General features: G+C 53.6%; 4 protein-coding genes across 4 annotated transcripts; all 4 read left to right on the top strand.

Annotated features, from left to right (window-relative positions):
* The first annotated feature begins 30,666 nt into the window (after window positions 1-30,666).
* LOC122466148 (RING finger protein 112-like) lies at window positions 30,667-38,190 on the top strand. Its single transcript, XM_043548288.1, has 6 exons — window positions 30,667-30,849; window positions 36,214-36,429; window positions 36,812-36,952; window positions 37,218-37,322; window positions 37,522-37,572; window positions 38,032-38,190. Exons 1-6 carry the CDS (start codon window positions 30,778-30,780, stop codon window positions 38,188-38,190), a joined length of 744 nt encoding a protein of 247 aa, XP_043404223.1. The 5' UTR covers window positions 30,667-30,777.
* A 467-nt stretch (window positions 38,191-38,657) lies between these two features.
* LOC122466147 (RING finger protein 112-like) lies at window positions 38,658-44,942 on the top strand. The gene is made up of 7 exons (XM_043548287.1): window positions 38,658-38,729; window positions 38,936-39,022; window positions 39,995-40,124; window positions 40,279-40,409; window positions 40,616-40,669; window positions 44,322-44,396; window positions 44,655-44,942. The coding sequence occupies exons 1-7, from the start codon at window positions 38,673-38,675 to the stop codon at window positions 44,940-44,942; spliced, it is 822 nt and encodes a 273-aa protein (XP_043404222.1). The 5' UTR covers window positions 38,658-38,672.
* Window positions 44,943-45,218: 276 nt separating this feature from the next.
* On the top strand, window positions 45,219-48,450 carry LOC122466146. The gene is made up of 3 exons (XM_043548285.1): window positions 45,219-45,497; window positions 47,609-47,881; window positions 48,160-48,450. Exons 1-3 carry the CDS (start codon window positions 45,219-45,221, stop codon window positions 48,448-48,450), a joined length of 843 nt encoding a protein of 280 aa, XP_043404220.1.
* A 14,298-nt stretch (window positions 48,451-62,748) lies between these two features.
* Window positions 62,749-67,650, top strand: LOC119566504 (protein mab-21-like 3). Its single transcript, XM_037901460.2, has 5 exons — window positions 62,749-62,917; window positions 64,171-64,197; window positions 65,062-65,332; window positions 65,520-65,670; window positions 65,913-67,650. The coding sequence occupies exons 1-5, from the start codon at window positions 62,767-62,769 to the stop codon at window positions 66,315-66,317; spliced, it is 1,005 nt and encodes a 334-aa protein (XP_037757388.1). The 5' UTR covers window positions 62,749-62,766; the 3' UTR covers window positions 66,318-67,650.
* The last annotated feature ends 1,407 nt before the right edge of the window (window positions 67,651-69,057 follow it).

The raw sequence follows: 69,057 nt of genomic DNA, 5'->3' as shown, positions 1-69,057 counted from the left end.
ACTTTTTGCCTATTACTTATAATCACTTAAAATCCATCTTTTGTAGTCAATAAATTTGTTTAACTGTTTATGTTTATGAGTGAGTTTGTATGAAGTATGTGGCAAATCTGCTCAGGTTTGACAAAGGCTGGTGTATGTCCACTCTCCTTTGATGAAGTGGTGAACCAATTAATAAATTTGCACTGCTCATCTTGAGCAGTGCAAGACAGTATACTGCCGAGGTACAAGGCTGGGAGCTGGGGGGATTTGGCTCTGGTGCCTTTCTCTGTGTGATCCATGAGTGGCTCTGGGAGCATTCATGCAATCTAGGTGAGTGTGGGGGCTCCACATGCTGTTGTGCTGAGTAATAACAGCTCCTGGAGGGGTTTGCTGCTGGTCACTAGCAAGGCATTGTGAGAGACAGCCCAGGCTGGAGAGAGTTCGGGGGAAACAGCAGTCCCACAGTTCCAGGCTGCACCCCAGGGATCCAGTGACGAGCATTGCTGTTTGTTTTAAGTTTCTTTTTTTTTCATTTTTTGTGTCACCCTGTTGTAACCCTTTTCAACCAGAATGTTAAAGTCTCACTGCAGACACATGCAGCAGTGTTTGTCTGTTGATGTTTATGTTCTGTGATTTTATGTTGTTAAAGTGTCATTTAAATCTCATTATATTGCACCATTAGTATATATTGGTGTGTCTCAGACCTGCCATTCAAGTGGTAGACAGGACTCAGTAAGTGAGAGCTACCACAGTGAAAGACTGAGAGAATGAGCGTTAAAGAAATACGGTAACCAGTAGTATAGTAGTGTGTATGGAAATAGGTAGTATCCCTTTAAATACTTGTGAGCCCTCTAAGGGTGCTCACAGTGTTCTGTATTTTAGAAGCCACCAGAAACCAGTGGTATGTACGTATCTAGGGCTGGCCTGATTGAATCAGCAGTTATTTGGGACCCAACTCACTGTGATTTCTTCATATTGTCTGTGTTGTGTAAACAGAAAAAGATACAATGCTTAGGCTATGTCTACACTGCTCACCTTATAGCAGCACAGCCATGCTGCTGCAGCCACGCCACTGTAAGGTATGCAGTGTAGCTGCTCTTTGTGGGCAGGAGAGAGCTCCCTTGCCGACAAAATAAAACCACCCCCAACGAGGGGCAGTGGATTTGTCAGCAGGAGAGCATCTCCCACTGACAAAGCACTGTCTACATGGTGCTTTTTGTCAGTAAAACTTTTGTAGGTCAGGGGCGTGTTTTTTTCCACACCCTCGAGCGACAAAAGTTTGAATGGCAAAAGTGCCAGTGTAGACGTAGCCTAAGTTCCTGTTCACGCATCTTGGTGCAAAATTTGTGCCCTAATAGGTACAAATTTGCCCCCTGCCAGAGAGCTGTAAATCCACTGCCTCCGTGACCATCACCAGCGGCCGGGGCCCCTTCCCCACCCTGACCAGGAGGCACGGTGTCCGTTGCCTCCTGGTGCCCACCTCGCCCCACGTGGAGACATACGTGCAGGCGTTGGCGAAGGTGGTAGGACCCTCGGCTATCGTGGCAGCCTCCAAGATGTATGGGAAGGTTGTTTTTTTCTTAGCTTCGGAGGATGCCGCCCAGGAGGCGGTGGAGAAGGGCCTGGCGGTGGGGGGGGGGGTGTTTGTCCCCCTAGAACCGCTAGAAGACCTGGGCGTTCGCCTAGTCCTCACCTCCGTTCCTCCCTTTTTACCCAACCCTGCCCTGTTACCCGCTCTCTCTGCCCTGGGGAAACTTGTTTCTGTCATCAGCCCTCTCCCGTTGGGCTGCAAGGACCCCACCGTCCGTCACGTCCTTTCGTTCCACCGGTAAGTGCAGCTTTCACCGCCGGCGGGGGAGCGTGATGGAGAGGCGCTCAAGGGGTCCTTCCTAGTCCCCTACCAGGGAGCCTGCTATCGGGTTTTTTACTCCACCGGAGAGGCCCGGTGCTACCTCTGCCGCTCGGCGGGGCATGTCCGCAGAGACTGCCCTTTGGCCCAGGGGGGAGGGGCACCCGAGACCCCCGAGACCCGGCAGGACATCAGCCCCCTCGTTGCCGACGCCCTTGGCCACCCGGCACCTGAAACCAACCCTCCTTCTACTCGACCCATCGCTGCCCCCGTCCGGACCCAAGAGGCACCTTCCCTACAACGCCCGGGCGAGCAAGGGAGTCCCACCCTTGCTATAGCCAATTCGGCGGAGCCTATGGAGGAGGGTGTGGCAAAGATATTCCCGGGTACAGGAGAGGCCCGCCCCAAGGAGCACCCCCCACCCCTCATGCTGCCTCACCGCTCCCCCCCCGAACCCCTGAACCATCGCCTCCGTCCCCCGACACGACCCCTGCTAACCAACCCCCAGACGACACTATGGAGGGCTGGACTCTACTCCAGGGGAAGCGAGGCAAGCGGAAGGCTCGAGCTCCGCTGCATTCATCTGACGCGGAAGCCCCGCGGAAGACCAGGAAGGGAGGCACTGACTTCGAGCCTCCTGCTTCGGCCACGAGTGAGATCCATCTGCTGGTGTTGGGAGGGGAGGATAGACTAGCATTGGAGGGCAGAATCCCCCCTCCGCAGGAGACCCTCCCCTCTGAGACCCCTGAGGAAGCCCCTTCTGACCGGATACCACCTGAACCCCCCCGCGAACCCCGAAGTGACCGTTGCAGCGGGCCCTAGAGGAGAGGCCCCCGGGGTAGTTGGAGTCGGCCTCTCCTCTGTGTATGCAGAGATTGAGGCCCTAGATTTACTCCTGGTCACCCAGGGAGGGGATGATCTACTGCCGGCTGGCCTCAATTAGGGCAATCTCACCCTAGGCCCCCTTTCCCCATGCTCTCTCCCCCTAATTGCCTTCCCGGGTGAGCACCCTGCAGAAGGTGGTTTACCACCTGATGCCATGGCTGCCACGACCACCATGGAGCCAGCACCTAGCATCACTGGGAGCCCCCTCCCTTACCCCCTAACCTCCGACCCTGCTCAGGAGGCACCTTTTTTTCGCTGCTCGCCTCCTGAAGCCCAGAACCTTACCTCTGCCCCTGCCCCCATCCCTGTCCCTGTCCAATTTCCCTCCTCCTGCAAGGCTACTGCAGCCCCTGGGGTTATTTCTTTTCTGCCTTTCGCAGATTCCCCCCAGGGAGCAGTCTTTACGTTTTCTAGTTGCGACTTATCAGGAGTTGCACTTTTCCCCCCTCCATCCCCTTCCACCCCAAGGCATGAGATGGATTTAATAACCCCAGCCTGTCAGACGCCCCGTTGGTGGTCCGCACCCTGCCTACCCGCCTTAGCGGACCACAAGGCTGTATTAAGAGCCCCACCAGGGAATACCCTGGAAATCGTAACCCCACCCCCCCATGAGCTGCGGCATGCACTACGGAAGTTCTTAGAACACACCCGTGGTGCCCATGATAGGGTACAGCTGGCTCTCCAGCTATGGGGGGACTTTGATCAACTTTTTCAGGCCACAAGGGCCCTTATAAAGGAGGGCAGAGGGCAAGGAAAGCGCGGTGCTGCGGCCTACGAGCGGGCCCGCGGCTTCCGGAGAGATCTACTCATTTACGGGATGGGACACGGGTTGCTACGCAACCCGCCGGGGGCCACGAATACCCCCACCAATGAGAACCCCCCATCCCCCCAGCCTCCGCATGACGCCTCTCATTATTGCAACCCTGAATACCAGGGGCTGTAGGATGGCTCTCCGCAGGTCCCAGGTGCTCTCCTACCTTCGGGATGGGGGGTACTCTGTGGTTTTCCTGCAGGAGACCCACATGGACCCAACCGCCAAGGATAGGTGGCGGCTGGAGTGGGGGGACGGGATATACTTCAGCCACTTCATGACTTGGCAAGCTGGAGTGGCGACCCTGTTCTCCCCCACCCTATGGCCCGAGGTGCTAGGGGTCACTGAGGTCGTGCCGGGCCACCTGTTGCACCTTCGAGTCTGTATGGAGGGGCTTGTGGTCAATCTTGTTAATATCTATGCCCCGCAAGTGAGCTCAAAGCGGCCACAATTCTACCAGCGGGTGTCCAACTTTCTCGGCACCCTAGATTCGCATGAGTGCCTGATCCTGGGAGGGGACTTTAACACCACCCTCGGGGAATGGGACCGCTCAGGGGCCGAGCCGAGCCCGGCCGCCGCGACCATTCTCCGAGGCATAGTCGAATATCACTCCCTAGTGGACGTCTGGCGTGACCATCACCCAGATGACACTTCCACATTCACCTTTGTCCGGGTGGAGGCCCATCGGTCACACCACTCTCGGTTGGACCGTATTTACTTATCCCGTTTCCATCTTTCACAGGCCCACTCCTCCACCATTCGGCCCGCCCCTTTTTCCGACCATCATTTAGTCACCGTAACGGTCTCCCTCTGTGCAGAGGGACCGGGGCTGGCTTATTGGCACTTTAATAACAGCCTTTTGGAGGACGAGAGCTTTGTGATGTCCTTCCGGGAGTTTTGGCTGGCCTGGCGAGAGCAGTGGTGTGCCTTTCCCTCGGTGCGGCGCTGGTGGGATCTAGGGAAGGTACGCGCCAAGCTCTTCTGCCGTGACTATACTCGGGGCACCAGCCGACGGAGAAATGTGGCGATAGAGCAGTTGGAACGGGAGGTCTTAGAGATGGAGAGGCGCCTGGCCGCCAACCCCGAGGACCCGTCCCTCTGCGGAGCGTGCCGGGAGAAGTGGGAGGAGCTTCGGGCCCTCGAGGACCACCGGGCCTGAGGTGCCTTTGTCCGGTCCCGCATCCGCCTCCTTTGGGAGATGGACCGCGGCTCCCTCTTCTTCTATGCCCTGGAGAAAACTAGGGGGGCCAAAAAACACGTCACCTGCCTTCTAGCGGAAGACGGCACCCCCCTCACGGATCCGGAGGAGATGTGTGGGAGGGCCCGTGACTTCTACACAAGCCTTTTCTCCCCTGATCCGACCGATCCTGGCGCTTGCGGGGTGCTCTGGGAGGAGCTCCCCACGGTCAGCGTGGGCGACGGAGACCGGCTAGAGCTGCCTCTCACCCTGGCCGAGTTCTCGGAAGCCCTCCGTCGCATGCCCACCAATAAATCTCCGGGCATGGACGGGCTGACCGTAGAGTTTTACCACGCGTTCTGGGACATCCTCGGCCCAGACCTAGTCACTGTCTGGGCTGAGTCCTTGCAGGGCGGGGTCCTCCCTCTTTCGTGCAGGCGAGCGGTGCTCGCCTTGCTGCCAAAGAAGGGAGACCTCCGCGATTTACGAAACTGGCGCCCTGTCTCACTCCTTAGCACGGATTATAAAATCGTAGCGAAAGCAATCTCGCTGCGGCTAGGGTCCATGATGGCGGACGTGATCCACCCAGACCAGACCTATACTGTCCCGGGTCGCAGCATTTTTGACAACCTCTTTCTAGTCCGAGACCTTTTGGAGCTCGGGCGGAGAGACGGTCTGTCGTTCGCCCTCCTGTCTCTTGATCAGGAGAAGGTGTTCGATAGAGTAGACCATGGGTACCTCCTGAGCACTCTGCGGGCGTTTGGATTCGGACCTCAGTTTGTGAGTTTTCTCTGGGGGCTGTACGCCTCCGCGGAGTGTTTGGTTAGGCTCAACTGGACCCTGACCGAACCGGTCAGCTTCGGGCGAGGGGTGCGGCAGGGGTGCCCCCTCTCGGGCCAGCTGTACGCTCTGGCGATCGAGCCTTTCCTCTGTCTCCTCCGCAGGAGGTTGACGGGGTTGGTGCTGCGGGAGCCGGAGCTGCGGCTGGTCCTGTCGGCGTACGCCGATGACATACTCCTCGTGGTCCAGGACCCGGGCGACTTGGCGCGAGTGGAGGCATGCCAGGCCATCTATTCAGCAGCCTCCTCCACCCGAGTCAACTTGGTCAAGAGCTCCGGCTTGGCGGTAGGGGACTGGCGGCAGCCGAGCTCCCTCCCACCCGCGCTTCAGACCATCCGGTGGAGTGCGGGTCCACTGGTCTATCTCGGCGTTTACCTTTCTGCCACGCACCCTTCCCCGCCGGAGAACTGGCAAAATTTAGAGGGCGGGGTGATAGAGCGGATCAGGAAATGGACGAGGCTACTCCGATGTCTCTCCCTCCGAGGGAGAGCACTGGTGCTTAACCAACTAGTCCTGTCCACGCTCTGGTACCGGCTCAACACCCTGGTCCCGGCCCCGGGTTTCCTGTCCCACCTCCGGAGATTGATTCTGGAGTTCTTTTGGTCAGGATTGCACTGGGCCCCTGTTGGAGTTCTTCGTTTATCCCTGAAGGAAGGAGGGCAGGGCCTGAAGTGTCTGTACACTCAGGTCCGCGTTTTCCGCCTCCAGGCCCTGCAGAGGCTCCTTTATAGTGCAAGTAGTTTGGCGTGGAGCATATTGGCACACGCCATTCTGCGCCGCTTCCATGGGCTCCGATATGACCGGCAGCTCTTTTATCTTTGTCCGAGAGGTTTTCCGCGAGACCTCTCTGGGCTGCCGGTCTTCTACCAGGACCTGCTCCGGACCTGGAAACTGTTTCTAATGACCAGGTCTGTGGCGGCCACCGTGGGGGCAGATCTCCTCACGGAGCCCCTGCTACACAATCCCCAACTCCATGTGCAGGTGGCGGAGTCCCGCTCGGTGCGCCAGAGGTTGGTCCTGGCGGAAGTCATGAGGGTCGGAGACCTCCTGGACTACGACCGGAGAGACTGGCTGGATCCCCTGACGCTCGCTCGGCGCATGGGGCTCTCCAGCCCTCGTACCCCCCGGCGCGTACTTCAGGAGGTGAAGGCCGCCTTGACACCCACTGCTCGGGCTTATATCCACCGAGCCTTGCGTGAGGGCGCACCCCACCCATCCTCTACCCCAGGCCCGCCGGACGTTTCCATTGGGCCCCTGCCCTGCCGGTCCCAACAAACCCCTCACCCTTTTACTGCAAGCCGGCTGCATGAACTGCAGCTGGTCAGTTTTCAAATTGCACCACGGAAATATTTATACACACTCACGCTTCACACCCTTCACGCCCACACCCTGGTGTCCTGCCCCGATACAAAGTGGTGGGACCTCCTGCCACCTTTGGAGGGCGAGCAACCTCGGTGGGCCAGCCTGTATTCCACCTTGGTCCCGAGGCCCGTCGGGGACATCAGTTGGCGGCTCCTTCACGGAGCTGTGAGCACAGGCGTTTTTCTGACATGGTTTACCCCCATCCCGATACTTGCCCTTTTTGTAATGTGAGGGAAACCCTGGCGCACATATACCTGGAGTGTGCCAGATTGCAACCCCTTTTCCTGCTCCTCACAAATATTCTATTGTGCTTCTGGCTTCATTTCTCCCCTCACCTTTTTATCTATACGCTCCCCATCCATGGCCCCACAAAGTCGCGGGATCTCCTGGTTAACCTCCTCCTAGCCTTGGCTAAAACAGCCATTTATAAGACCAGAGAGGGGAGGTTGGCTCATGAAGCGTCCGGCGATTGTAGGGCCTTTTTCCGATCCTCAGTACATTCATGTATCCGGGCGGAGTTCCTCTGGGCGGTGTCCACCGACTCCCTTGACACCTTCGAGGAGCGGTGGGCGCTGTCCGGGGTTCTCTGCTCGGTGACCCCGTCCGGTTCCCTCCGTCTGACCCTTTGATTGAGGGGAAGAGCGAGAGATGCTAGCCCCAGCCGTTTTGCCGCTGTGGATACCATCATTACTGTCACCTAGGAGGGGTCCTATAACACATGGGTGTACACCCCCCCCCCAAACCGCCCACCCCGCAGCCGTGCCCGTCTTGTTGGGCACTCTCAGGAGAGGGATGATCGGTGACACTGGGCGTGGCACTAGGTAACTCGAGGGGGTGGAAGACCACGAGTGTCGAGGAAGCCCCCCTGCTCTAGGCCACCGGGTAACTCAGGAGGGTGGAAGACCACGAGTGTTGAGGAAGCCCCCCCGCTCTGGGCCCAGGCTAGCCTAAACACTTCTCCCTCCTGTAAGCTGCTGTGTTATACCTTCTGTTTGCGTTGTTTTGTTGCATAGTTTGTTTTGTTTTTTGGTAATTTTTTGCAAGTGTTACAATAAAATTCTTTTTTGTTTTTTTTTTTTAAAAAAACCTTCCCTGTTACCTTACCCAGGGAATAGGGACCTATTTAGCCTGCTCTCCTGCTGCTGCCCTCTGGCCTGGGCGTTCCTTGCTTTTTGCCCCTGTTTTCAGCTTCTCCCCCGACCGGGCCAGACGCTCTCCCCCCTTTCTTTTCCTTTTGTTGTTTTTTTTCTTTCTCCGCTGTTGCTAGAGTGCTGGCCGGCTGCCGGCCGGCGGTTAGCCCTCCCCGCCCACCCTCGGACGCTGCTGCTGCTCGAGTTGAAACCCTCCCCTGAGAGAGGGGGGGCCTGCCGGCCAGCTCCCCCAGAGGTGGGGAGTGGAAGGACCCAGCCCCCAGACCCAGCCACTTGCTGTTTGTCTGCAGACCTGTCTCCGGTTGAGAGGAATTTTATCACTTGCTCCGGCATTTCTGGAATGCAAAAAAGAAAACCCAGAACAGACAGAGAAACAGCTGTCTACCAGAGGAACACCGCCCGGGGAACTTACAAATCGCCATGGAGGGGGCCCAAGACTCAGTAACTTTCGAACTGTGCTCTCGTTTGGGGGAGGCTTTGACTGTCTCATGACTGTGTTTGTAGGGACACAGGGGGTGTGGCACGGAGCTGCCCCCCGATCCATCTGTGTCCTCCCAACCCCCACACTATCATCTTCAGAACTGCCTCCTCCACCGTCATTGCTGGCTGTTTAACATCTGCCTCTGAACTTAGCTGCTCACCCTGATTCCACCGTGTGGGCCAGAAGCACCAGCCAACCAAACAGGACTCTCTGGACAAGCGTACGGTGGTTCATGTTCTCCCCCCCCGCCAAACTGCCCATCCCACAGCCAGTCCCGTTTTACCTGACCCCAACTCCTGTTAACTACCTGCCACCGCCCCTGCTGGGGCATCGGCAATGGAGGGCACCGGGGTGACCTCCGCCGCTGCCATGCCCACCAACTCCCCAGACTCTAGGGGAGCCCCCCCAGCCGGCAGGAAAGGCCAGGGCAAGAAGGGGAAGGGCCCCGCTAAAACCACCAGGCCCTCCATGGCAGGGGCCACCCCCACTGCTGTGGCCCCGCCACTGACCACGGTGTTGCTCCCCGCTGCCCCCTTCACCAGCTCTGAGGGTGTCCCTCCCTCACCCCCCAGAATGTATGCCCGGGTGGCGGCAGCCCCCCGCCTGCTGCCTCGTCATCTCTCCCGCCCACCACCTCCACCACCATCAACAGCGGCCAGGGCCCCTTCCCCACCATGACAAGGAAGCACGGTGTTCAATGCCTCCTGGTGCCCACCTCGCCCCACGTGGAGACCTACATGTGGGCATTGGCGAGGGTGGTGGGGCCCTCGGCCATTGTGGCGGCCTCCAAATGTATGGGAAGGTCGTCTTCTTCTTAGCATCGGAGGCTGCCGCCCAGGAGGCAGTGGAGAGGGGCCTGGCAGTGGGGGGGGTGTTTGTCCCCCTAGAGCCGCAAGAGGACCTGGGCGTTCGCCTGGTCCTGACCTCTGTCCCTCCTTTTCTCCCCAGTGCTGCCCTGTTACCCTCCCTTTCCACCCTGGGGAAACCTGTTTCTGTCATCAGCCCTCTCCCGTTGGGCTGCAAGGACCCCACCCTCCGTCACATCTTTTTCTTCCACTGGCAAGTGCAGCTTCTACTGCCGTCGGCAGAGCGTGACGGAGAGGTGCTCAAGGGGTTCTTCCTAGTCCCCCACCAGGGGGCCCGTTACCGGGTGTATTTCTCCACGGGGGAAGCCCGGTGCTACCTCTGCCGGGCGTCAGGGCATGTACAGAGGGACTGCCCCTTAGCCCAGCAAGGAGGGGCATCTGGGATCCCTGCGACCTGGCAGGACATCGGCCCCATCATTGCCGATGCCCCTGGCCACCCAATACCCGAACCCGCCCCTCCTCCTCTTCGGACCACCACTTCTCCCGCTCAGGCCCAAGGGGCACCTCCCCTACAATGCCCAGAAGAGAGGGAGAGCCCCGCCCTCACTGCTGAGAATCTGGCGGGGCCTTTGGAGGAGGGTGTGGCAGAGATACCACCAGGCAGGGGACTCCTCCCTCCCTAATGCTGTCCCACCGTTCCCCCGCCAAGTCCCTGAGCCATCGCCTCTACCTCCTGACACGACCCCTGCTAACCAGCCCCCAGATGATGCCATGGAGGGCTGGGCCCTAGTCCAGGGGAAGCGAGGCAAGCGGAAGGCTCGAGCTCCGCCTCATCTACCCGAGGCAGAGGCCCCCCGGAAGACCAGAAAGGGGGGCACCGATGCCAAACCTTCCGCTTTGCCCACGAGTGCGTCCCATCCACCGGCGTCAGCCAGGAAAGACGTGGTAGCACCGGAAGGTAGTGTCTCCCCTCCACGGGAGACCCTCCCCTCCGAGACCCTCAAGGAAGCCCCTTCTGTCCTGACACTACCCGAAGCCCCCTTGAACACCGAGACAACCATCGTGGTGGGTGCCAGCGGGAGAACCCCGGGGCGACTGAAAGTGTCCTCTCCTCCATGTTCGAGGAGATCGAGGCCCTAGAGCTGACCCCGGTTGCCCAGGGGGAGGACGACCTTTTGCCAGCAAACCTTGATTTGGGTGACCTCACTCTACCCCTCTTTTCCCCATGCTCCCTCCCCCTAACTGCTGCTTCTTGTTACGAAGTACACCTGATAGGACACGCACACTTGTGCTACGAATTACACCTGGTAGGACACGCACACAAGTGCTACGAATTACACCTGATAGGACACGCACACATGTGCTACGAATTACACCTGATAGGACACGCACACGTGCTACGAATTACATCTGGTAGGACACGCACACAAGTGCTACGAATTACACCTGATAGGACACGCACACATGTGCTACGAATTACACCTGATAGGACACGCACACGTGCTACGAATTACATCTGGTAGGACACGCACACAAGTGCTACGAATTACACCTGATAGGACACGCACACGTGCTACGAATTACACCTGGTAGGACAGGCACACAAGTGCTACGAATTACACCTGATAGGACACGCACACATGTGCTACGAATTACACCTGGTAGGACACGCACAGTTCGAATCTAGGCTGAGGCACAGAAATAAAGTCCACAACTGCAGAGTTCCCAAAAGACACTAAGTTTATTACGCTCGAGCGTGGTGCCCCCCTGCTAGCCAGGAGGGGACCCTGAATACAGATTATACAAAGGTTATATACTTTTTAGCAAAGCATGTTGCCCTCGTGCATCGGAAACCTTAGCCAATAAACAAACCCTTGTCTTATCTACCACCTATCCCTGCTTTGTGCATTCCTCGTGCTATACCAGTATGTTAATTACACAGCATGGTCCTAAAGCCATGCATCAGTAACTTTTATTATCAGGATGGGAGGCCTCACATCAAGGCCAAGAGACAGGGAGTTAGAGACTGACAAAAACCAGATACTGCAAATCAAGGCAGGCTGGAGACAAGGAGGAGGATTTTCACACGGATTCGGTATCTAAGGATCACTCCTCCTGGTGTATGATGTGCTGGCATTTAGACAATGGTGGGCCCCAAACCAAAATGGAGTCACATGTGCTAACTTTTCCTTAACATTCTGCTTCCACCTCCGAGGAGCCCCTGGACTCCTCCATCGACCTGGCTGCTGATGGCATCCCGCTGATGACCACCGAGCCTGCTCAGGTGACAGCCGGCACCATGCGGCCGGGACACAAGTCGCCAGGGGCACCCCCCATTGGTGTGGGGCAATCAATTTCCTTCCCGGGCGGGGGCCCAACAGAAGATAATCCACCTCCTGATGCTGTGGCCGCTAAATCCACCATAGAGCCCCCGCCCGGTATCACTGAGGGCTCCCTCCCCTTCACCCTCGAGTCTGATTGGGAGGCCCCACCATCCAGCTGCTTGCCTCCCGAAACCCAGAACCTCGCCTCTGCCCCTGCCCCTGCCCCTGCCCCTGCCCCTGCCCCTGCCCCTGCCCCTATCCAGTTTACCTCCTGCAATGTTATCACCGCCCCCGGGGCTGTCTCCTTCCCTTTTCCAACTGATGACCCCCAGGGAGCGGCCTTTGTGTTCTCCTGCCCCGACCCATTAGGAGCTGCTATTTTCCCTCCACCGCCCCCTATCGCCCCAGAGCTTGAGGTGGGCCTAGAAGCTCCAGCCCATCAGGCACCCCGTCGGGGGTCTGCACCCTGCTTGTCCATTTTAGTGGACCACGGGGCTGCACCAAGGGCCCTGCCAGGGAACAATCGGGAAACCGTAACCCCACCCCCCCATGAGCTGTGAGGAGAGCTGCGGAAGTTTTTAGAGGATGTCCGTGGCTCCCGCAACAAGGTACAGCTTGCTCTCCAGCGATGGGGGGATTTTTTTCAAATCCTCCGGGCCACAAGGGCCCTCATGGGGGAAGATAAAGGGACAGGGAAGCAGGATGCTGCGGCCTACTGGCGGGTCTGCGTCTTCCGTGACCAATTACTCACCTACGGGATGGGTCAAGGACTGTTGCGCGCCCCACTGGGGGATGCGAGCATCTCTGCCAGTGAGGATCCCCCCCGGCTCCCCCCATGACACCTCTCACCATTGCAACATTGAACACCTGGGGTTGTAGGATGGCTCTCCGCAGGTCCCAGGTGCTCTCCTTCCTTCGGGAGGGAGGGTACTCTGTGATTTTCCTGCAGGAAACCCATACGGATCTGACCGCCGAAGACAGCTGGAGGCTGGATTGGGGAGACAGGGTCTACTTTAGCCATTCCACGATTCGGCAGGCTGGAGTGGCGACCCTGTTCTCCCCCGACCTATGGCCCGAGGTGCTAGGGGTCGCCGAGGCCATGCTGGGTCACCTGCTGCATCTCCGGGTCCATATAGAGGGGCTCGTGGTTAACCTCGTTAATGTCTATGCCCCGACATCGGGCCCAGAGCGGCTGCAATTTTATCAACAGGCGTCCGCCTTCCTTGGTACCTTAGATTCTCACGAGTGCCTGGTCCTGGGTGGGGATTTTAATACCACCCTCGAGGAGCGAGACCGCTCGGGGACGGAACAGAGCCCTGCTGCCGCGGACACCCTCCAGGAGATAGTTGATCACTCCCTAGTGGGCATCTGGCGTGACCACCACCCGGATGACACTTCCATGTTCACCTTTGTCCAGGTGGAGGCCCATCGGTCGAGCCACTCCCGGTTGGACCGCATTTATTTATCACGCTTCCATCTCTCATGAGCCCACTCCTCCAGCATTCGGCTGGCCCCATTTTCTGACCATCACCTAGCCACCGTGACAGCCTCCCTCTGTGCGGAGAGGCCGGGGCCAGCCTATTGGCATTTTAACAACAGCCTGTTGGAAGATGAAGGCTTTGTGACGTCCTTCCGGGAACTCTGGCTGGCCTGGCAAGGGCAGCGGCGTGCCTTTCCCTCGGTGCGGCGATGGTGGGACCTGGGAAAGGTGCGCGCCCGGCTTTTCTGCCGTGACTACACCAGGGGCACCACCCGACGGAGAAATGCGGTGATAGAGCAGTTGGAACAGGAGGTCTTAGAGCTGGAGAGGCGTTTGGCCGCCAGCCCCGAAGACCTGCTCCTCTGCAGAGCGTGCCAGGAGAAGCGGGAGGAGCTCCGGGCCCTCGAGGACCATCGGGCCCTGGGCGCCTTTGTTTGATCCCGCATCCGCCTCCTTCGGGAGATGGATCGCAGCTCCTGCTTCTTCTATGCCCTGGAGAAAATGAGGGGGGCTAAGAAACTCATCACCTGCCTCCTGGCAGAAGACGACACCCCCCTCATGGAACCGGAGGCGCTGTGTGGGAGGGCCCGAGGCTTCTACGCAAGTCTTTTCTCCCCGGATCCGACCAACCCTAGCGCTTGCAGAGTGCTTTGGGAGGAGCTCCCTACGGTCAGCGCGAGCGACCGAGACCAGCTAGAATTGCCTCTCACTCTGGCCAAGTTCTCGGAAGCCCTCCATCGTATGTCCACTAATAAGTCTCCAGGCATGGACGGGCTGACCGTGGAGTTCTACCCCATGTTTTGGGACGTCCTCGGCCCAGACCTAGTCACCGTCTGGGCCGAGTCTCTGCAGAGCGGGGTCCTCCCTCTTTCATGCAGGCGAGCTGTGCTTGCCTCATTGCCGAAGAAGGGGGATCTCCGCGATTTACAAAATTGGCGTCCCATCTCGCTCCTCAGCACGGACTACAAAATCGTAGCGAAAGCAATCTTGCTGCAGCTAGGGTCTGTGCTGGCGGACGTGATCCACCCAGACCAGACCTACGCTGTCCTGGACCGCAGTATCTTTGATAACCTATTTCTGGTTCGGGACCTTCTGGAACTCTGGCATAGAGACGGTCTGTCGTTCGCCCTCCTGTCCCTAGATCAGGAGAAGGCGTTCGATAGGGTGGACCACGGGTACCTCCTGAGCACTCTGCAGGCGTTTGGTTTTGGACCCCAGTTTGTGGGTTTTTTCCGGGTGCTGTACACTTCCGCAGAGTGTCTGGTTAAGCTCAACTGGACCCTGACCGAACCGGTCAGCTTTGGGCGAGGAGTATGGCAGGGGTTCCCCCTCTCGGGCCAGCTGTACGCTCTGGCGATCGAACCCTTCCTCTGGCTCCTCCAAAAGAGGTTGACGGGGTTGGTGCTGCGGGAGCCGGAGCTGCAGCTGGTCCTGTCGGCGTATGCTGATGACGTGCTCCTCGTGCTCCAGGACCCTGGAGACTTGGCGCGCGTGGAGGCTTGCCAGGCCATCTATTCAGCAGCCTCCTCCGCCCGTGTCAACTGGGTCAAGAGCTCTAGCTTGGCAGTAGGAGACTGGCGACAGGCGAGCTCCCTCCCACCCACGCTTCAGACCATCCGGTGGAGGGCGGGTCTGCTGCTCTACCTCGGCGTTTACCTTTCCGCCATGCATATCTCTCCGCCGGAGAACTGGCAAAATTTAGAAGGCGGGTTGATAGAGCAGCTCCGGAAATGGACAGGACTACTCCGATGTCTCTCCCTTCGAGGGAGAGCGCTGGTGCTTAATCAACTAGTCCTGTCCATGCTCTGGTACCGGCTCAACACCCTGGTCCCGGACCCGGGTTTCCTGACCCACCTCCGGACATCGATTCTGGGGTTCTTTTGGTCAGGACTGCACTGGGCCCCTGTAGGGGTTCTTCATCTACCCCTGAAGGAAAGAGGAGAGGGCCAGAAGTGTCTACACACTCAGGTCCGTGTCTTCCACCTCCAGGCCCTACAGAGGCTCCTCTATGGTGCAGGCAGTTCGGCGTGGAGCACACTGGCGCACGCCATCCTGTGCCGCATCCGAGGGCTCCAATATGACCGGCAGCTCTTTTATCTCCATCCAAGAGGTCTTCCGCAAGACCTCTCGGGGCTGCCTGTCTTCTACCAGGACCTCCTCCAGACTTGGAAACTGTTTTAAACGACCAGGTCCATGGCGGCCACCGAGGGGGTAGATCTCCTCGCGGAGCCCCTACTACACAACCCCCAGCTCCATGTGCAGGTGGCGGAGTCCCGCTCGGTGCGCCAGAGCTTGATCGTGGCAGAAGTCACAAGAGTCGGAGACCTCCTGGACTACAACTGGGGAGACTGGCTGGATCCCTTGACACTCGCCCCGCGCATGGGGCTCTACAGACCTCACACCCACCAGCGCGTACTTCAGGAGGCGAAGGCCGCTTTGCCGCCCGCTGCTCGAGCTTACCTCGACCAGGTCCTGCTCAAGGGCATGCCCCGCCCACCCTCTACCCCAGGCCCGCCGGACCTTTTAATTGGACCCCTGCCCCACAGACCCAATCGACCCTCTCACCCCTTCACTGCGAGCCGGCTGCATGAACTGCAGCCGGTACGCTTCGAAACCACGTCAAGGAAACATCTATATATGCTCATGCTCCACACCCTTCACGCCCTCACCCTAGTGTCCCGCCCTGACACAAAGTGGCGAGACCTTCTGCCACCTTTGGAGGGTGAGCAGCCCTGGTGGGCCAGCCTATATTCCACCTTGGTTCCGAGGCCCATCGGGGACATCAGTTGGCAACTCCTTCATGGAGCTGTGAGCACGGGCACGTACTTGGCGTGGTTCACCCCCGTCCCAGATACTTGTCCCTTTTGTGGTGTGAGGGAAACCCTGGTGCATGTATATTTGGAGTGCACCAGGCTGCAGCCCCTGTTCCAGCTACTCACAAATCTCCTATTACGTTTTTGGTTGCATGTTTCCCCTCACCTTTTTATTTATACACTCCCCATCCGTGGCCTCACAAAGTCATGGGATCTCCTAGTTAACCTCCTCCTGGCCCTGGCTAAAACAGCCATCTATAAAACCAGAGAGAGGAGGTTGACCGATGGAGTTTCCTGTGACTGTGGGGCCGTTTTCCGATCCTTGGTCCGTTCATGTATCCGGGCGGAGTTCCTCTGGGCGGCGTCCACCGACTCCCTTGATGCTTTTGAGGAGCAGTTGGCGCTGTCCGAGGTTCTCTGCTCGGTTTCCCTGTCCGGGTCCCTTTGTCTGACCCTTTGATTGGGGGACAGAGTAAGGGACCCCAGCCCCAGCCATTGCTGCTGCGGACACCACCACCTTAGAGGGGTCCTTTCACACGTGGGTGCATGTTCCCCCCCCCCAGGAATTGTCCACCTCACAGCCTGCCCCTCTTGTTGGGTGCTTTCAGAGGAGGGAATTGTTGGTGACACTTGGGCGTGGCACCAGGTAACTCGAAGGGGTGGAAGACCATGAGAGTCGAGGAAGTCCCCCGTTCTGGGCCCAGGCAAGCTTGAACACTTCCCTCCTCTGAAGCTAATGAGAAAACAATTGTGATTGGTTGCTGTGTTACACATTGCATATGCTGCTGTTTTTACTTTGTAAGTGTGTTATGCAAATAAAAAAAACATCTTTTGCTTAAAAAAAAAATTACTCTCCTGTAGCCATCCGGCCCGACCCTGTCACACCAGCTTCACAGCACGGCTCTGAAAGCCACACTAATCTCACCCAATGACCAGGAAAAGCTGGCACATTAAGCTCAGACAGGCCAAGGAGTTGGGAGGGGGCAGTGAAAAAGCAGTGAGCTGAGACCATGAGATACTAGCTCGCTATGGTACATTGACCCTCCTTCCCAGAGATATTGGATGTGTTTCCCCTTCAGCAACCCACTGTGACAGTCTGTCCCTTATGTTCACTTCTTTTACAAGACTATTATACATTTTGTACAACGTATGTCTTGTGAGGTATCATTTGAAAATTCATGATTGCTGATCATTATTGTCCTGGTAAAATACTTATGGCAACATTGCACGTAAAGTTATAAGATTCTACTGTGTGACAACACTGAGACCTGTCTCAAGTTTAGAGAAGCAGGAACAAACCAATTCCTCAGAGACAAAAGACAAACTGATGCCTCAGCCAGATGCCAACAAAATCAAATGGACTATCACCTGGGTAAGCAGCCATTCTTTGGCAGGGAAATGGGTGTGAGTGAGAAATGTACATCCTGGCAAAGAAACAGCTGGAGATTCCCATCCCCACAGACTTGCTGTCTCCTGAACCCCAGCTGGAGATGGTTTTCAAAGGGAAAAGAGACATATAAGAAAGGGGAACAGATGCCCCCAAATATTCCTCCCTTTCTCTCTATCATGGCAGCCACAACACTTGAAGAAAGGAGGCAGCTTTGAACGGGGGAGGGATCCTGGCTGAAAGAATTCCAGCCAGCAAGACTGCTAAAGCATGTGGTGAGAGAAACCTTTTGCTCTGAATTCACCTACCTTGTTAAGTTAGGTATTAGTTGCATTTTACCTTTTGTTTCTTTGTAACCAATTCTGACTTTTATGCCTCATTACTTGTAATCACTTAACATCTATCTTTCTGTAGCTAAAAAACTTATTTTATTATCTAAACCAGTGTGTGTGGGAACCTCCTTTTGAGGTCACTGGATTTGTGCATATCATTTTCTATGAATAAAATGACAGACTTTTTATGAGCTTGTATTGTCCAGGAGGGTACATTTCTGGGGACAAATCTAGGACGGGGAATTTGCTGGTGTCACTCTGCAATATAATGCAGGAGTGACTGACTAGAGCACTTATATGATATAGCTGGGAGTAATTTACATGCTGGAGGTGGTGTGTGAGCAGACCAGGAGTGGTTGCTCTCACAGCAAAGCAGTGTGAAAGGCACCCCAGGCTGGAGCATTGAGGGGAAACAGCTGTTCAACGGTCTAGATTGTACCCTGGATAATGTCACACCCACCCCACTAAATCCCACCCTCCAATGGGTTTGTCTTGACTAGGCAATCGCTTTTGTACAGATACGCTCGGCTGCTTGTGTCACTGCAAAGCGCAGGACGCCGCAGGTAGGTGCCCCAGCAGGCCACATGTTGGCATCCGGTGCAATGCTTGCGGGGAGTTTTTGGACCATGTCTTGGTGGGTGGGGGGAGGAGCGAGGGCACGGCAGGCTCAGGGGAGGGGGCAGGAAGGGGTGGAGTGGGGGCAGGGCCTGGGGCAGAGCCGGGGTTGAGCAGGGAGCACCCCCTGGTCCATTGGAAAGTTGGCGCCTGTCGCTCCAGCCCCAGAGTCGGTGCCTGTACAAGGAGCCGAATATTGAGTGGGGGGGGCAGCCCCAAGTCTTTCCAGTACCCCTAAAAATCTCCCAGTAGTATACGTTCATAGGCCAGAGGCTGGAGCAGGGAAGAGGCCAGAGCAGAAAAGAAGCAAAATGGAGATGTTTCCAGGCCAGGGCGTTTTAGCTTCTGCCAAGTGTCCACTAGAGGGAAATCTGTTCTCGCTGTGAAAGATGGTGTTTGGAGTCACATGGGCAAGTCACACGTCCATCACCCCCACCCATCTTCTAGTTAGAACGTTCACAACAAGTCCATTAAGTGTCGACAGGCGTTTTCCAGGGTCCATCGTGAGCAAAGAGTTCCTTAATGGGCCATTCAGCTGGACTTGTCCCTTCGTGTGCTGGCTAAATACCTTGTGGGCGTTACCACAGGAGCAAACATGTAGTGAACAGAGCGAATATTCATGCCTTCAGATACCAAGGTGAATATATGCCATTTCTGTGCATGTAATCATACGTATCAGCTGTTTCACCTACCTGACTATTCCCAAAAGAGGTTCTGAATAGTCACACCACGTACCTGAGACCCTCTGTGCCAGCCCCTCACCCCACTGGAGTTTTGCTATCTGTTATGTAACAGCAGAGATGCCGCCAGTGACATGACTCTGTTTAGCCTAAAAGGGCAAGGTTAATTTTGAGCTGTTTGGGTGTGACTGAGCCTTTAGTCCAGGAGGGCACACTGGCTGGCCCACATTCAGGGTAACGGGCTTCAGTGTTCCTTTGCAGTTAACTTTTTAATGTTCATAAACCTGGTATGGGCTGAAGTGGTTTAAAGCAGAACACAGGTTTTTAGGTTTGCAAATCTGTGAACCTCTGCCTCTTTGAGATTTTATTATTAATTATTATTATTATTATTATTATTTGCTGGTCATAATGTGGGAGGGTCTCCTCTCTGTCCTCTGAACACCAGTTGGAAGAAATTTTTTCAGTAAGTGTGGACTGATTCTTTTCTCTTAGAAGGCATGTAATTTGTTCAGGTTCACTCTGATTAACACAGAAAACAATTGGGGCTGTTAATTTTCTATGGAATTTGAAGAAAGTTTAAGTTCAACTGTATTTTCCAGTATAGTGATGAAATGGGTGTTTGTATATATAAACATCAACTTGCTTAACTACTCACTTTCCCCCCAAATATGTAGTGTTTCAGTCTGTTTATATGGAATATGAGAGTTGGGTGAGGAGCCATTTCAACCTATGTATAACTTATTAAAAGGCAAATTTTAAGTAGTACTGTATCCTAAACTGCATTATGATATTCCATTCAATTTCATTTCATTGGGAGATTCATTGGAAACATTCAATTTCAATGGGAGATTCAATTTCCTTTATAGGAACAGAACAGACTCCTGAAACTCTTACCACAAAAGTGGTCCATAGACATGCAAATAGTCCCATTGTCTACAATGGGATTGATCAAATGATTAAGGGTTTACAGGGTTTACAGGGTTTGGTTCCAAGTTTGTGAATTGTTCTAGATGAAACTGACAATGCCAGAGCTGTCAGATCAGAAGGATTGTCAGTCGAATAAAGGTGGGCAGACATGTGATAAGGCTTAGCTCTGTTGCTAAGATGAGGAACATATTTTCAGCCAAGTTCTTGGCAGATTCCTGAGGCAGCTGGTTTAAGGTTGTCAGTGTCTGGCATTATCATCTTCAGTCATAGTTTTCTCACCCACAAAGCTGGAAAACGAGGCACTTGTTTCCTTTGTTTTGCTGCTCCAGTTCCAGTTAGCAAAATGCACGTTAGACTAGTTTGGCTGCCAGAAGAATTCTAGGTACATTGGGGACAACACCTGATTCCTGTCGGGCTGCAGAACTGGGCTGACAGCAGAATCCAAACATCCCCTGGTCAGGGCAGGCAGAGGCATCCCTCTCCTGATTTGGACTTGATGTGATGCAGTGTGGATGTCACGGATAATTCAGACCAATGGGGCGAAACAGAATCAAAAACACTGTTTAAACACCTTCCGTTCCCCCACTCCTCTCCTCTTGAGGACTCCTGACCAATTTAACAGCACAATACATATGCTAACAACCTTAAACAAAGCCTTTGTTTAAGCTTGTTAGCATATGCATTGTGTTGTTAAAGCCATATAAAGAATGAATGCTCTTCCTAGCAGAGTCCTGCTCCTTAAAGGAGCAGAGCGCAGCCCCACCCCACCCCCTCTTGAGTGGGGGGTGGGCTAGCGCCAAGTCTTTCCAGTACCCCGTACCCCTAAAAATCTCTTGCCGGTACTGCGTAGTGGAGGGTACCACCCTACTTGCACTCCTGCCCTCAGTGCCTCCAGCATGCTGCCAAACAGCTGATGCTGGCGGGCGAGAGGAACTGGTGGGGAGGAGCAGGCGGCGGAAAGAGGCGGGGTGGCCTTGGCGGCGCATGGCCAAGATGCCAGGAGTGGAAGGGGCAGGACCAGCCCCTTCTAGGCACTGAGATGCTGCTTTGCAGCCCTGAACAGCAGCTGCCTAAGAGAGCCTGGCTGGGGAGGTGACTTCCACTCCCTGCCTGGCCTCGGGTGCCAGGGTCCCTGGCAGCCCAGGACTGAGGTCAGGATGACAGGCCTAGAATTACCTGGGCCATCCCATTCATCCTTTTAAAAGATTGGCACCACATTAGCTTTGTTCCATTCTTCTGGAACATCTCCACTGCTCCAAGCCTTACTGAAAATCAACATTAATGGTCCTGCAAGCTCCTCAGCCAGCTTTTTAAAAAAATCTAGGATGCAAGTTTGCTGGACTTGCTATTTTTAAAATGTCTACCTTTTGTAGTTTCTGTTTAACATCCTCCAGAGACACAAGAGGAATAGATTGTTATCAACCCCATATCTTGAGATTATATAATTCTTTTTTCTCTGAAATACAGAACAGAAATATTCAGTAAATACTTCAGGCTTTTCTGCATTGTTATTGATAATTCTTCCATTTCCATCTAGTAATGGATCTATACCATTGTCAGGATTCTTATTGTTCCTAATATATTTTTAAAAAACTCCTTTGTATTGTCCTTAACTCTGCTGGCCATAGAGTTCTTTTTCTGTCCCTTGGCTTCCCTTATCAATTTTCTACAACAACTAACTTCTGACTTATATTCATTACTGTCACCTTCCCTTTTTTTCCACTTGTTAAATTTTTTAAATTTTTTTACAGCTGTCTACACTTCCCCTCTAAACCAGGTTGGTTTGTTAACTAGCACAGTCTTCTTCCTCAATTGTGGGATTGTGGTATTTTGGGAATCTAGTTAGGTGTTCTTAAATGAATCCCAGGTATCATTCACATTTTTCTGATTTGGCACATAATTGTTTTCAGCTGTGTGAAACTGGCCCTATTAAAGCAGGTTTCAGCATAGCAGCCATGTTAGTCTGTATTCGCAAAAAGAAAAGGAGTACTTCTGTCACCTTAGAGACTAACCAATTTATTTGAGCATAAGCTTTCGTGAGCTACAGCTCACTTCATCGGATGCATAAAAGTGGGATTATTAAAGCACTAAGTGTGATCTATCTATCTATCTATCTGTCTGTCTGTCTGTCTGTCTGTCTGTCTATCTCTGTTCTGGACTTTGTTATGCTTACACATTAGAAATGTGATCAAGACATCAGCAACCATTAACTTTTAGTTCTTGTGATCTGTTCCTCTTTATCTATTAGGACAAGATCTAACAAGATCTAACATAGAATTCCCCAACACTTTCTGAGTTAGGAAATTGTCTTCTATTATGTTTACACGTTCCAAGAATGTTTTAGTCCTGACAGCAGGAGACCTCCAGTGTACGTCACTCACATTGAAGTTCCCCATGGCTTTTTTTCCTACACACTGCAGACAGGACCATAAGGAAGCAGTCGTCCTGTTCCCTAGTGTGATTTGACGATTGGTAGCAGACACCAGCTAGTACCCCACCTAGTCCTGTTATCTGCTAGGACTTTGATCCGTAAACATTCAAGATCATTTTCTTTCAGTTATCAGTGACTCAGAAATGGATAATGCCATTTTAAATGTAGAGTGCCCCTCCCCTGCCCTTTTGCCCACTTGATCTCTCCTAAGTTGATTTTAACATTACTATTGTGTCAGTCATCCTATAAGGTTTCAGATAGAATCATAAATGAACAATTCCAGTTTCTCTTGTTTATCATGCCGGCTACTAGCATTGGTGTCGAGGCAACTAAAGGATTTCTTCTCTTCAAGTCCTTTGGCTCTTGTCCTTTGTTCTCAGCATCTCAGTTTCAGAGCTAGCGGAGTGCTCTTGTCTTCCCGCTTTTTAGCCTCCCTGTTTGCTGTTAGTTTAACCCCACCCTGACTACTCCAGCCAGTCTGTCCCTGAGCAGATTGGTCCCCCTTGTATGGAGGTGGAGGCCATCCAAACTGAGCAGCCCCCTCTCGCCATAGACGGTGGGCCAATGTCAGAGAAAACCAAACCCCTTGACCCTGCACCACTTTCCTAGCCAGTGGTTCACTTCCAGAATCTTCCGCCTTCTGTCTTCCTTTGTTCACGGGAGAGAGAATCTCAGAGAAATGGGTTGACCATTCTCTTTCTTCAGCAGGGTTCTGAGTTCCCTGAAGGCACCTACCTGTGAGCTATCCCACAAGGCAGTGTCATTAGTGCCGATATGAACTCTCACCAATGGATCCTTGCCTGTTGATGTCAGAAGTCTATCCAATCTCAGAGTGACGTCTTGTGTCTCCGCTCCAGGAAGGCAGTGCACTGTCCTGTTGTCAGCCTCTCCCTTTGCAGAATGTTCTTTCCATTCTTCTGTGTATTTATTCTGCAACAAGGATTGTCTGTCTTCCTTGGGTGGTTGGATAACTCTTTGTGGGTGAGCTTGATTTCCTTACAGGTTCGGCTAAGCTGCCATCCCTCACATCTCTGCTTTCCCTTGGTCCAGCTGGACCTTGAGAGATATCTTCCATAGTTTTCACTATGAGGATCTTGAATCAATTTGAAACTTCCCAGTCCTCTTCTCTCTGGCGGCCACAACCTGTTCATCCTTGCCAATCTCCAACTGAGTAGAAAGCTGCCGGGACCTCCTGCCTCTGGTGGTTATGAGCTGCCAGGCCTCCTCTCTGACTTCTTCTCTTTCCCATTCCTTGATGGCCAGGTCCTTTCTTCCTTGAACCTGGGGTAATGGTGTTTCCCGAACGTGTTTGTCTAGGAGCACCTCAGCTTCTCTGACGCTTAACATCTCAGCTTGTCGCTCCAATCCAAGAATCTTGTCCTCCAGCCTCCAACGTGGACTCCATGCACACATAAGCAGGGGATTTTTCTCACCATCGTAGGGGAATTTCTCTATGTACACAATATTCCCAGATGATGGGAGCAATGAAAGGATTCGAGTCCCTGTCCTGATTCACTTCACCCTGGTACCTGCCCAGCCTTGACTTTCCCTCTGGGTCCATGAGAACAGAACTTGCATCACACAGGGAGGACAGAATTCAGGGGTTCCTGGGAACTTATCTCAGTCTCTCCATGGACAACTCTGGCCAAGGACAAGGGTGCTCCTACTCCAGGGCATTCCTGACTTCCATCTGACCCTTTCAACCCATAATCACATCAGTTCGCTTAAACATAGACACAACATATTTACACCAAACCCTTTGCAGCGTGAAGTGTAGGCTCTGTGAGGGAATGGCTTCGGTGAGGTTCAGTGCAGTAATCTCTAAAGTGCAATGAAGTTTAGAGTTACAAGAAATGTATGAGTCTGATATCTTCTTTCAGGACCTGGATGTGCTGCTGTGATACTGCTGGGGGGCACCCCCAGCATGAGTTCAGGGTCTATATGACAAAACCACTCTTCACCTTCAGTTCTGGCCTTGTTTCAGGCCATATTCCCTCTGGGTCTGACTCTTAATACCCTCTTGGGCAAAGTGGGACTATTTTGAAATATTTTTATGAGGTCTGGGTGTGCTTCAGTTTCCCCTTTGTGCCGCACTGTTACTGGTGGGTGAAAAGGGACTGTTTGCTCCCAGGACAGGCGAAGAGACATAGGTGAGGATGCTGCCTAGCTGTCTGAAACATGAGTGGGTCACTGGAAAGGACTGGCTAGACCCACCCCATATCACTGGGGAATCCATGAGGATAATGGCAAATCAAATCACCAGGACGTTGACCCCGGTGACCAAGGACCATGGATTGCCCCACCTCTCTGCAGGAGGCCATGCAGCATTTCCCCAGCTGGAGACCAAAGGATGGGGAGGTGTGAGCTGGCTGCTGGGAGGAGTCAGGGCTCTTGCCTGCAGTCTGGCAGAGGAGGTCAGACAGAGAGACTGACAGACAGACCTTGAACCAAGGGCTTCACTAAGCTCGGCTGGGCTCTGGGCTAACCAGAGTGGGATGTGCTTTAACCTCCATTGCTCTAGGCTAATCTAAGGACTTCCTGTGCTGTGTTCCTGTTAACGATTCAACACCACGGGTTTGACACTGCTGGGTGAGCACCACTGCGTGTTCTGGGCAATGGTCACTAATCCCTGAGGAGTGGCCATGTCTCCCTCAGGGGTCTCTCTCAGTGGGACTCCCTGAACGGAGCTCACTCACGGTGGGATGCAGGGGTGCGGAAGGACCAGACTTCCAGTTTAAGGAGGTGGGGAAGGCAGGTGGTTTACCCTGGAGGAAGAGGGAGACCTCGAAGGGTCCTGGCACATTGATGGGTTCCTCCTAGAGATGACTGCAAAGCTGGGGCCATAGCACCAGTCCTGGGGCTCTGTGACACCTCTGAACCGGCGAAGTCCCCCCTCTGCTTCTGGTCCTTCGTGCCTCTAGGAGAGGTGCACAGCCCTGGGGAATCACCTGCCCTGAGGAGGGGGGAGTAGATGGGAGGGGATGATCCTGCCCCTGGGCCTAGGCCTGGCTGGCCCTGTGTAACTTGCCTTCATGGCCATTGCTGGGAAGGGGACTGGGAGGGCGAATTGTGCATAGGGGATTGCTGCAGTCAGGGTGTCGGTGCGAGCCAGGATACGCAGCAAAACCCTGATGCAGGGAGAATGGAGAAGACAAACGGGGACTCTAAAGATCAGGGTCCATCCAAAGAGGTGTGGGCAGCTCGCACTGCAGAGGGGCTGGGTCTGCAACGTAACCCAGCCAATCCCCAGAGGGGGGAAGCAATGTCCATCACATGCAGTGTGAGGTGCAAATGGATATAAATGGAAGGGGGCTGATGGCCCTTCACTGAATCTCAGTGGGGTCTTTGGTTGGCCTCTCTCAATGCCAGGAGAAAGGGGCAGGGCCGAAGAGAACTCAGGATCCTGAGACTGACAGTCCCCAGGGCCAATGGGGTGATGCAAATGCTCCAGGTGAGCCTGATGGACAGGGCAGCAGGCCAATGAGGGAGTCAGGAGCCCAGGGACCCCTCCTCCGAGTGAGCTGGGGCTGCCTGGGGCAGAGAAGGGCAGAGCTAAGGGGACAGCAGCAGCCGAAGCTGGGCTGAGGGCAGTGCTGGGGAGCTGGAGCTGGGGCAGGGCAGACCAGCCGTGCAGACAAGGAGCCAGGGCTGAGCTACAGCGGGAGCCGTGGGCCCAGAGCCGGGATAGGGGGCCAGAGCCATGCGACACCACACCAGAGCCAAGCAGCTGAGGAGAGTGAGGGGGGAAGGGAGCAGAAGGCCAGACTCGGGGGTGGGTGGTGTGACCCAGATTGGGGGCTGATGCTGGGGAGAAGGGTCCTGCCACCTGCAGCCTGCGGGCGTGTAGCCGGGGCCAGAGCAGTGTCTGACCCGCGGTGTCACCGCAGTGCAGGAAGAGCGGGGAGGCCTGGGATGGGTGAGGAACAGACGCTGACCTTTCCTTACGCCCCAGAGACGGATGTGTGTGGTGTCCCGATGCCCACGGGGTGGGGCCCCTTGCTCCTTTAATCTGTCCCATTTTACCTGCTTTTCCTTATTGTTTCTTGCTGTTTTAATAAATTGTATTTGGTCTGAACTTACTGCAGGGACAGTGGGCCAGGGAAGTGGCTTTTGTGGAGCGAGCACCCTGGAGTGGGGGCACCCTGGCCCTTGCCCTAAGTGACCATGGCAAGATTGGGGGTCGAGCCCCCCAGGACCTCTGGGCCCAGCTCTGTGGGGTTACGAGAACTCTGGCACATGGGAGAGGGGAAGGGGAGCCCTCAAGGGCAGGCAGGCCTCTGGTTGAAGGGATTTGGGGTGAGGACAGGATCCTTTCCCTGTCCGATTCCACCCGGGCCCTGCAGAAGCCAGGAAAGTTCTCCCCAATCGTGAGACCATTCCCCCGCTTACACAAGCGCCCCCTTGGCAAAGGGCTCTAGGGAAAGCCCTCAGTCCTGCCCACGGCATCCAGTGACCAAACCCAGACGCTGAAAATGAAACTGAGTGGGGAGTGGCCAGCCCGTCACTCTGTGCAGAGAGACTTGCAGAGAGCCAGGGAGGCAGAGGGGAAAAATCAGAGACAAACGGAGAATTAACCTCGGGGTCTGTGCTTGCGTCTGTTCACCAGGGTGAGCTACAGGAACAGAGCTGGCTGAGGGGCCCAGGGCTGGGCTGGCAGGGGGCTGCGGGTCGGCAGTGAGGGGCACTGGCAGAGCTGGGTGAGGGGCCCAGGGGTGGGATAGCAGGGGGCTGCGGGTCGGGAGTGAGGGGCACCGGCAGAGCTGGGTGAGGGGCCCAGGGGTGGGATAGCAGGGGGCTGCGGGTCGGCAGTGAGGGGCACTGGCAGAGCTGGGTGAGGGGCCCAGGGGTGGGATAGCAGGGGGCTGCGGGTCGGGAGTGAGGGGCACCGGCAGAGCTGGCTGAGGGGCCCAGGGCTGGGCTGGCAGGGGGCTGCGGGTCGGCAGTGAGGGGCACTGGCAGAGCTGGGTGAGGGGCCCAGGGGTGGGATAGCAGGGGGCTGCGGGTCGGGAGTGAGGGGCACCGGCAGGGCTGGGGGGGAGCCCAGGGCTGGGCTAGCAGGGGCTGCGGGTCGGGAGTGAGGGGCACCGGCAGAGCTGGGTGAGGGGCCCAGGGGTGGGATAGCAGGGGGCTGTGGGTCGGGAGTGAGGGGCACCGGCAGAGCTGGGGGGGAGTCCAGGGGTGGGATAGCAGGGGGCTGCGGGCAGTGGTGAGCTGGGGCCGGTTGTTAAATTTAGAAGCCCTTTCAGAACCGGTTGTTCCACGAGGGAGAACCGGTTCTAACAGGGCTTCTAAATTGAACCGGCCCAAAGTGGCACCTTAGGCGCTGACTCCACGGGTGCTCCAGCCCTAGAGCCCCCACAGGGAAAATTTGGTGGGTGCAGAAGCCCCCCCAACTTCTCCCCGCCCCACCTCCGACTCCCCTCCACTCCCCCTCCTCCCCTCAGGGCGCCGCCCCCCCGCTTCTCCCCGCCCCTCCCCCGGCCCCGGCTCCCCTCCGCTCCCCCTCCTCCCCTGAACGCGCCGCCCACCCCCGCTTCTCCCCACCCCACCCCCGGCCCCGGCTCCCCTCTGCTCCCCCTCCTCCCCTGAACGCGCCGCCCGCCCCCGCTTCTCCCTGCCCCACCCCCGGCCCCGGCTCCCCTCCGCTCCCCCTCCTCCCCTGAACGCAATGCCCCCCCCGCTTCTCCCCGCCCCTGCCCCGGCTCCCCTCCGCTCCCCCTCCTCCCCTGAACGCAATGCCCCCCCCGCTTCTCCCCGCCCCTCCCCCGGCCCCAGCTCCCCTCCGCTCCCCCTCCTCCCCTGAACGCGCCGCCCGCCCCCGCTTCTCCCTGCCCCTCCCCCGGCCCCGGCTCCCCTCCGCTCCCCCTCCTACCCTGAACGCAATGCCTCCCCCGCTTCTCTGCACCCACCAAATTTTCCCCGTGGGGGATCCAGCCCCGGAGCACCCAGGGAGTCGGCGCTTAAGGTGCCACTTTTGATGTGATCAGTGGGGGGAGCGGCCGCTCTCCCAGCTCCCCCCATAGCTACGCTCCCGTGCCCCTAGGAGCCAGAGGGACCTGCCGGATGCTTCCTGGGAGCTGCTCCAGGTAAGCACCTCCGGGACTCCCCACCTCGCCCCCCGGCAGATACCTCTGGCTCTTAGGGGTGGGGTGAGCACCCACTACGCTGGCCCACGAGACCCTCCTGCCTGGTTCTGGGGGGAGTCAGGGGACAGGAGAGAGGGGTGGATGGGGCAGTGTTCCTGCGGGGGGGCGTCAAGGAACACGGGGGGGTTGGATGGGGCAGGAGTCCCAAGGGGCGGGGGTGGGCAATGACCCCCTCATGGGGTGAGGAGGGAACCCGTTGTTTAGATTTTGGCAGCTCATCACTGGCTGCGGGTCGGGAGTGAGGGGCACCGGCAGAGCTGGGGGGGCAGGGCTGGGCTAGCAGGGGGCTGCGGGTCGGGAGTGAGGGGCACCGGCAGAGCTGGGGGGGGGGCAGGGCTGGGCTAGCAGGGGGCTGCGGGTCGGGAGTGAGGGGCACCAGCAGAGCTGGGGGGGGGCAGGGCTGGGCTAGCAGGGGGCTGCGGGTCGGGAGTGAGGGGCACCGGCAGAGCTGGGGGGGGGGGCAGGGCTGGGCTAGCAGGGGGCTGCGGGTCGGGAGTGAGGGGCACCGGCAGAGCTGGGGGGGAGCCCAGGGGTGGGCTAGCAGGGGGCTGCGGGTCGGGAGTGAGGGGCACTGGCAGAGCTGGGTGAGGGGCCCAGGGGTGGGATAGCAGGGACCTGCGGGTTGGGAGTGAGGGGCACCGGCAGAGCTGGGTGAGGGGCCCAGGGGTGGGATAGCAGGGGGCTGCGGGTTGGGAGTGAGGGGCACCGGCAGAGCTGGCTGAGGGGCCCAGGGGTGGGATAGCAGGGGGCTGTGGGTGGCAGCTGGGAGTTACCCTCAACTCTCTTAGCTGTGCACTTTCTCAGAAGCAGGACGCTCTGAGATTCACCATGTGGCAGAGCAGGGCTGGCTCTGGCCATCAAGGCTGCTGGTCTCTGTGCCCAGATCCTCTCTGGTGACCTTCCTTCAATCCCCTCTCCCTGCCTGCAGCTTATGCCTGGGGGGTGTCCTGTGTGCTGGGAGGGGTGGGGGGTGGGATTCAGGATGCCCAAGGCAGCCCCTTTTAATAACAAGAGAAGCAACAGCAGCAGGAGTTTCCATGGCCCCTTGACTGGCTGGGCTGGCAGATGCCTGGGGTGGCTCTGAGAGCCTCACCCCACGGCTGAGCCCATGTCCGAGAGGGTCGGGTGTTTCCAGCGGGGTGAGCTCAGGGGGCAGGAACGGCTGTGTCATTCCCATCAGAGTTCAGGGTGCTGCACTCCCGGGCCCCAGGCAACCCAAAACCGCAAGAGCAGAGAGGCACTTGCCAGCCCTGCCCCAAAATGGGAGTGGCCAGCGCACAACAGTGATTGGAAACTTACCCAGCCAAGTGGTGAAAACTAACAGTAGAGCCCAGGAGTCCTGGCTCCCAGCCCCTCTGCACTAGCATCTTAGCCCTGGTGTTCCCATGTGCTAGCTCCTGACCCAGTGGATCTCCCCAAGCCTGCGGGATCAGGGGGATGGAGCAACTCCGGAAGGACGTCACCTGCTCCATCTGCTTGAACGTCTTGAGTGACCCCATCTCCATCATAGAATCATAGAATATCAGGGTTGGAAGGGACCTCAGGAGGTATCTAGTCCAACCCCCTGCTCAAAGCAGGACCAATCCCCAACTAAATCATCCCAGCCAGGGCTTTGTCAAGCCTGACCTTAAAAACTTCTAAGGAAGGAGATTCCACCACCTCCCTAGGTAACGCATTCCAGTGTTTCACCACCCTCCTAGTGAAAAAGTTTTTCCTAATATCCAACCTAAATCTCCCCCACTGCAACTTGAGACCATTACTCCTTGTTCTGTCATCTGCTACCACTGAGAACAGTCTAGATCCATCCTCTTTGGAACCCCCTTTCAGGTAGTTGAAAGCAGCTATCAAATCCCCCCTCATTCTTCTCTTCTGCACACTAAACAATCCCAGTTCCCTCAGCCTCTCCTCATAACTCAATTGTTCCAGTCCCCTAATCATTTTTGTTGCCTTCCGCTGGACGTTTTCCAATTTTTCCACATCCTTCTTGTAGCGTGGGGTCCAAAACTGGACACAGTACTCCAGATGAGGCCTCACCAGTGTCGAATAGAGGGGAACGATCACGTCCCTCGATCTGCTGGCAATGCCCCTACTTATACATCCCAAAATGCCATTGGCCTTCTTGGCAACAAGCGTGCACTGTTGACTCATATCCAACTTCTCGTCCACTTTAACCCCTAGGTCCTTTTCTGCATCGAGTGTGGCCACAACTTCTTCCGGGGCTGCCTCTCGACTCACTGGAGCCAGATCTCAGCCCAGGGGCACCTCTGCCCAGAGTGCCGGGCTCCCTGCTCCGGGGATAGGATGATCCCAGACACACGTGTCAAAAACCGAGCGGAGAAAATCACCAAGCCTCTGCAGGAAGAGACTGAGTCGGTGAGACCAGACAGGCTGGATAAGGGGAAAAGGAGCTTTCTCTTGTAGGGGATGCTGGGCCCAATCCAGCCTCAGGGCAGGGACTGGCTGACTCATGGGGGCAGGGGATGGGACACCGGGCCTTTCCCGTTTAGAGGGCACCAGCCCTGATCTGGGCCCAGGGTGGGGACTGGCTATCTCAGAAGGGTGAGGAATGGGACACACAGACTCATAGACTGGTAGGCCAGAAGGGACCATCATGATCATCTAGCCTGAACTCCTGTACATTGCAGGCCACAGAACCTCATCTACCCGCTCCTATAATAGACCCTGAACCTCTGGCTGAATTACTGGTGTCCTCAAGTCATGATCGAAAGACTCCAAGTTACAGAGACTCCACCATTTATTCTAGTTCAAACCTGCAAGTGACCCATGCCCCATGCTGCAGGGGAAGGCAACCCCCCTGCCCCAGGTCTCTGCCAATCCGATCTGTGGGCAAATTCCTTCCCAACCCCAGATATGACGATCCACTAGACCCTGAGCATATGGGTGAGACCCACCAGCCCGACACCTGGGAAAGAATTGTCTATAGTAACTCAGAGCCCTCCCCATCTAGTGTCCCATCACTGGCCCTTGGGGATATTTGGTAGGAGCCTTCACACATGAGCCATATGCCTTTGTAGAGAACCTCATCATACCATCCCCTCCATAAACTTGTCACGCTCAGTCTTGAATCCAGTTAGGTTTTTTTTCCCCTTGGGAGGCTGTTCCAGAACTTCACTCCTCCGATGCTTGGAAACCATCAAGGCTAAACTTGTTGCTGGCCAATTTATAGTCATTTGTTCTTGTGTCAAGGTTGGTGCTTAACTTAAATAACTCCCCTCCCTCCCTGGTATTTATCCCTCAGTTGTGTTTCTAGAGTGCAATCATAGCTCCCCTCAGCTTTCTTTTGGTTCGGCTAAACAAGCCGAGCTCTTTGAGTCTCCTCTTCTAAGGCAGGTTTTCCAGTCGTTGAATAATCCTAGTAGCCCTTCTCTGTACCTGTTCCAGTTTGAATTCATCTTTCTTAAACATGGGAGACCAGAACTGCAGACTCTGCTCCAGATGAGGGCTCACCAGTGCCTTGTATCATGGCAGTAGCACTTCCTGTCTCTGATGGAAATACAGTACCTCAGCTGCTACATCCTAGGGTTGCATCAGCTTTTTTCATGGCCACATTGCATTGGTGGCTCATAGTCATCCGGTGATCAGCCAATAAACCCAGGTCTTTCTCCTCCTCTGTCGCTTCCAACTGAGATGTCCCCACCTTGTAGTACAAATTCTTGTTGTTAGTCCCTAAATGCATGACCTTGCACTTTTCACTGTTCAATTTCATCTCATTTTTATTATTCCAGTTTCAAGGTTGTCCAGATCTTCTGTATGATATTCCGGTCCTCCTCCGTATTGGCAATACCTCCCAGCTATGGGTCATCCCAAAATTTGATCAGCACACTCCCACTTTTTGTGCCTAGGTCATTAATGAAAATGTTAAATAAGATTGGTCCCAAGACCGATCCCCGAGGAATTCCACTAGTAACCTCCCTCCAGCCTGACAGTTCACCGTTCAGTTTGACCCATTGTAGTCTCCCCTTTAACCTCTCCTTACCCACCTTTCGATTCTCATCTTAATTCCCATCTTCTCCAATTTAATTTCCCATGTGGCACTGTATCAAATGCCTTACTGAAATCCACGCAGATTAGATCAACTGTGTTTCCTTTGTCTAGAAAATCAGTTATCTTCTCAAGGCAAGAGATCAGGTTGGTTTGGCATGATCTACCTTTTGGAAAGCCAGAATGTATTTTATGCCAATTACCATTTATCTCTATGTCCTTAACTACTGTATCTTTCAAACCTTGTTCCAAGACCGTGCATACAATTGAGGTCAAACTAATGGACCTGTGGTTTCCTGGATCACATTTTTCCCCCTTCTTAAATATAGGTACTATATTAGCCATTCTCCTGTCATGGGATACAAGCCCTGACCTTTACAGATTAATTACAAATCCTTGCTATTGGGCTTGCAATTTTGTGTGCCAGTTTCTTTAATATTCTTTGGTGGAGAAGGTCCAGACCCCCCAGTTTGGTCCCATTAAGCTGTTTGAATTTGGCTTCCATTTCAGCCAATTCAGTGACAATTTCTACTCCTGTATTCTTGTTCTCATTAGCCATCTTGCCACAAGCATCTCTATAAGCGTATTAAAAATGGAGGCAAGATATTTGTTTAGCTGTTGGGCCATACCCATGTAACCCTTCTTCTAGGTGGAGCCAGCAGCAACCAGGGCCGGGTTCAATATCTAGGGGTTTCTTTTCAACAATACAGTACAGAACCTGTGCGAGCCTCCACCCAGTGACCTGAGAAATTTACACACCACCCTTGGGAGCCTCTCAGAGGCAAAACTTCCCCACTCGCAAGCACAGAGTCTGAGTGTAGAAAAGAAACTTTGAATAAAAGGAGGGAAGTACCTCGGCATTAATTTGGGAAAACACCACAAACAGGGTTCATAAACATAAACCATGAGCGAAAGACCCACCCCCAAGTAGGTTGGGCAGTGCCCTTTCCCTGCAGGGTCTTAAGCCAGCAACCCAAAATTCCCTTTAACGTGTCCGTCCCTTCTCTGCACCCCATTCACAGTTGCTGTCCTTGGCCAGTGCAGCCCCAGAGTTCGCAGGTGCCTCTGCAGAGTTCACCTCCCACCCTGGGTGAAAACGGCACTGGGGAGAGAAGGAGGCACCTTACTCGCTCCGCGGGTCGGGCACTCGCTTGTCACCCCTCTGGCCGATTGCCGTGCCTCTCTGTGGGGCTCTGCTCTCTGGCCCTCTCTTCCAGCTGCCCTGCTGGCTGCTTGCCACCCCTCTCCGCCAGCTGCCCTGCTGGCCACACTAAACTGACTTCTGGGCCCCCCACTTCACACAGCTGTCAGTGATTTCAGCTGTTCGTGGGGGAGCCTGACAGCTGGGGCACACTGGGCAGGGTCTTGCATCAGAGACACTGTCCCAAGGCAGATCTAATACATTGACCTAGGTATCAGCGATTTCAGCTCTGCAGCCTGTAACAAGACTCTCAATTGAGTCTAAATTAGCTCTGTTATTACAGGGTGGAGAGAGGAAGGGACAAGTGGTGTTTGGGACCCTTAGGCAAGGCCCACAACACACATGCGTGTGTGTGTGTGTGTGTGAGTGTGTGTGTGTTCCATCGGGGTAGGCCAGGTACAGTTCTGCTGCCCTTCATGCCCCAATACCAAGGAGACTGGGGATCCAACACCAGCCAAAAGTGACCATTTGGGCAAGCAATCCCATCACGCTGAGCACCTAGGCAGGGTGGGTGTGCCCATCCAAAGGAGATCAGCGCCTGAAGTCCTTTTCCGCAGCTCACCACCAGACGTCAGGGGAGACCTCATTCAAACTCTGCTTACACCTATATCTGTAATCTCCACCCCACCCTCAGTGCTTAGCGGTCCCACTTCTTCTTTCCTTGTTTTCTTTTTATTTATAAGGCTAATTAACCTTTTAGTGTTTGTTTCAATTCCCTTTGCACGGTCTAACTCTGCTAGGCCTTTGGCAGTTCTCAGTTTTCTCTCCACTTTCTGACCTCCAGGAGGCAGCTTTCCTTGCTGATCCATCCCATCTTCCATTCCTCATAGGCTTTCTGCTTTCTCTTAATTTCTCTTTGAGATCCTGGTTCATCCAGTTTGGTCGGCAACCCTTCCCTACGGGCTTCTTTCTGGATGCAGACTCCAGAGAGTTTCTGCAATTTTGACTTAAAGTAATTCCAAGCCTCTTCCACATCCAGATCCTTGAGGTTTGCAGGCCATCCACTTCCCTAATTCCCTTAATGTTTTACAGTTTGGCCTTTTGAAATCCAGGACCCCCGGCTGCCAACCTGATTTCCTTTATCCTTCCATTTAATTTAACCTGAATAGCTCATGGTCACTCGAACCAAGGCTATCCTTTACAGCCAGTTCTTCAGTGCGGTCCTGGCCTATTTACCAATACTAAATCTAAACTGATGTCACTTCTTGCTGGTTTGGTGACTGCTTGGTGAAGAAATCTGTCAGCCGTCGCATACAAAAATATCGAAGCCCTACCATTGTTAGTAGCACTTCTCCCCCAATCTCTGTCTGGAAAACTAAAGTCTCCCATAATCACACAATTCCCAGTGGTATTTATTTCATTCAGACTATTCATGGGGTTTCTATCCACATGCAAACCGGATTCTGGGGGTCTGTAGCAGACCCGAAGCACTGTCCCAGGGGAGCATCTGGTAGCTTTTTTCCCCACAGCGATTTTGACACAAACTGATTCTGTTTTATCCATTCCATCCCTTCTCGTTTCTTTCCACTCCACCTCGTCATGAGCAGACAATGCTACTCCACCACCTCTGCCTTTCTTCTTTCTTTCCAGTAATCGAGCCATGGCTGCTACTGCCCCATGGTTCTGTTCACCCGATAATATCTGTTTTCCCGTCCCGCACCCATAGTTCTACTTCCTCCATTTTGTCACCCAGGCTCCTGGCGTTGCTGAGCAGACATCTTGCTGATTCTGCTTGGCTTTGCTCCGATTTCTCACGCGGGTAGGTACAGTCATTTTACTGCCAGTATCGGCAACCTGACTGTTAGTGTCGCTGCTCTTGGCACTATTGATCTTCTTCTCGTGCGTTCTCCTTCTCTCTGTCTTTCCTTTCTCCATTGCTGCACCCTCTCCTCCTTGATTTGCCTCCCGCTCAGTGTGAGAATCAGGCCTGGAGGTTCCATGAGCATCTCCCAGGGTTCCTAGTTTAAAGCCCTTTTCATCAGTTGTGCCAACCTCCACCCTGGAAGTCTATCTCCCTCCCCACACAGGTGGCGTCCGTCACATGAGACCAGTCCTTTGTCCATGAACGCCTCCCAGTGGTTGAACATCCCCAAGCCCTCGTTAGTCCCACTGCCTGAGCCATCTGTTGATTATTGGCATCTTGTCTAGGCTTCGCTCTCCTCCTCCAGGGACAGGTAGCATCCCACTGAAGATCACTTTAGCCTCCATTTCTTTATATGTCTTCCCTGGCCTGGCACAGTCTCCCTTGATGTGTTCCAGCAAGAATCTAGGGGTATTTCCCCTCCAGAGAGTTCTGGCTCTGATGCAGCCCCAGGGCAGGGGGACTGGCTGGCTTGGGGGGTTGGGACTGGGGACCGGGGCTCTGATCTCGGGCACTGTCTGGGTTGGGGCTTGGGAAGGGTCACGGGGCTCTGGTGCAGGGGACTGGCTAGCTGAAGGGGGTGGGAATGGGGCATGGGGCTCTTATCAGGGGCCATGGGACAGTCTCTCTTGGAGGGTGGGGTCCCAGGTCTGACCCTGCTCTCTCCCTGCAGCAGGGGCCGGGGGCTCAGCCAGAGCCAGGGCGCCCGGTGCAGCTGGTGCATCTGGACGAGGAAGAGAACCTGATCCTGGATGAGGAGGCCCTGAGCCGCTGCCTGGAGCAGGGTGGGGTGGGGGACGCCCCCGTCTGCCTGGTGTCCATCATCGGGGAGCAGCGCCGGGGCAAATCCTTCTTGATGAACTACCTGCTGCGCCGGCTCCGGAGCCCGGTGAGTGTAAACAGGGGCAGAAATGAGCTGTGGGTGTGAGCGGCCCCATCCTGCCCCCTGCTGGCAGGCTCAGAGCTGCACACGTGGCTGTGGGCAGCCCGCCCCTCACCCTGTGCAGTTAGCTCGGGCCATGGCTGGGCCCTAACGTGTCTGTCGGCCTGTCTGGAACACAGCGTGTCTCTCTCTTGTCTAGACAGCCGTGGGTCTGTTTGTCTAGCAGATTACGATCACACCCGTCACCACGTATTCCTCCCTGCCCCACACTTGCACAATTAACCCCTGCCGCCCTCCCAGAGTTTGCAGCCCAGGGTAGGAGGGGGGGTATCAGTCACTCTCCTCCCCGACTCTGCACTGACCTCTCCCCCACCATGTTCCCTCCCAGCAGGACGCGAGGGACGGGTCATGGATGGGCCGGGAGGATGAACCCCTGGAGGGGTTTGAGTGGCGTGCGGGCGAGGAGCGAATCACCAACGGGGTGTGGGTGTGGAGTCAGCCCTTCTGGGTCCCGGCCAAGGCGGGGAAGGTAAGTGGGGGGGTTTGGGGTGCACAGGGAAGGGGGAGGAGGCCACGGGGGAGCTGGGAGAAGGGAACCAGGTGGAGAGAGAACAGGGGGGAATGGAGAAGAGACAGCAGTAAGGAGCTAACCCTGGGGGACTTCTGGGGAAGGTGAGAAGGAGATGCCAGGGGCCATGGAGGCTGAGCAGGGGGCAGGCTCTGGGGGCGGAGGGGCCGTGGGTGGCTGGACAAAGCTGGGAGCTGACTGGGGCTCTCACTCTTGGCCCCCCCAGGTGGCCGTGCTGCTGGTGGACACAGAGGGCTCCATGGACATTGAGAGCAACAAGGAGACCAGCATCAAACTCTCTGCCTTTTCCATGCTGCTCAGCTCCTACCAGGTTGGGGGGCTCCCCGGGGGCCGCTGTGATGCAGGAAGCGGGGGCTTAGCAGGGGGCACTCTCCCCTGGAGGTCAGGGCTGGCCCCAGTGCGGCGCTAGAGGGTGCTGTATTTGGGGTGGGTGACATGGCTGGGAAGTGGCCTGGGGCGGCTGTCCCTGCTCGTTGCTGTAGCTCTGTCTGTCTCATGATTATTTGCAGATACTGAACACTGGCTGTCGGGTGACGGACCCGGATCTCGAATACCTGGAGGTGAGGCGGGCAGCGAGATGCAGAACGTGGCCGGGCCAGGTTCTCCCATTATGCCCACAGGGTATTATCCCTCCCCATAGCTTCTGTGGGGAAACTGAGGCCCAGAGATAGAAACCAACTCTCCCACGGTCACATGGGCCTCTGGAGTCAGCACTGTCACCACACGGCCCAGCCTGGCTCTCTGCTCCTACGTGTCTGGCATGGGCCACTGGCCCAAAGTTAGGACCCCTCCCTCCCCTCCAGCCCAGCTCTGCCATTGGGGGGAAGCCTCTGGGGCCAGGGCCTGGGGCAGTTGCTCTGCCCCCCTGCATTGCTCTTCTCTTCTCTCCAGGCTCTTACCCAGCCCCAGCCCCGCTGGGTCGAGCCTCTGTCAGTCGCACCCTTAGGGACATCACTGCCACCTGTGGTATATGGCGTGTCCTGCCCCTGTACTGCACCCTGGGGGGATTCTCTGTTCAGGGGAGGGGTCGGATTGGGAGGGTTTTATCTGCCCTCGCTGCCCCGGGTTCTGTCATTGGCAAAAACCTGGTTCACGCAGAGATATGGAGGCCTAGTCAGAGCTCAGGGAAATGCTACGTGGCTGACATTGTTCAAGGCGTGAGCAGAGCCGTGGTTTGACCCCTGGGGCTGTGCAAAGAAAGTTGGAAGCGTCCATCAGCCCGAGGCAATGGGGTGTTTGTGGAGTGGAACCCGTTTGTAGAAAGACCCCAAATTTTGATCACTGACTCCCCCCCGCATTACTCCCTCACCTCTATGGAGCACCTTGAGAGAAGGAGAAAGCCCTGAAACCAGATAGAGGAGGGGTTGCACATTGACAGTCCTCCCCGCCGGTGCCAGACCCTCGTGTCCCACAGCCTCCCTCTCACTCCCATGGCCGGGTGCAGCTTCTTTCTCTCTGACCCACTGAAATCGTCTCTGTCCATCTCATAATTCGTTTTGCGCTCGCTGGGCCTCACTCTCTGCCCTGGGCAGAGGGAGAAGCTCAGGTGTGGGGGCAGGGGGTGATCAGGCCCCTTTCTGTCCACAGGCAGGATCATTTCCGCCCAAACTAAACACCTCCCAGGTCCCAGACTCACCCCGCCCCTCTTTTCTCTCTGCAGATGTTTGTGCAGGTGGCCGAAGTGGTGGGAGAGACCTATGGACTGGAGCCCATTCAGGTGAGATGGCTTCTCCCCCATCACCTGCTCTGCCCCATGTATCCCCACACTGCACCTCTCCCCCACTCCACAGCATGCTCCTGCCCCTTGCACCCCATGCCCCACTCCTGAGTGGTTGAGGTTTCCCCAGCAGACACTGTCCTTCTCCACGTCCCAGTGTCCCCCCACCCCCAGTGACCCCCACTCCCCTTCTGTCTCCCCTGCAGCACCTGGACCTACTGGTGCGGGATTGGAGCAGCTCCCGGGTCCTCAGAGCCCAGGGTGGGGAGCAGCATCTGAGACACGTCAGACAGGTGAGTGTGGGGCTTGGGGGGGATGGGGAATGGGACCCAGGGCCTAGTTGTGATCCAGACCCAGTGTTGGGGAATGGCTGGCTCAGGGGTTGGGGAATGGGACACGGGGCCTTTCCCCTCTCAGGGGCTGGTAACCCCACCCTTTATAAAGGTTGTGTGACAAATCCCATTATAAGACCCCTTTAAAGTTGCTTATAACTTTGCCAAATTTTAACTGTTTGGGCTGAAATTTTCCATGCTTGTTCTCTGCCACGAGCTCAATTCGTGGATGCTCCCTCTAGCTGTTTCTGAGAATGAGGCTAAAAAAACCACATTGTTTGGCAATATTGAAAGAAAATTCTGATGTTCCTTTTTTTTTTTAAACATCTCTATCCTCCCCGCCCTCCCCGCTTCAGAGTAAGGACGATAAATTTGGTGGGAGGGTGGGGTGGCCAGTGTGTCGGGGATATGGCAGAGTCCGTCCACACAGACCATGCTCCAGGCCCTCCCAGCTCCACATGCTGCCCAGACTGAGCATGCCCCGTCCCCAGAGAGCGACCCAGCACGCTCCAGCCTGGGGAGACAGAAGCAAAGCTGGGCTTTCCCTGCAGTTTCTGCTCCAAGCCAGGCACCAGAACTGAGAGGGGACCTCCTGTCTCTCCCATGCGCTCAGTGAGCCCAGGTGGCGGGAGAAGGAAGCTGCTTGATTGCAGTGTGGAGGGGAGAAAAGCCAGAGCAGGAGGAGGGAAAGGAGCAGGGTGGGACAAGGCATCTGGATAGACTGGGAATGGGGTAGGGGGTGGAAGGAGGCTGAGACCTGGCACTCACTCCTTTCTCTTCCTGCCATCCCCTGTCTTGTTCACTGCACCCCTTCCAATGCCTACCGCAAACGAGGCCGGGCTCCTCCAGATCCTCTCTGACTGCCTGGCAGGTCTGGCTAAAGTTAACACAGGTGTTTGTGTGTCAATGTAACCATTGCCCCTGGCTCGGCAGAAGCTGGAGGCGAAGACCCCTTGCAAACACCCCAAGGCCCTGGAAGCGCTGAGCAGAAGCAGCAGCCGCTGTTACCTGATGCCCTTCCCTGGCGAGCGGATCACGACGGGGAGCGAGGGAAGGCTGAGAGGTAACAGACCCAGGACAGCAGCTCTAAGCCCCCTGCCCTGTGCAGAGCAAAGTGATTGGGGCGCTAATCATGCCCGTGCGTGGCAGGTAGAGAGAAGGGGGATCAGACAGGCCTTGTATTCCCCCACCATCATCCATCTCTCTCCCCTTTGCAGACATGGGTGAGAATTTCCGGGAGAGCCTGAGGGACTACGTCACCACCCTGGTGAGCTCGGCCAGTCAACATGTCCAGACGGACCGGCATGGGGAGATGCTCACCGGGACACAGCTCGCTGCCAAGATAAAGGTGGGGACCGGCCAGCTGTGCTGGAGGAAGCAGGAAGGGGATGCTCTCTCCTTGCAGTCAGTGATGACCCCAATACCCCCAATTCCCCAGCTGCCCCACCCCAGAGGTGGCTGCATCTCAGCGCCAGGCAAGCCATCCCCATGTTCCCAGCCTTTCTAAGCCCTGTGGAGTCTGTGACGTGATGATTTCTTTTGGTTCCTTTTCAGAATTTATCTGATGTGATGAAGAAACATCGCTCCGGCTTCTCCTCTCCCTGTCAGGTACCGTCTCTGCCTCTTATGTAATCGTGGGGTGTCTCCCCTCTCCCGTCCATGCCAGGGCTGGTGAGATGCTGGGAACTGGGGCCATCCTACTGGAGGTGACTGGGAAAAAGACTCAGGTTCTTGGACTCCAAGGTAGAAGAATTTGACTAGACCAGAGGGTGGCTGATGCTGGAGGGTTTGCCTAGTCTACAGATGCATCTTCAGTTCAGGAGGCCCAAAACATTTTATGAATTTGGTGCAGTTTATCAGAGTTGGCCCAGAAGTGGGGATTTTTGTTTTGGGTCTTTGTGCAGAACCCGTTGAGGTGCCTACAAAACCCCCATATGTTTCCATTTGGCTACGCTGCCGAGGTGGCTCCTGGCAACTGTAGTTCATGCTCCTCATGTGCCTCATTCTCCTCTATGGGTTGGTGTGATGGGGGGACACTCACCTCTCATGAGTGGCTCCTGTCAGCTGGGTGCGATCCTGCATTCTTCCCGTTTTCTGTTCCCGGTGCCTCCTGTTGGTGGTTGCCATAGTCAGGGTTTTATGCGTATAAGAAGCACACGGGATCTTTTTCAGGGGAAAAGGCAATACGCCGCATTTATTGAAGATACAACAATTAGCATATGCATTCAATTACACCACACACACACACTCTCCCACCAGTTGATGTTATAGTTACCAGTTCAGAGTCCGGATCAATCTAGCGGCCAGGTAGGTTGATCAGGGGTAGGTAGGAACCGGGTTCTGTCAGTCGTGACATGATGCTCTGGGGAAGTCTTGGCAGGACGAGCCCCAAAGTTTCATGACAAGGTCCCCTGTTTACATAGTGATTTTCCTACATTGGGACCAATGAGTTTTGCACCGTCATGCTGTAATCAATTGTTGTTTGATGGGTGCTTGTTTTCTTAAATTGTCCTTCTCATCCTTTATCTTGTTCTTTCATTAAGTCTCTCAGGGAGTTACCCCATGCTGGTTTTGATCACAGCTATCTTGTCCACATTGATAGGAGCCTGTCTCATCTTTAGAGTTGTCAATCTACCCTCCTCTGACATTTCAATAGGGGCGTGTTGCAGCCTCCTGGCGCCCTTGCATCTGTCTCCGTTTCCTCCCTAGACCATCTGGTTCAGCGATGGCCTCTACACTTATCTTCTAACACACACATTCCTCATTCCCACACAAAACAGAATTGATTTACACAGAACATTTGAACAGGAACATCAAATTGCAATGCAAGAGAAAAACAACCATTGCATTCTTTTACTTATTTTAACATGCTAAACCTACAACTAAGTGGTGACCTTAAAAGGTCTGTTACTGCCTTGAAATCAGCACAGACACAGATTCTGGCTGATGCTTCTCTACCAACGGCCCATTCGGCCCGTTCCTTTCTGCTTTCAGAAAGGGTGGCTGGCAGGATATGGTCAAATCATACACCAATACATTTAATACATGCTACATTATTAGTCTCTATCCTTCATTCTAAATTATACAAAATACAAACATAAAATCCTCCTACTACAAGGGGTGCCTCAGCCCTCCAGCTAAGTCACACACAGTCTAAAGACACATGATGGTACTCCTTCCCAGGTAACACAGTCCAACAAACGGTTGGCCCTCTCTGAGGTCTTGAGCCTCATCTCTGGGCCTCTTTAAACTCTAGCCCCTTTCTCAGGCTCCAAAACTAAACCTGCCCCCTTCTCAGGGCTTTGGCCACTGCACCAGTGGCCGGTGGGGGACCTGGGCTCACTCACTACTCGGAGTCCCAACTCAGAGACCCTGCAAGTAGCAGCCACCTGCTGCTTTCTTTCCTAATTGCTACTGCTGCATTTCCTGGGGTGCTTCCCACTCTGTCCCATCACCTTCTTGGGTTCTCTCTCTGTTCCCTCTCTCAGCAGCATCTCCCCCAGGCCTCCTTGTCTCTGTCCTGATTTCTCAGGGTCTTCTCTCAGGCCTCTGTGCCTGGACAGTTTCCCGGTCCTGTCCCTGTGTGAGCAGGGCTTCTCCCCAGTCTCTTTCCCTGTGGAGTCTCACAGCCTTTTAGTCTTTCTTTACCCTTCTGGTCCCAGCCAGCAACTGCCCTGCTCAGCCCCTGCAGCTCCTTTTAACTGAGCCTGCCGCGCCCTGATTGGCTGCTTCGCTGCAGCCTTTCTAGGCAGACCTGGAGGACCCACCCTCACTGCTCCTTTACCTGGGGTGGGGTGTGCTAGGACTGCAGGACCTCCAGCAGGGGGCCCTAAAGGGCCAGGTGCTCCCCATCCCAGCTGAGCATCCTGGTTGGACGGCACCTCCCATGAGCCTGGCCTCAGAGGACAATGGAGCAACTAGACTTCATCTCCCATGATGCACCAGCATCTCCTTGTTTGGTGAGGGGAAGCCTGGCCTCATGGCCCCAGTGCACCATGGGAGTTCTAGTCCAACCAGGGAGCTGGACATATAGAGGAGAATGAGGCAGCCAAGCTAAATTTCCCACAATGCACCACAGTATCCTTTTTTGGTGAGGGGAAGCCAGGCATCATGGCTGTAGTGCATCATGGGAGGCACATGTGGCAAGATGGGGGAAGGTGGCTCTAAATCCACTATTGTGATCCTGAATTCAGGGAGATCGCCTGGGGATGGAGGGTCCGAGCCAGAGTCAAGCTGGGAGCCAGGGTTCAAGCCCTGTTGCTTTGCAGCCTAGCCTTAGCCCTGCTGGACTTGTGCTGTGGGAGGCCGCCCAAAGTATCCCACAATCCCACGGGCTGACTTTCTTTCTCCTGTGGCCAGTCAGGTTTGCTGGACAGTCCAGTTTTCCCAGGCTGCACCACCACCAAAGGGGAAAAGGGCAGAAGCAGCTAGGGAGGGCGCTAGGAAGTCTGGGATACGGGTCGTTGCACTCAGGCCTGCACAATGCAGTGTAGATGCTGGAGCTCCAAACTGGAACCCAGGGTTCAGCCAGTCCTAAGCTGGGGTTACAAATGAGTGTAGACGCTCCAGCCCTAGGTTAACAGCCCCAGGGGCTGCTGACTCCATTCCTACTAACTCTGGGCTTACATCGCAGTGTAGACATAACCAGAGGCATGGACTGCAAAGTGCTCTTGGGTGTCAGTCTCAGATCGGCTGGGAAAGGTGCTACCCAGGCCCCCTTCTAGAGGAGAATTTTGTGTGTGTGTGTGGTGGTGGTGGGTGGGGGGGTTCAGCTTATGTACTTGGGAGGTTGATCAGGTTTCAGGCCAACAATTGCTCTTCCACAACAAGATTTAACCCAGCCCAGAACAATACTCCTTCCCCACACCAAAAAAGAGCTGAGATTCACACCCAAATCATCTGCCTCCCGGAGATCGATAAAACCCCCAAATACCACCAGACCCATGAGAGCCGGCGTCACTGATGCGCTGTCAGACGTCAGCCTCAGGCCGAGCCCGGCTGGGACAGGGGTTTGCAGAGTCCTTGGCTACAGGAAGGTGCTGCAAGAGCAAAGTGCAGGTCGGGGCGGGGAAGGGAGCCGAGGCTGGGCTGCCGTGAGGAACAAACTGGAGACCGGTAGCACCAGAAGCCCCAAACAGCTGCCACCCCAGCTAGCAGCGTCACTATGTTATGTCAGTCTACTGCGGTGGAAGCTGCAGCCACTAGCTGACGTCGGGGCCCCATAAACTGCGGCTCACCCCATCTTATCCTCCCGGCACAGATGGCCATCACCTTCCACAACCAGAGAGTCGTGGACATCACCCGCGCAGACCACGCTGTGTTTCTGAGGGAGATGGTGAGTCTGGGGGGGCAGTGGCACATGCTATGGGCCTTGGGGCAGGAGGTGGGAGTTCATATCTCCGGCTCCCAGGCTGGCTGCAGAGATGGGAGACTCCAACCCACGTACACTGGAGGCCGTGACCTTGGTCAGGAGGGTGGAAGAAGTTGCTGTGTTGTAGCTAGAGGATCTATTGGTGAGACAGGGGTCACACACCTGCCCCTTCTACCAGTCTTTGCACCCCCTTCTCTCCCCGTCCTCTCCCGCTCAAAACAGCACAGCCTGTCCCAGCGCATGGTCGACTGTCTGAAGGTGGATCCGAGCGCAATGGCGGAGCAGTTTGTGGAGCAGCACAGGTCACCGCTGGAGCGGTGCCGGGAGGAGATGAAGGAGCCGGAGGAGACCCTGCTGAGGGCACTAGAAGCGGAGCTCACTCAGGAGGCTGAGACTTTCCTGAAGACCTATGGAAAGCGCTATCAGAGTCACGCCATCAACCAGAGAGTCATGGACAGGGCCTGCCAAGACCACGCCGACTTTCTGAGGGAGAAGGTGAGTCGGGGGTAGGAGCTGTTCCCCAATCCAGGCTAACCCCAGAGAACCGTCCCTGCCAGCTCCACGGGCTATGGATTTGGGGAAGGAGATGGGACCTCATCTCAGCTTGTCGGGTGGCTGCAGAGATGGGAGACCCCAACTCCAGCGCAACGGGGGGCCCGATCTCAGGCTCAGAGCTGCAGGGATATTGCTGTGCTGTAGCCAGAAGATCCACTGGTGAGACAGGGTCGCACACTCGCCCCTTCCAACAGCCTTTGCCCTCCTACTGTCCCCCTCCCCTGCCGTTCAATGCAGGACGGCCTGTCCCGGCGCATGGTCGACTGTCTGATGGTGGATCCGAGTGCAATGGCAGAGCAGGTCATGGAGCAGCGCAGATCACTGCTGGGGTGGTGCCGGGAGGAGATGAGGGAGCCGGAGGAGACCCTGCTGACGGCGCTAGAGGAGAAGCTGACTCAGGAGGCCGAGACTTTCCTGGAGACCTTTGGAAAGCGCTATCAGTGTCACACCATCTGCCAGGGAGCCATGGACAGAGCCCGCCGAGACCACGCTGACTTTCTGAGGGAGAAGGTGAGTCGGGGGAAGGGGCCGGTGCCCCAGCCACAGCACCCCAGGGAACCATCCCAGCCAGTCCCACGGGCTATGGGTTTTGGGGCAGGAGATGAGAGTTCATATCTCTGGCTCCCAGGCTGGCTGCAGAGATGGGGGACTCCAACCCTCGCACCAAGGGGACCCTGATCTTGGTCAGGGGGGTCAGCGCAGCACCCAGCACAACAGGGGCCCCAATCTCAGTCACAGGGCTATGGGGAAGTTTCTGTTCTGTAGCTGGAGGGTCCATGGGTGAGACAAGGTCGCACACCCGCCCCTTCTAACAGCCTTGGGCTCCCTTCTGTCCTCCTCCTCTCTCGCTTAACCCAGGATGGCCTGTCCCGGCGCATGATCGACTGTCTGACGGTGGATCCGAGGGAAATGGCGGAGCAGTTTGTGGAGCAGCGCAGGTCACTGCTGGGGCGGTGCCAGGAGGAGATGAAGGAGCCGGAGGAGACCCTGCTGAGGGCACTAGAAGCGGAGCTGATTCAGGAGGCCGAGACTTTCCTGGAGACCTACGGAAAGCGCTATCAGTGGCACGCCATCAACCAGAGAGCCATGGACAGAGCCCGCAGAGACCACACTGACTTTCTGAGGGAGAAGGTGAGTCGGGGGTAGGAGCTGTTGCCCAATCCAAGATAACCCCAGAGAACCATCCCTGCCAGCCCCACGGGCTGTGGTTTATTGGAAGGAGATGGGACCTCATCTCAGCTTGTCGGGTGGCTGCAGAGATGGGAGACCCCAACTCCAGCGCAACGGGGGGCCAAATCTCAGGCTCAGAGCTGCAGGGATATTGCTGTGCTGTAGCCAGAAGATCCACTGGTGAGACAGGGTCGCACACTCACCCCTTCCAACAGCTTTTGCCCCCCTACTGTCCCCCTCCCCTGCCGTTCAATGCAGGACGGCCTGTCCCGGCGCATGGTTGACTGTCTGATGGTGGATCCGAGTGCAATGGCAGAGCAGGTCATGGAGCAGCGCAGATCACTGCTGGGGTGGTGCCGGGAGGAGATGAGGGAGCCGGAGAAGGAGACCCTGCTGACGGCGCTAGAGGAGAAGCTGACTCAGGAGGCCGAGACCTTCCTGGAGACCTTTGGAAAGCGCTATCAGTGTCACACCATCAACCAGGGAGCCATGGACAGAGTCTGCCGAGACCATGCTGATTTTCTGAGGGAGAAGGTGAGTCGGGGGAAGGGGCCGGTGCCCCAGCCACAGCACCCCAGGGAACCATCCCAGCCAGTCCCACGGGCTATGGGTTTTGGGGCAGGAGATGAGAGTTCATACCTCTGGCTCCCATGTTGGCTGCAGAGATGGGGGACTCCAACCCTCGCACCAAGGGGACCCTGATCTTGGTCAGGGGGGTCAGCGCAGCACCCAGCACAACAGGGGCCCCAATCTCAGTCACAGGGCTATGGGGAAGTTTCTGTTCTGTAGCTGGAGGGTCCATGGGTGAGACAAGGTCTCACACCCACCCCTTCTAACAGCCTTGGGCTCCCTTCTGTCCTCCTCCTCTCTCGCTTAACCCAGGATGGCCTGTCCCGGCGCATGATCGACTGTCTGAAGGTGGATCCGAGCGCAATGGAAGAGCAGTTCGCAGAGCAGTTCAGGTTGCTGATGGACTGGTGCCGGGAGGAGATGAAGGAGCCGGAGGAAACCCTGCTGAGGGCACGAGAAGCGGAGCTCACTCAGGAGGCTGAGACTTTCCTGGAGACCTATGGAAAGCGCTATCAGTGTCACGCCATCAACCAGAGAGTCATAGACAGTGCCCGCCGAGACCACGCTGACTTTCTGAGGGAGAAGGTGAGTCGGGGGTAGGAGCTGTTGCCCGATCCAGGGTAACCCCAGAGAACCGTCCCTGCCAGCCCCATGGGCTATGGATCTGAGGAAGGAGATGGGACCTCATCTCAGCTTGTCGGGTGGCTGCAGAGATGGGAGACCCCAACTCCAGCGCAACGGGGGCCCAATTTCAGGCTCAGGGCTGCAGGGATATTGCTGTGCTGTAGCCAGAAGATCCATTGGTGAGACAGGGTTGCACACTCGCCCCTTTCAACAGCCTTTGCCCTCCTACTGTCCCCCTCCCCTGCCGTTCAATGCAGGACGGCCTGTCCCGGCGCATGGACGACTGTCTGAAGGTGGATCTGAGTGCAATGGCGAAGCAGTTCGAGAAGCAGCACAGGTCACTGCTGGAGCGGTGCCGGGAGGAGCTGAAGGAGCCGGAGGAGACCCTGCTGACGGCGCTAGAGGCGGAGCTGACTCAGGAGGCCAAGACCTTCCTGGAGACCCATGGAAAGCGCTACCAGTGTTGCACCACCAACGAGAGTGCCATGGAAAGCGCCCGCAAAGACTATGCTGCATTTCTGAAGAAGACGGTGAGTGACAGGGGCTGTGCCCCCAGCCATGGGAACCCAAGAGAAACAGCCTGGTCACCTCTATGGGATTCAGGGTTTGGGGTAGAAGATGGGAGTTAATATGTCTGGTTCCCAGGGTGGCTGCAGAGATGGGAGACTCCAAGCCCAGCGGAACAGGGGAGGGATCTGACTCAGCAATGGGGTGTGTGTGTGCATTGCCCGGTGTGACATGAGCCCCAATCTTGGTCTGGGTCTTTGCAGCACTTGCCACATCTAATCTTTGCTGTTTCCTCTCCCAGAACATGTTGACCTCGTCTCAGGAGCTCGAGGCGTGGCGCAAGAAGTTGCTGGAGCAGTGCCGAAGAGACATGCTGCCGAAGAAAGAATTCCCGCTGACAGACCTGGATGCAGCACTGATGTGGGAGAAAGAGGACCTGCTGAGGAGGCTGGATGCAGAGCTGACACGGATGCCTATGCCCTTCCAGGAGGCGAACGGGAAGCACATGATTCTGCGAGTGGTCACCGCAGCTGCTGGTGGTGCTGGGGTCGCCGCAGCTGCCTTCTCTGGTATTTTCAGACAGGATAAGTGAGGGAACAGCTGTTGCAGCTGGAGCGGGCGGCATAGCTGGGATTTGGGCAGGCTCGGGCGAGGGTGAGAGAGTTAGTGGGAAGATTGCCCAGAAGGATATGAACCGGGCCGAGGCCACCGCCAGCCAAGGGGAGGAGGGGGACGGCACTGAGGAGCTGTGTGATGCGGCCCCCCTGATCTGCACAGTGCCCCCCCCCCAAGTCTGGGGTGACGAATAGAGTGACTGAGCTGCAGCGTGGCCCAGACACGTCACCCACACACCACGGCAGAGCAGGGGACTCGTCGCTCACAGATTCGAAGAAGGGACATTGGTCCAACCCGCTCTTGAAAACCTCCATTGACTCTTTGACACCCAGGCCTATCAGCACCTGCTGGCGGAGGGTTCAGTGCCCTGTACCAGCAACTCCTAACAGGCCTGACAAACTCACTGCACCTAACACACCGCTGTCATGGTATTTAGCCATAAATAATGTCTTGTAATGTATTGAATGCAAGCTAGGAGTACACTGGGAATGAATATCTGTGTGTAATGTGTAATTGTTATGAGGTGAGGGGTTACACGTATAAGTACATATGGAAAATACATTTTCAAGTCTGAATAAAGGCAGGGTCAGCAGACAAATTTCTGACAGACAAGGGATGTACATTCGCCCGTCCACCTCAGTTGACATGTAAATTAAGCGTTGTAAGCCAGTCCCATGGACGACGTATGAAGGTAACATGAAGATGTGGGGTCACCATGCTGGGGAATAAACCATGGGGCGAGGCATCTCCTGACTGTGGGGCCAAACAGAGTTGGGGGGAGGGGGTAGAAGGAGAAGGTAAAAGGATACCCCTGTATCCTTCACCAGCCAAGCAAAAGGACAGCTGTCATAAATATAAAGGGAAGGGTAACAACCTTTATGTATGCAGTAACATAAAATCCCTGTTGGCCAGAGGTACAGAATCACTTACCTGTAAGCGGTTAATCAATTCAATTAACCTAGTTGGCACCTGACCAGAAGGACCAATGGGGAAAGAAGATACTTTCAAATCGGAGGATTGGGGGGAAAGGTTTTGTTTGTGCTCTCTTTGTGTGTACCCTCTCTGACAGAGGGAGGGACCAGGGCAGGAAAAAACATCTAAAAACATACCTGAAATGAGCATCTAAGATTACAGAAACTTTAAGTAAAGTTAGGAAATGCGTTAGATTATCTTTTGTTTTAGCTTGTGAATTTTCCCTATGCTAAGGGGTAATTTTATTCCTGTTTTGTAACTGGGAAGCAGAGTCAGAGGGGAATCCTCTGGATTTTAAATCTTTTATTTACTCTGTAAAGTTATCTTCCATCCTGATTTTGCAGGTGTGATTCTTTTACTTCTTTTTTAATAAAATTCTTCTTTTAAGAACCTGATTGATTTTCAGTGTCCTAAAACCCAGGGATTTGGTCTGTGCTCACTTTGTTAACCTATCGGTTGGTATATTATTCTCAAGCCTCCCCAGGAAAGGAGGTGACGGGGCTTGGGGGGATATTTGGGGGGAGGGGGGATAGGGCTCCAAGAGGTCCCTCCCTGAATGTTTGTTTAAATAACTTGGTGGTGGCAGCAATACTGTCCAAGGACAAGGAAAGGAATTTGTGCCTTGGGGAAGTTTTTAACCTAAGCTGGTAGAAATAAGCATAGAGGGTCTTTCATGCGGGTCCCCAGATCTGTAGCCCAGAGTTCAGAGTGGGGGAGGGAACCCTGACAGCAGTGATTCGGCAAGAGGGGGCCCAGCCGTGTTTGTCAGAAAAGCAAGGAGCTTGGTTTAGGTGAGATAATCTCCTTTAGCCTGTTATGTTTGGACGCTAGGAAGCGCGTTACACTTTTCCTGTGTACCTGCCACCCTTCTGCCAGGGGTGTCGGCAGCAACCAGGGCCAAGTCCTTATTTTAGGGGATTCTCTACAATTTCTTAACCTTTGTCTCCAGCCTCCACAGTCATCTAGGAATCTGCACCCATGCTGGGTGCCTTAGCCAGACAAGTCTGTACCCACTCGCAGGTGTAGAGGTTTGAAGAAGTGAACTTGGTTGGGGGTGAACTGGGGACGTATGTTGACAGTTTAACACTTTCCACCACCATTTAGCACGTCAGTCAGAGTCCCAAACAAATGGGACCCTGAACGGTCTGAACCTGAATGTGAACCAGTTTGTTCCCTTCAGCTCGTGGCTCCCCAACTTCCTCGCCCACAGTTTGGGGTTCCAGGAGACCAGGAAAGTCAGGGTCACTGGGCAGCTCCAGGGCTCTACCGCCTGCCCTATGATAGCGGTTCCAGCAGCTGGGACAGGGAGGCCTCACCAGTCACTGGGCTGCTGTAGACGGCTGCTGTGAATTCCTCTCCTCCCGCTGTAGTACATGCAATGGCTCTTCCCCAGCTGTTCCCCCACCGAACACTGTGGGCTGTGGGTGAATCCAGCTGCTGCTTTGCTCTGCTGCCACTCATATAGCTGGACCTGCTGCTGGGCTCTAACATCTGCCTGTCCCGGGCTGGACAACTGGCCCCTCTGGTGAGCTCTGCCTCCCCAAGGCAATTCCAGCTCTCAGCTCAGCTCTTCAAGATACAAGGGGGTCAGGAGCTTTAAGTACCAGCCACGTCTCTACCACACAAAGAGTTATTCCCTCCACAAATGGCCCACACTTTGCACAATTACAATAGGACCTGGTGAGCTCTGCCTACCCAAGGCAATTCCAGCTCTTAGCTCAGCTCTTCGAGATACAAGGGTTTTGAGGGCTTTACCACCCAAAGAGTTATTCCCATTACGAATGTGCAGTCTCTCTTCCCTTGCCCTCCAGTGCCATCCAGGGCCTCTCATCGTCGATAAAAGGAGCAAAGTCTAGCCTTGCATAAGCAATGTAATTACTGCAGTGGCTGCATGCTAATCTAAATTAAGTTGACTTAATTTTGGAGTGCAGACAGGGCCATAGTCTTGCTTTCACAACACCTGTAGCTCCATATTGTGCTATTAAGTAAAGTATGTGTCCTCAGTTGAAATCATTTCAGCTGCTGCATAGTGTCCCTGAAGGACAGCACACCTGGTAGGTTTGTGCATGTCCAAGAGATCAGGACTGGACACCCTGTGACAGAGTCACAGGTCCGATGCTCTGGAACTGCTCTGTATGAAGCCAGCCAGGACTCTCTGGTAGCATGATTCCACTCAGGGCATGCTGTCCAGGCCAAGAAACCTCATCGTCTATGGTCTTCCTGGGTCTGATCTCGGAGCATTTATCAACCCTGTGCTCACCGTGCACCTCCCGGAGTGGGTCCACCTGGGTGGGACCCCTGGGGAAGCCAGAGGCCTCTGCATCCCAAATTCACAGTTAGCAGTGACTCTCAGCCAATGCTGTAAAATAGAAGGCTTATTAGCCAATAGGGAAAGAGCATAGAACAGAGCTTGTTAGCCAAAAAGCAGGACCATTCAGCAAAGTCCATCTTGGGGGGATCCAGGGCCTGGTGCCCCCTGGGTGCCCTCTCTGGCTTCCCAACAGGAGACTGACCTGTTTCCAGTGGCCTGACCTCTGGCACGCCTGTTGCCCCTCCTCCTGGTCTTTGTCTTGCTTCCCGGGCAAAACGTCATCTGGTCGCATTCCCCTCCTGGCTTTCAGGTTAGGAAGGGCACCATCCATTGCTTACATGCAGGCAGCTGGAGATGCCTCACCTGCCCCAGGGGGTCTCCGCAAAAGTGACACACCCTTATTCCCACCACTGATGCAATACACTGGGAAACTGAGGTACGCACAGTATTTACGCAAAACAGAAAGACTCACATATAACAGAACAAGAAGGAAAACTCACTTTGTCACATACGGTCCAGGGGGACACTCGGAGGATGCAGGGGTCAGCAGGTGCCTGTCTCTATCCAGCCCATACAGGGCGAGGCCTGCAGGGGCCCAGGCAGGCAGTGATTGTGCGGCTGGAGGCTGGTGACTTTGGGGAGCTGATCCACACTAGCCCCAGAAAAAATTGCTTCACACTGAGGATGAATGAAAGGGGGACCTTAGAACTAAACCAATGTCTTTAGCAACAGCAAAACCTTATAATTTCTCCTATCAGCCAAACCAACGTTTAACAAAACTCACACAGGCGCCCAGGAAGAAATTTGCAGAAACTCAGGGTTAGCTTGCCCATACTCTCTTCTCTTCCCATGAATCTGTGATTTCACTGTATCTACCCCTATTTGCAATGCTGCAGCTAATACTGTTCTGTCTGCCTACGTCAAGGCTGAATTCTCCCAACTCTCTAGTTTTGTTTCTAACTTATGAGGGCTGAGCATACAAGATGGCTGCAGGTTATACTAAGTCCATACACAAGAAGGCTGTGGGTCATGTCAAGTCCAGGTCTCTCATTACAATCCCCTCCTTGATGACACTTTTACCAAAGCCATCATCATCATCACCTCACCTCATCATCACCTCGGCTTGCATCCTGGTCAAAGCCAACAATGGCATTAGTTGACTTCACATTCCAGGCTCTTTACCTTTTGGACAGTTTTTCTTACCCAGCAAGCCAAACTCACCATACTTACTAATAAAAACAGTTGGATTCCGATGATCACCGCAATTGGTTGTACGGTCGAATATAAGATCCCCATTGCCACGGGGGGCCATCCCAACAAAGATTCCCACCATTTGTGTTCCAAACCTTATCTCTCTCAATCAGTTGTTTAATCTTGCGGGTGGAGTGATAGACGGTAAGCCTGATTGTGTGCCTCTCATTTAAAATCTGAAGGAATTTGCAATCAGTATTTGAATATCAGAGGGAAAAGAGGTCAACTCTAACAAGATATTTGATCAATACTTAATAATTGGAGAGAAAAGGCATTTAATCTGAAGGGACAGTGGATCATAGGGTGTTTAACCCCCACCACACCATCTGTCCATGTTGTGGGGTAATCGTTCAGGTCAATTGTTTCCCTCCAAAAAACAGAAGTGACTGCAATTTAATATGGGAGGGAGGAGAAACCCCAAACTGTGGGGATGTTTTCGTCTATGTCTGAGAATTAGAAAGAAAAGGAGGCAAAATTAGAATGGATTTGAGATCCATATTTAAAAATAAATGAGTGTCAACAGCTGAAGTGATTTTTGAGAAATGTTTGAAAATTTTAGAGATGTCAACATTGAAGACTAACAAATTTATTGGGGCATAAGCTTTCGTGGGCTATAACCCACTTTGTCAGATGCACAGAGTGAAAAGATGTGTTAGTATATTTATACCTTCCTACTGAAAAGCTTATGCCCAAATAAATTTGTTAATCTCTAAGGTGCCACAGGACTCCTCATTGTTTTTGCTGATACAGACTAACACAGCTACCCCTCTGAAACCTGTCAACATTTGAGGAGATTCTAGAGCAATATTTGATAATGAGGGATTTTAGATCAAGAGCCAATAACTGGGGGAAGGGGTTAAATCTGAGGGGGTTAAATCTGTATACCCATACTCGATCATTAAAAATTAAAAATACAAACATTTGGGGTGGTTTTAGTTTGATAATATGATGTCCCTGTGGCAGGGTTCATTCCCCACTGGTGGCGTCTCCTCCTGGGGATTAGCTCTGGCCAGGCATTGCACCCTCCTCTGGCCTTGTCTCTCCCCATCCTCTGCCACTCTGGTGGCTTCCTCTTTGTGTCATGGTCCTCAGGCCAGGTCACCATGTTTCCCCTTCTGGGGAGTATCAAAGTCTTCCCAGAATGAATTATCCTACACAGTCCACTAGCCTCTGCCTGGTCTGTGCAACATCCCCAGTGGTTGGTATTGGAACCGGGGCCTCTCTACTCTGGGTCCCAGCTCAGGGACCCTCCAGTCAGCACCCAAGGCCTGCACTGTCCTACCTTGCTGCTTTCCCCCTGAGCCTTCTCCAACTTTCCTGGCTTCTCCTCTCTCTGGGTTTGCCAGCCTCCCTTCTCCCTCCTTTCAGGGACAGACCACAGACTACCCTCTATGGCCCTGAACACACCTCCCTACCTCCAGGGACTGACTGCAGCCTACCTTCCTGCAACCCCCCTCTGCTCATGGGCTTTATGCAGGCCCCTCCTGTTCCTGTCCATCTGAGCCTGCTTCCAATTAGTGGCCCCTTTGCAGCCTAAATCTCTCCCATTCTAGCTGCTTAATTTATTGATTGGGCCTGCTTGGCCTATTTCAACTCTAGGGTTGCCAACCCTCCAGGATTGTCTTGGAGTCTCCAGGAATTAAAGATTCATCTTTAATTAAAGATTACGTCATGTGATGAAACCTCCAGGAATACATCCAACCAAAACTGGTAACTCTGCATAAGTTACCTACCTACATTACTGCGAGGGACGTCCCTTATTTCTTCATCTCTGTATGACACGACTGGGAGTTGTGAATGGAGTTGAGTATTGCTTGTTGTTATTATTATTAATAATAATGATGATGGCTGTCATAAATATCAAGGGAAGGGTAAACACCTTTAAAATCCCTCCTGGCCAGAGGAAAAATCCTCTCACCTGTAAAGGGTTAAGAAGCTAAAGGTAACCTCGCTGGCACCTGACCACAATGACCAATGAGGAGACAAGATACTTTCAAAAGTTGGGAGGAGGGAGAAAAACAAAGGGTCTGGGTCTGTCTGTGAGATGTTTCTGCCGGGGACAGAACAGGAATGGAGTCTGAGAACTTAGTAAGTAATCTAGCTAGAGATGCATTAGATTATGATTTCTTTAAATGGCTAAGAAAATGAGCTATGCTGAATGGAATGGAGATTCCCGTTTTTTGTGTCTTTTTGTAACTTAAGGTTTTGCTTAGAGGGATTCTCTATGTTTTGAATCTAATTACCCTGTAAGGTATTTACCATCCTGATTTTACAGAGGTGATTCTTTTTTACTTTTTCTTCTATTAAAATTCTTCTTTTCAAGAACTGAATGCTTTTTTCATTGTTCTAAGATCCAAGGGTTTGGGTCTGTGGTCACCTATGCAAATTGGTGAGGATTTTTACCAAACGTTCCCCAGGAAGTGGGGTGCAAGGGTTGGGAGGATTTTCGGGGGAAAGACGTTTTCAAACAATGCTTTCCTAATAAAATAAACCCAGATAAACGTTTGGTGGTGGCAGTGGAAGTCCAAGGGCAAAGGGTAAAATAGTTTGTACCTTGGGGAAGTTTTAACCTAAGCTGGTAAAAGTAAGTTTAGGAGGTTTTCATGCAGGTCCCCCATCTGTACCCTAGAGTTCAGAGTGGGGAAGGAACCTTGACATGGTGGCAGAGCGGTGGGATTAACCTGAAATCATTTTGAGATCAATTTGAGATTTTTTGAACCAGAAACACAGATTTTAAAAGGAAATATTTTTTTTTCCTTTGGGCTGCTGGAAAGCAGATTTCCAACTGGAAATAGTTGGAGGTTGTTGGTTTTTTTGCTTTGCTTTGGGGCCAGATCAGAGACAAAAGGGAATTATATTTTGTGAATTGCAGTTTTCCCTACCTAAAGGCAGGGTAGTTAACCTCCTGCAGGGAAATTCACAAGTCTTCACAGACCTGAAGTTTTTTTTTTTTTTACCTAAAAGTAACTAGAGGCATTTTCTACCCATTTGCCTGGAGACAAAGGTGTTAGGGTTTTTTTTTTTAGGATTTCTCTGTAGGCTGACAATAACTATCAGAGAATAGGTATCATATTCGCACAGCAAAATTTTACAAGCCAAGTCTTTTTTTTTGTTTTGGTTTTCTGTCTAACTCTCAGGTGTAAAGTTAGTTAAAAACAGAGAGGTTAGGATGACAGACTCCATAGCTCAACAAAAGCTGGAATTAGCCAGATTTGAGGCTGAGGAAAAACAAAAGGAACATGAAAGACAGATAGAACTCATGCGGATGGAAATGGAGGCAAAGGACAAAGAAATGGAGGCAGTGAAAGAGGCAGAACAACACCAAGTGGCTGCTCATAGGAGAGCTATGGAGGCACAGGAAAAAGTAGTGGAGGAGAAGGAAAAAGAGAGGAAGCATGCACTGGAGATGGAGAAGGCAAGGGCTCAGCAGAATATATCAACAAACCCTAGCAATCCTTCTCCAGGTACCACTTCCCATCTGTCAAAGTTTGACTCAGACTCACAATTTATCAGACCACTCTGTTTTATTAGCAAAGCTGCTCTGCTAATACATTTAGAAGTGAGCCCCCCGAGTGGGGCTTGTGTCTCTTAATTTATACAGTTTTTTGGAGAACAAGTTACAGAGAAGTTACAGACAAAAGAAGAAAAAAGATTTTAGTCACCACCCTTCAAGATCCCTGAGACCAGTCACGTATCTTCAATTACCTGCCACCCTTAACAATCTCCTTTAACAGCTTCCAGTTAACTTAACTAATTGCCCTTCACACCTTCCATTCTGATGCCTGCTTCTTAGACGTGCTGGCTCTATCTTAATTGCTTCTCCATTCAAAAGCTAACTGTCCCTACGTGTGCTCCCTCAGATACTTTGTAACATGTTTTGGCATGCCCTCTCATATACAATGTATCCAGCATGTCCCCTTATACAACGTTGTACTTATACAATGTTATACTTCCACACATCCCAGAAAGTTCCCCACCTACAAGGCAGGCGATGATACCGAGGCCTTCTTAGAAAACTTCGAAAGGGCCTGCCTTGGGTACGGCATCTCTACAGACCAATACATGGTAGAGCTGAGGCCGCACCTCAGTGGACCCTTAGCTGAGATGGCGGCTGAAATGCCTAAGGAACACCTGAACCAGTATGAACTGTTTAAAACCTAGGCAAGAGTCAGAATGGGGCTAACACCTGAGCTTTCCTGTCAGTGATTCAGAGCCCTAAGGTGGAAACCAGACGTGTCATTTACCCGACATGCCTACCACATTGTGAAACATTGGGATGCCTGGATATCAGGAGCAAGTGTTAAATCTCCAGCAGAGTTGCCCTTCCTCATGCAAATGGAACAGTTCTTAGAGGGTGTTCCTGAGGAAATAGAAAGATACATCCTAGATGGGAAGCCCAAAACTGTAATCGAGGCAGGGGAGATTGGAGCCAAATGGGTGGAGGTGGCAGAGAAGAAAAAAACTGGTCGCAGTTGGAGCGGAGACCAGAAGGGACAACCCCAGACCACCCTCTATTACCGGGGGCCGCCCAAGGCCCCACCTACACCCCAAGGAACCCTCCAGCCACCTTATCATCCCGCCACACCGTTCTCCAGCAACCCACCTCGCCCCAGTGACCAGTCAGCTGGACGATGTTTTAAATGTAATGAGCCAGGGCATGTAAAGGCCAGCTGCCCCAAGAACCCCAACAGATTGCAGTTCATTGCACCGGAATCACACCAGAGGTCCTCAGGCCCAGATACCTCCCAGATACCCTCGGAGCGGAGGGAAACTGTGAGTGTGGGTGGGAAGAAGGTCACCGTGTGGAGGGACACTAGAGCACAAGTGTCAGCTTTCCATGCTTCCTTAGTGGACCCCAATTTAATCAACCCAGAGATCCAAGTGATGATTCAACCCTTCAAGTCCAACTCTTTCAATTTGCCTACAGCCAAGTTGCCTGTCCAGTACAAGGGCTGGTCAGGAATGTGGACTTTTGAAGTCTATGATGATTATCCCATCCCCATGCTGTTGGGAGAAGACTTGGCCAATCATGTGAAGCTAGCCAAGAGGGCGGGAATGGTCACCCGCAGCCAAGCTAAGCAAGCTGTCACACCTAGCTCTGTTCTGGAAACTTCTACCAGGACCCGGTGAGAGGTGATGGACCTGGACCCCAGGCCTATGTCTGCAACAGCAGTAGTGGATCCAGTCCCAGAGACCCAGACAGAGCCAGTCCCAGAACCGGAACCAGTGGAACAACCAGCACCAGACCCACTGCCAGCACTGAATCCAGTTCTTGTGACCCCAACACCAGAGGGCCCCACCGAACCTGAACCGGCAGCAACCGATAACCCTACACCAGATGCTCAGCCGGAGCCTGAACCCCAACGTAGTGCCCCAGTGGAGAGCGGTTCACAGTCAACGGAAACAGCCGCATCCCCTACATTGCTTCCAGAGGGACCAAGCTCAGGTCTACAATCCAATGAGGAACTGATGTCTCCAGCATCAAGGGAACAGTTCCAGACCGAACAGGAAGCAGATGAAAGCCTTCAGAGAGCTTGGACGGCGGACGGAGCAACCCACTACCTCTCAGCTCTTCTAATCAATCCAGAGAATTAAAGGTTTGTCAGTCTACAGCCCAGGGAGGAGATGATGCTGAGTGGCCTGAAGGTGTCTACTACGAAGGGAAAAGTGCTGGTGGCGTGGAAGAGGTGAACCTCTCTATGACCCTTGGGCGTATGCAGTGACAGCAGATCAAGGAGCTGTGCACTAGCTCCGCGCCGACGTTCTCAGCCACCCCAGGACTGGCTAAACGGGCATACCACTCCATTGACACAGGTAATGCTCACCCAATTAAAGTCCAACCTTACCGGGTGTCTCCTCAAGCTAAAACTGCTATAGAATGGGAGATCCAGGATATGTTACAGATGGGTGTAATCCACCCCTCTGGCAGTGCATGGGCATCTCCAGTGGTTCTAGTTCCCAAACCAGATGGGGAGATATGTTTTTGCGTGGACTACCGTAAGCTAAATGCTGTAACTTGCCCAGACAACTATCCAATGCCATGGACAGATGAACTATTAGAGAAACTGGGATGGGCCCAGTTCATCTCTACCTTGGACTTAACCAAGAGGTACTGGCAGGTACCGCTAGATGAATCCGCCAAGGAAAGGTCAGCTTTCACCACACATGTCAGGGTGTATGAACTTAAAGTGCTCCCTTTTGGTCTTTGAAATGCACCCGCCACCTTCCAAAGACTTGTAAATGGTCTCCTAGCGGCATTAGGAGAATATGCAGTCGCCTACCTTGATGATGTGGCCATATTTTTGGATTCCTGGGCAGAACACCTGGAACATCTACAAAAAGTCTTGGAGCGCATAAGGGAGGCAGGACTAACTATTAAGGCTAAGAAGTGTCAAATAGGCCTAAACAGAGTGACTTACCTTGGACACCAGGTGGGTCAAGGAGCTATCAACCCCCTACAGGCCAAAGTGGATGCTATCCAAAAGTGACCTGTCCCAAAGTCAAAGAAACAGGTTCAATCCTTCTTAGGCTTGGCCGGTTATTACAGACGATTTGTACCACAATACAGCCAAATCGCCACCCCATTGACAGACCTAACCAAAAAGAAACAGCCAAATGCCATTCAGTGGACCGAAGAGTGTCAGAAGGCCTTTAACCAGCTTAAAGCGACACTCAGAGTCTGGGGCCCTTAGCACAGGGTCAGACATGACAAACTGTTCGTAGTAACCACAGATGCATCCGAGCATGGTGATGGAGCAGTTTTAATGCAGGAAGTACCAGATCAAGAATTCCACCCTGTCGTGTTTCTCGGCAAGAAGCTGTCTGAGAGGGAAAGCAACTGGTCAGTCAGTGAAAAAGCATGTTACGCCATTGTCTGCGCTCTGGAAAAGCTAAGCCCATATGTCTGGGGACGGCGTTTCCACCTGCAAACTGATCATGCTGTGCTACGGTGGCTTCATACCACCACGGGAAATAACAAAAAACTTATTCGGTGGAGTTTAGCTCTCCAAGATTTTGATTTCAACATACAACACATTTCCAGAGCTTCTAACAAAGTGGTTGATACACTCTCCTGTGAAAGTTTCCCAGAATCAACTGGTTAAAATCATCCTTGAGATGTGGAAAATATTGTTAGTCTTTATACAGTTAGTAGTATATTTGGAGGTACATGTGTCTTATTAATTCTGTTTTTCCTAGAGCTCCAGGAAGAAATCCCAGCCAGTGTTTCACCCTAGCTGTGATTTGGGGGGCATGTCATAAATATAAAGGGAAGGGTACACACCTTTAAAATCCCTCCACACACCTTTAAAATCCCTCCTGGCCAGAGGAAAAATCCTTTCACCTGTAAAGGGTTAAGAAGCTAGGATAACCTTGCTGGCACCTGACCAAAATGACCAATGAGGAGAGAAGATACTTTCAAAAGCTGGGAAGAGGGAGAACATCAAAGGGGTCTGTGTCTGTCTGGGTAAGGCTTTTGCCGGGGACAGAACAGGAATGGAGTCTGAGAACTTAGTAAGTAATCTAGCTAGAGACGCATTAGATTCTGTTTTGTTTAAGTGGCTGATAAAATAGCTGTGCTGAATGGAATGGAGATTCCTGTTTTTTGTGTCTTTTTGTAACTTAAGGTTTTGCCTAGAGGGATTCTCTATGTTTTGAATCTGATTACCCTGTAAGGTATTTACCACCCTGATTTTACAGAGGTGATTCTTTTACTTTTTACTGTTTCTTCTATTAAAACGTTTTTTTTTCAAGAACTGAATGCTTTTTTCATTGTTCTAAGATCCAAGGGTTTGGGTCTATGGTCACCTATGCAAATTGGTGAGGATTTTTACCAAACGTTCCCCAGGAAGTGGGGTGCAAGGGTTGGGAGGATTTTGGGGGGAAAGACGTTTCCAAAACAAGTTTTCCCAGTAAGCCCAGATAAACGTTTGGTGGTGGCAGTGGGAGTCCAAGGGCAAAGGGTGAAATAGTTTGTACCTTGGGGAAGTTTTAACCTAAGCTGGTAAAAGTAAGCTTGGGGGGGTTTCATGCAGGTTCCCACATCTGTACCCTAGAGTTCAGAGTGGGGAAGGAACCTTGACACACCCACAGCTGGGATGGGTCAGTCAGTCCTTTGTTCAGAGCTTCATTTGTAGCAAAGTCCCTCCAGAGGTAAGAAGCAGGAATGAAGACAAAATGGAGATGATGGGGCTGCCTTTTATATTCCTTTTGCCATGTGGCCTGTACTTCCTGTGTCCCAAACACAAGCTGCCCAGCACATGGCTTGGAGGCCTTAGAGTTCTGTCCATAGGCCTGTCCCTGCCCGCCTTGCTGAGTCATAGGTGCATTGCCGGCTCCTTTCAATGGGTCCATGGTACAGCTGACGACCCTGGATGGGCCATCGAACAGGCCAGGCAGTGCTGGTGCCAATCTGTCTGGGGGTGTCACCCTGACCCACAGCACAGATTTGGAAATACAGATCTACCCCACCTATCTATAACTCATAATACAAAGGTGATACAAACGTATAAACAAGATTATCATACTTGGCAAATTATAATATTTTCACTGATACCTTACATGGCATATCTGGTCAGATTCCTTGCAATTTTATAACACTGTATTGGTAATAACATCCTAAAATGTCTCCCATCTTTCATACAGCGTCACACCCATGAGTGCCGTAGCTATGGCGAACTAAACCCCGGCAGATCTATTGGGGAGCATTTTTCAGGTTTTTTTCTTTTTTTCCACCTGCTGTTGTGTCATTGGCCGGAAACTCTTTCTGAGACAAACTTCAGATAAAGGGAAACTCATTCTTTAACTTCCCAAGCAGTTTGCCAAAGAGGTGCGACCTTGGTAAAGGGCATAACCCCACCTTGCACTGGGTAACCGTTGTGCTTTTATATCCATGTCCTGAGGATGTTCTTAATTCCATTTCCACCGGGCGTGTGTTGCTGTAGCTCCAGTCAATTCCTTGCCAAGCGCGACAGCCCTTTAATATAGGTAGAACAGCACCCATGCGAGCAGGGGTTGTGAGGATTTTCCTATACTGGCAGAGGCAGATTTACAATGAAACACACAAGTGCCCTTGCACGGGGCCCCCCAACCACAGGAGGCCCAGGGCCAGGCAGCCCAGCACCCCCTGCGGGGGGGGGGCGCTGTGGGGGAGAGCAGGGAGGGAGCCGTTTAAGAGCCGTGCTGGAGGCGCGGCGTGCGGTGTGCTCTCCCAGCCGGTGAGCCGGGCTCCTGCTGGCTCCCGGGGCTCCTGCTGCAGGCTGGCGCTGGCAGCCAGGTGAAGCAGGCAGGTGAGGGGGCTGGTTGGGGGTGTGCTCCCCTGGTGGGGTGTCCGTCCGTGCCTGTCCTGCTGCCCTGCTCCTCTGGACGCCGGGCAGCGCAGGTGCCATAGGTGCCGACTCCGTGGGTGCTCTGGGGTTGGAGCACCCACGGGGAAAAATTAGTGGGTGCTCCGCACCCACCGGCAGCCAAGCTCCCCTCCTCTGAGTGCACCGTGTCCCTGCTCCTCCGCCTACCTCCCAGCACTTCCCACCCGGCAGCCGCCAAACAGCTGTTTGGCAGCGTTAGCATGCTCCGGGAGGGAGGGGGGAGCAGGAACACGGCGCGCTCAGGGGAGAAGGCAGGGCCGGGGCGGGGATTTGGGGAAGGGGTTGGAATGGGAGCAGGGCAGGGGTGGGGCCTCATGAAAGGGGTGGAGTGGGGGCGGGGCCAGGGGCAGAGGAGGGGGCGAGCACCCAGGGGAAAGTGGGGAAGTCGGCACCTATGGCAGGTGCAGTCCCAGCCCCTGGAAAAAAGCCAGGGGAAGGACGCGGCAGGCCAGGGGGGTCTCAGCTCTCACCTGCTGCCTCCACAGATCCCTTTGGCAGAGAACAGGAGCAGCGGCAGGACAGGGACGCGTCCACCAGCCAGCCAGGTAAGGGAACCCAGCGGCCGCGACTGGGACTGCCCCAGCCCCAAGCCCCCCCCCACTCCCCACGCACTGCCCCCTACACACACACACCCCAGCCCCCTGCCCTGACTCCTGCACCCCCCACCCACACCCAGCCCCACCCACACCCCTTGTCCTGACTCCTGCACCTCCCCATCCCCACCTGCACCCCTCACACCAAACAGAAGCTGCCCCAGGTGAGCGCTCCCCACCGCAACCCTCTGCCCCAGCCCTGAGCCCCCTCCCACACCCTAACTCCTGTCAAGACCCTGCACCCCAACCCCCAGCCTGCTCCTTCACCCTAACTCTCTCCCAGACTCTGCACCCCCAGCCCTGAGCCCCCTCCCACACCCTAACTCCTGTCAAGACCCTGCACCCCAACCCCCAGCCTGCTCCTTCACCCTAACTCTCTCCCAGACTCTGCACCCCCAGCCCTGAGCCCCCTCCCACACCCTAACTCCTGGCCAGACCCTGCACCCCAACCCCCAGCCTGCTCCTTCACCCTAACTCTCTCCCAGACTCTGCACCCCCAGCCCTGAGCCCCCTCCCACACCCTAACTCCTGGCCAGACCCTGCACCCCAATGTTTTTTTACTTTTTTTTTTAATAAAGCGCTCTTATCCAGAGCACTTTACAATCATTAGCTAACGGTACAAACAGTATTTGGAAAGATCAGTAAGTGGTCCGCCGAGACCCTCCGCAATTTTCAAGTGGTCTGTAGAAAAAAAGTTAGACAACAAAAACAATGAAGGTACCTCACTTTATTTCCATTGACTTCCTATTGCTTATAATACAGGAGGAGGATGAAGAAAAAAAGAAGGAAAACCAGGGATGGGGGAGATAAGAGCGAATGTTCTTTTTCTTGGCTGGGTCCCCAAGGGGGCCCCAAAAATGAAGGTGAACACAGGGCCCCACTATCTCTAAATCCGCCACTGTATACTGGGATTAAAATCATCCCCGTAGGAGAAGTAGTTAAACAGGGGAACAGTCGAGAGTGGAACAGGGCTAACTGATGGTATTTCCAGTGTGTGTTGATTTCAGCACTTCCGACAACCCGTAGTTCTTACTATGAGCTAGCCAAGGCCTTATTAATATAGACACAGAGAAATCCGACTTCTTCCAACTCTCTTGCAAACTGATCATTTTCTTCCAGATTTGTCTGTTTGGTCAGTGTTATATACAAGAATTGGAGTGTCATAGATTTTAACTAACTTTTCCTTGCCCCATCTCTGTTTTTAGAGAGAAGAAAATTTGTTCCCGGAGTTAGTAAGTAGAAATTACATCCATTAAGGGATTCTGTAAGTGGAGAAATTATAAGCACCAATGATGATGGAAATACAGAAGGGAAAACTGTTAAATTGCTTAGGATGAAATAGTAAATACATTGAAAAGGGGGCTGTGGGTCGGGTTTGAGGGGCACTGACAGAGCTGTGGGGATGGGGGAGCCCCTGTCTGGGATAGTACGGGCTGCTGGTTGGGCTTTAGGGGCACAAGCAGAGCTGTGTGTTCGGGAAGCCCACAGCTGAGATAGCGGGGGGCTGCAGGTTGGGACTGAGGGGCATTGGCAGAGCTAAGGGGTGAGAAATTTTTCACTGTTCCTTCATAATCTCTCCCGCACAATGGAGTTCCCAGAGTTAGGGGTTAGGGAGTCAGGATTCCTGGTTTCTATTCTCAGTTCTTCCAGTAACTCACCACGTGCCCATGGAGATGAAGTTAGTCACACAATGTCACAAAAAGAAAAGGAGTACTAGTGGCACCTTAGAGACTAACCAATTTATTTGAGCATAAGCTTTCGTGAGCTACAGCTCACTTCATCATCACAGACGATGTCACAGACACTCAGAGCTAGAACCCAGGAGTCCTGGTTCCCAGCCCTTCCCCTGCTCTAATCATTAGACCCTGCTCATCTCCCAGAGCTGTGGAGAGAACCAGGAGTCCTGACTCCCAGCCCTGGTGCTCTAATCACTAGACCCTGCTCCCCTTCCAGAGCTGGGAGAGAACCCAGGCGTCCTGGGATCTTGGCCCTCATTCCCTTGACCTTTGCCCTTCCATCATCTCAGATCTACAAAGCTTTGCCCTATGTCAGCTGTTTGCTTTTAACTCCCACTCCTCTGTCTTGCCCTCTCCAAGGCAACGTTAAACTGAAGGACATGAATAATAAACCAAAGTGTCCAGCTGTGCAGCTCACTGCAAAGGTGAAAAACCTAGATGTGTCTATAGACCTGGTGCCCACCATCCGGAATAAAGGGGACATGCCCATGGATTGGCCGCAGCAGGATCTCAGGTGGCTTTCCGACTGGTGGGACCAGGAGCAAGACACTGAGCGGATCAAACCCACCTGGAATATCAAGGAAATTGACAAAACTGGGACCAGTCTGGTGGCCAAGGGTTCATACTGGAGGTAAAAATGCAAATCTCATTTGTTCCCGCAGAAGGCAACAGAAATGCACACAGAGCAGGGCTCATCCCCTCCAGCAGGGAGGGATGGACAGACACACACAGACATCCCAGGGCAGGTTTGGGGTGGGGGTCTGTCTGACCCTGTACTCCCATTCAGCCCTGCCCCATTTCGCTCCACCCCACTCCAGGCTCACCTACTCCCTGGCTGAGACCCAGCTCCTCAAGGACATTGACGCCGATGGTGGGCACAGGTGGCTGGCGCTGCGGGTGCTGAAGAAAATCAACAAGGAGAACTGGAGGCATTGGTATGGCAAAGTCCTGACCTCCTACCACCTGAAGGTAACTCAGAGGGGGCAGCCAGGGAGGGAAGGGTGATGCAAGCATCCACAGTTGTAGGGGAGAAAGATCCAGTGGGTTGGGGGAGTGGGGGGCTGGGAGCCAGGATTCCTCAGTTCTCTCCCCAGCTCTGGGAGGGGAGTGGGTTAGGGGAGGGGGGCCAGGAGCCAGGACTCCTGGGTTCTAGCCCTTGTTGTGGGAGCGTAGCAGTCTCTAGTGGTTAGAGCTGCATGTTTCTTTTGCAGACGGTTCTTTTTTGGGCTTCCCACCTCAACCCAGAGACGAAGAACTGGGCCACGTTGATGGATTCTGTGCGGACCCTGCTAAAGGTGCTGGAGTTCAGCCTAGAGAAGAGACACCTGCCCAGCTACTTCCTGCATTCGATTAATTTATTCGACTGGCGCCGGACTGAGGAAGAGAATTCCCTGAAGAACCGGGTGCTGGAGGTGCTCAGACTGGAGGTGAGGCTGATGAGATGCAGCCCAGAACCGTACCTCCAGCTGACCGAAAGGCCCCAAGTCTCGGGACCCTTCATCCAACGGGCGTGGGAGCTCAACGAGTTTAGAAGGGAGCATCAGAAAGACATTGATGAGTTCAAAAAACAGGAGATACCTGAGGAAAGCAAATCCATGGACTCGGACCAGGAGTAATCTCTCTAGGTCCCAAACATAGACGCTTCGGCTTCTATCTGAACTGACATGCCCCAGAGGACCTGCATTGGCTCTGGATTTACCCTGGGGAAATGGAGGTTTTACTTAAAAACCTTGAGATATGGAACAATAAATAATGCGGGTTTGTTTTCATTGGGGTTTGTAAGAGTGGGGCTCACATGGGGTGACTCCAGATTGTCCTCAGGGGAGCTGAGACCAGAATCCAGCCCAGACCCCACTGCAGTCAGTGGATATGAGAAGATCCAGTGGCTGGAAGTTGAAGCTGGACAGATTTAGACTTGAAATAAGGTGCACATTTTTAAACAGTGATGGTAATTAACTATTGGATCAATTTAGAGATTCTTAGATTTGAAAAACAGAAGGGACCACTGTGATCATCTGTAGGCCTGAAAGCCTAACTTTGAAAATTGTTTTAAATGATCATAATTTTACGTAGTAATATTTGTATTCATTTTTGTTAGTATAATATGTTTTGGAATTAGTAAGAAGAAATAGTTTTTGGTCTTATTTCATTTTTAGTAGCAGTAAGAAGGAGCAGTTTTATTAAGGATTGTTTAGCTCTGCTTTGCTCTGTAAGAAGTCTTGTTTTTGAAACTGTTCTGTGTGAGTGGAGGAATGTACGGTGTTAGGATACAGATATTCAGGCCTGTCTGTAAAGGCCCAGACTCTAAGAATTTAGGTGTATTCTTATCACTTGGCTAATTCTAGAGGTATAAAAGAAAGAATCAAAATCACTGTCTGCCGGAGTAAGAGCATCCGATGAAGTGAGCTGTAGCTCACGAAAGCTTATGCTCAAATAAATTTGTTAGTCTTTAAGGTGCCACAAGTACTCCTTTTCTTTTTTCTCTCACTGTGACAGTCTGAGGCCCTGTGCTTAGGCTAAGATCTTTGGCTAAGCAACAGAGGCAGCCATAAGCTGGGAAGCGACCGGTCACCTCCTCACATTCCAAACTAGTCACATTGAAAGAAGGTGCTATTGGGCTGTTAGGACACAATCCTGTCCTGGTAACGCCCATCGCCTCCAGAGAAAGGGAAGTGCCTCGAAGATGTAAAAGGAAACTTAGTTTGATAGCATCCTGTCTGGCAAGAACTCACTTATCAATACTGGGATGTGAAATCCTCATTTCTGTATTGTTTTGTCATTAGAGTTCCCACTTTGCTACTGTTTGTCTGTATAATCTCTGTCTGGTTCTGTGATTGTTCCTGTCTGCTGCGTAATTAATTTTGCTGGGTGTAAACTAATTAACATGGTGGGATGTAATTGGTTACATAATAATGTTACAATATGTTAGGATTGGTTAGTTAAATTTCAGGAGAATGATTGGTTAAGGTATAGCTAAGCAGAACTCACGTTTTACTATATAGTCTGCAGTCAATCAGGGAGTGTGTGGGGGGAGGGGGGAAATGGGAACAGGGAATGGGGGTGGGGAAATTGGAATCATGTTTGGCTAAGGGCAGGAATGGAAACAGGGACACAGGTAAGGCTCTGTGGTGTCAGAGCTGGGAAGGGGGACACTAAGGAAGGAAACTGGAATTATGCTTGCTGGAAGTTCACCCCAATAAACATCGAATTGTTTGCACCTTCGGGTATTGTTGCTCTCTGTTCATGCGAGAAGGACCAGGGAAGTAAGCGGGTGAAGGAATAAGCCCCGTAACATATGGTATGCTAATAGATAAGAGATAGGAGGCCCCAGTACCAGATGGACCGAACGGTCAAGAGGGGAATAAAGGAATGAGCGGCGCAGAATCTCTCTGATGGCTTGTGACCGTGGTCCTGGTAGGAGCCAGCTGAGGTCTCTCAATTAGGGTGAACTGCAAACAGACCGGGGGGACAATACCCAAAGCTGGCAGATATTCCAATATTTAGATTTACCAAGCCAACATGAAACAGCTTCTGCATTACCTCACTGGTTACCCAGAAGTCCAAACAGCGCAGTTCCCTTAAAGTACCCAGCCTCAGGCCTCCATCCAGGTATCCATGTCAAATATGATGACGATTACTAAAAATCTTATTCCATCATATAAAAGAAAAGGTTCTTTTCATCCCAAAGGACACATCCAGGTCAATATATAACTTAAATCTTACCCAAAATACACGCATATAGCCAATTCTTATTAACTAAACTAAAATTTATTAAAAAAGAAAAGAGAGAGAGAGTGTGGTGAGAAGATCAATGTACAGACGGACATGAGTTCAGTTCTTGAGGTTCAGATCCATAGCAGAGATGGCGAGCTTGTAGCAGACCTGTCTGTGTGCTCTCTCTCTTTTTAGGCAGCGAACTTAATAATTTCTAGGAGTGTCCAATGGGAGGGCGAGAGTCTCTGGGGAGCTCTGGGCTTCGCTGCATGTTACCGGCAAGGCAAGGTTTGGGCTGGCAGAGTCCTGAGGAGTTTTTTGGGGCTGGCTGACAGGCTGGGGTGGCCGGGAGCGGACACACAGTTTAAGCACCAGCAAAGCGCTCTCCCTTGCTGAGGCAGAGGGCTCACTGGCTGAGGGTTCTGGGCTCCCTGAGGAGAGCATCGCTCCCGTTGTCCTGTGTCTCTGTTCCTGGTGTCCCAACGACAGCTTGGATAATCACGTCTTTTAAACACCTTTTCCTATTTCACCCAGACGTGTCCGGGACCGCAGCTGCTGCGTTTTCAGCCCGTTCAGTGCCCTTAACCGTGCCCGTTTGAACATAGCAGAGTCTAAAAACCGTTTTATTTATTTCCCCCTACT

The sequence above is a fragment of the Chelonia mydas genome, chromosome 6, assembly GCF_015237465.2.
Source record: "Chelonia mydas isolate rCheMyd1 chromosome 6, rCheMyd1.pri.v2, whole genome shotgun sequence".
Lineage (NCBI taxonomy): Eukaryota > Metazoa > Chordata > Testudines > Cheloniidae > Chelonia > Chelonia mydas.
Note: the sequence above shows the minus strand (reverse complement) of the source record. Positions and strands in the feature narration are given on the sequence as shown.

Bases quoted from the DNA above. Each gene is read 5' to 3' on its own strand.
- LOC122466148 (XM_043548288.1), top strand. From the start codon at position 30,778: ATGATCCCAGACACACGTGTCAAAAACCGAGCGGAGAAAATCACCAAG. The intron at 30,850-36,213 runs GTGAGACCAGAC...CTCTCCCTGCAG, and splicing joins TGCAGGAAGAGACTGAGTCG to CAGGGGCCGGGGGCTCAGCC. The intron at 37,323-37,521 runs GTTGGGGGGCTC...GATTATTTGCAG, and splicing joins TGCTGCTCAGCTCCTACCAG to ATACTGAACACTGGCTGTCG.
- LOC122466147 (XM_043548287.1), top strand. From the start codon at position 38,673: ATGTTTGTGCAGGTGGCCGAAGTGGTGGGAGAGACCTATGGACTGGAG. The intron at 38,730-38,935 runs GTGAGATGGCTT...TCTCCCCTGCAG, and splicing joins ATGGACTGGAGCCCATTCAG to CACCTGGACCTACTGGTGCG. The intron at 44,397-44,654 runs GTGAGTCTGGGG...CGCTCAAAACAG, and splicing joins CTGTGTTTCTGAGGGAGATG to CACAGCCTGTCCCAGCGCAT.
- LOC122466146 (XM_043548285.1), top strand. From the start codon at position 45,219: ATGCAGGACGGCCTGTCCCGGCGCATGGTCGACTGTCTGATGGTGGAT. The intron at 45,498-47,608 runs GTGAGTCGGGGG...CGTTCAATGCAG, and splicing joins CTGACTTTCTGAGGGAGAAG to GACGGCCTGTCCCGGCGCAT. The intron at 47,882-48,159 runs GTGAGTGACAGG...TTCCTCTCCCAG, and splicing joins CTGCATTTCTGAAGAAGACG to AACATGTTGACCTCGTCTCA.
- LOC119566504 (XM_037901460.2), top strand. From the start codon at position 62,767: ATGGCAGGTGCAGTCCCAGCCCCTGGAAAAAAGCCAGGGGAAGGACGC. The intron at 62,918-64,170 runs GTAAGGGAACCC...CTCTGTTTTTAG, and splicing joins CGCGTCCACCAGCCAGCCAG to AGAGAAGAAAATTTGTTCCC. The intron at 65,671-65,912 runs GTAACTCAGAGG...TTTCTTTTGCAG, and splicing joins TGACCTCCTACCACCTGAAG to ACGGTTCTTTTTTGGGCTTC.